The 58,284-nt window shown below is 35.7% G+C and overlaps 2 protein-coding genes across 6 annotated transcripts; both read left to right on the forward strand.

Annotated features, from left to right (window-relative positions):
• The first annotated feature begins 1,876 nt into the window (after positions 1 to 1,876).
• On the forward strand, positions 1,877 to 4,022 carry LOC132045350 (protein RGF1 INDUCIBLE TRANSCRIPTION FACTOR 1). Of its 5 annotated transcripts, XM_059435918.1 has the most exons (5): positions 1,879 to 2,046; positions 2,117 to 2,239; positions 2,423 to 2,623; positions 2,701 to 2,916; positions 3,371 to 4,022. In XM_059435918.1, the coding sequence occupies exons 3-5, from the start codon at positions 2,441 to 2,443 to the stop codon at positions 3,692 to 3,694; spliced, it is 723 nt and encodes a 240-aa protein (XP_059291901.1). In that variant the 5' UTR covers positions 1,879 to 2,046; positions 2,117 to 2,239; positions 2,423 to 2,440; the 3' UTR covers positions 3,695 to 4,022. The 5 variants fall into 5 exon arrangements, with proteins under 5 accessions (XP_059291899.1, XP_059291903.1, XP_059291902.1 ...); XM_059435916.1 differs by having other exon boundaries at positions 1,877 to 2,204; XM_059435920.1 differs by having other exon boundaries at positions 1,877 to 2,188.
• A 28,809-nt stretch (positions 4,023 to 32,831) lies between these two features.
• On the forward strand, positions 32,832 to 33,886 carry LOC132045338 (uncharacterized). Its single transcript, XM_059435893.1, has one exon. The coding sequence runs from the start codon at positions 32,956 to 32,958 to the stop codon at positions 33,565 to 33,567; it is 612 nt and encodes a 203-aa protein (XP_059291876.1). The 5' UTR covers positions 32,832 to 32,955; the 3' UTR covers positions 33,568 to 33,886.
• The last annotated feature ends 24,398 nt before the right edge of the window (positions 33,887 to 58,284 follow it).

Below are 58,284 nucleotides of genomic sequence, written 5' to 3' on the forward strand. Positions count from 1 at the left end.
TAAGTTGACAATTTAAATATTCAGCATGTCAAGTTTATAATCACAAGATTCAAAGGATATTTTATTATATTATACATATTTTTAATTTAGAACTACAAGATAATCTATCTTTATTTCTTAAACTCTGTGTCTAGTCAAACATAGAGAGAGAGGGAATATATGTCAAATGAAGGAAATGAAAGGACAATTGAGACACTGCGGATACGTAGGGACTTAATAAGTAAACACACAAGGGGTAGTATTAATGTTAAACTTCTGAAATATACACATGTTAGTTCTAACTTAGAGTACAATTTTAGTTGTTTTTTGTACAACTTATTGTTGTTGTATTCGTCCACTTGGGCGTTTGTTGTTAAAAAATAAAAATAAAAACATTGTCTTATTTTGGTTATGTCCGCCTCTTTTTATATTTAGTAAGTTGACAATTCAAATATCCTACATGTCAAGTTTATAATTACAAGATTCAAAGGATATTTTATTATATTATACACATTTTTAATTTAGAACCACAAGATTTGAAAGTCTATCTTCATTTCTTAAACTCCATGTCTAGTCAAACACAGACACTTAAATTGAAACAGATGGAGTATATGCCAAATGAAGAAAATGAAAGGACGATTAAGACACTGTGAACCTGTGGGGACTTAAAAAATAAACACACAACAGGTAGAATTAATCTTCAACTTCTGAAATGTACACATCTTAGTCCCTACTTAGAATACAATTTCAGTTGCTTTTTGTACAACTTATTGTTGTTGTGTTCGTCCACCTTGGACTTTTATATATAAGAAGAAGAAAAATATAGAATAGAAAAATGGACATATATTTTTAGTAATGTAGTCAAGTAATATTGGACGAAGAGAGTACTTCATTTATTAATTCTTAAAGAACGTGAAAAGTCAAGTATAGTAATGTGGCCAAGTAATATGGACGAAAGGAGTACTTCATTTATTAATTATTAAAGAACGTGAAAAGTCAAGTAATGTGCCCAAGTAACATGAGACGGAGGGAGTACTTCATTTATTAATTCTTAAATAACATGAAACGTCAAAAGTGAACAAATAAAAGTGCACGGAGGAAATAAATATGTGTTGGAGAATTAAAATTGAAGTGCATGCAGTAATACATGAGAAAAGAATAAATATTCAACAAGAACATGAAAAGTTAAAAGTGAACAAGAAAAAGTGCACAGAGGAAATAAATATGTGTCGGAAAATTAAAATTGAAGTGCATACGTGTATACATAAGCATATATCCGTGTGAGATTTATTAATTTTTAAAGAACGTGAAAAGTCAAAAGTGAACAAGTAAAAGTGCACGGGGGAAATAAATTTGTGTAGGAGAATTAAAATTGAACTACACTATACATGAGAAGAGAATAAATATTCAGCAAGAATGTAAAAAGTCAAAAGTGAAAAAGTAAAAGTACATGGAGGAAATAAATGTGTCGGAGAATTAAAATTGAAGTGCATGCAGTAATACATGAGGAGGGAACTATAACATATGTTCATGTGGGATAAAAATATAGTTAGTTAAAATTGTACAAATTATATAGTTTATAGTATAAATATTTATTGCATGTATAATTTGTAAAACTTTTGGTATAAATATTTGATGCTGTGTTGGTCCTCCTTAGAGGCTTATAGATAATAGAAATGAGCAACAAAACAAATTAGTTCATTTATTATGTGAGAAATATACACAGATGATGCTATGATATCACTATCCTTTTTTCTTTTTCTTTTTTTGTATGACGCGATCATTATCCTTTTCATTTTTAATTTGAGTTTAAAATAATAGTGCTGAATATTACTTGGTGATTAATAAAAGGGAATAGTAGCCGAAAAGAATAATAAGCAATTAGTAACCGCCTTAGAAATGTCTTTCAGTCGCTTTCGTTCTAGTCTTTCCCTCTTCCCTCACCGTCTCTACCTTTCATTTCGTTATTACACAAACTGACACATCAAAACTTCTTCTTCTTCTTCTTCTCCTTGAGACGTTTTTGTTCATCCTTTCTCTTATGGTCTTATCCATCTGCTGCTCAAGGTTTTTCCCTACTCCTCTGTTTACCCTTTTTCTTTCTACTTCTTCTAATTTCACATTTTCTTGGAACTAGCTTTATTCTGATGCATACATTCTTCCTTCGATTAATTGGAGCTTGGAGAATCACCACTATATAGGATTATTAGTATCGAATTATGATGGTAATCTTCATTTTCAACCGCCGCTGGTTTAAACGGTGTGTGCATATGCAGCGCTTATTGTGTGCTGTGCTCTGTAATCCTCTGTATTTATTTGATTTCTTAGTATAGTACTACTGATAATGGGTGCATTTGGGTTCTCTAGTCTCAAATTGGTTCCCACTCTTTCTATTTTCAAGATTCACTACTTACTTGTAATTGTTTTGGTGTCCAATTAATAGGTGAGTCAAGTGGTTCGAATGAGGAGTGATGAATTTGGACCGGCATGGTTGGAGCCGATGCTCAAGGCTAACTACTTCAATACTTGCGAAGTTCATGGGGATTCAAACAAGAGCGAATGCAACATGTATTGCTTGGACTGCATGGGAAGTGCTCTCTGCTCTTACTGCTTGACCAATCACAAAGACCATCGTCTTGTTCAAGTCAGTAGTTACTGTTAAGTTGTAAGTACAATCTTTAATGTGGCAGTAGTTGTAATTAACCCTCTATTCTTGTGTAGATACGAAGATCGTCCTACCATAATGTGGTGAGGGTGAATGAAATTCAGAGATACATCGACATATCTTGCATTCAGACATACATTATAAATAGCGCAAAGATTGTATTTCTGAATGAGCGGCCGCAGCCCAGACCTGGAAAGGGTGTTACCAATACTTGTGAAATCTGTGGCCGCAGCCTACTTGACTCTTTCAGATTCTGCTCCCTCGGCTGCAAGGTCTAATCTTTTCCTCAATCTACTGCTTTTTTATTTTTATTTTTATTTTGGTAAGGAGGATAAAGCATTCTCATAGATAGATGTTAACAAAAATATGGACAATATTACTTGCTCATTCAATTTGACATTTATCAGGAATCTGGAACGTTTAATGTGAAGCAATCATGGTTTCTGTTTTCCCTGTTTCATATTACCTCATCCTAGACTTTTGGTGCTTCACTAACTTTGTTTGCCAAGTACAGTTTCTTTTTCACAGGTATGTCGAGATAATTCTATATTCAGTTTTTACCCTAATTTGGTCGAGCTTTTTGGTTCAATTAAGAACGTTATTTTAGTCTCTTTCCTGTTATCGATCTGAGTGGGGGTAATTATTTTTGCTTGGTTAGACTTAGAATGTTTCAATTACAAATGGTGATGCCTAACTAATTAATGTGATTTTGGATGGGGCATGCAGCTGAATGGTATAAAGCGAGGGGATGAAGAGTTGACATTTACAGTGAAGGTGAAGAGTAATCAAGGCTTAGAATATTCGGATGAATCATCTACCCCTAAGAAGAAGCAACGCAGAGACAGAGTAATGTTTGGGTTTCGTCATCTGAATATTGATCCAGGACATGCATGCTCTGATGAGAAATCGTGGGGCTCTAATAATTCTCCTGGAGATGAAGAAGAAGGTCATTTGCAGATGATATACAGTATGTCTCCAGATACGCCTCCTATCTACAACCACAGGAATTCAAGCAGGAGGAAAGGCATCCCCCATCGTGCCCCTTTTTGATACACACAGTAAAACAGAGCTCCGTCACATATACACAGTTCCTAATTATACATACAAGCATGTGCATTAATAGGTATACAGGACAAACTAGGAGTATGATGCCACTAGCTAGCTATTTATGTTATGCATGTATATATAGGATGTTTTACTGAATCCTTTTATATATGGTAGTAATTTACTTGCAGCTGTACGTAATTAAAGAATACAGGAACAAAGGAGGAAAAAAATGATATACCTAGTTGGAAATTTAGTGATGTATATAATGTGGTTGAGAAGGATATTTGTACATTTCTAGTTTTACCTCTTAATTCTATATTGCCGTTATGGATATTATGGGTCTTGGTACAATTCAGTAGCTAGAATTTGGGGCAATGTTATTGATGAATTATAGAACTAAGATGTCCTCAATGGCATAAGTAGTCTTTTTGAAGGTATTGAATGATGAGGTATTGAGCGAGTGAAGAAAGAGACACGTCCGTGTGGCGGCAAACGGCTTTGGCATGAAGCTAAAAAAAAAAAAAAAAAAGCAAGCCTGGATGCGCACGTGCTACTTAACCGTTTGGCCGCCCCGACAGTGGATGCGCAGGCGCAACTTAGAAAAGGAAGTCTAGATTACAGGCTAGGAGTTCGGTTAATTATTGCGCTCGTAATTAACAAGCAGCTCACCTGCTGGATTACTCGTTTAATATTGTATCATCAGAAATACAGACAAGTAAAAGTGGTAGTTTTGAGATATAACCAAATCTCTCTATAATGACAGCATTTGTTCGAAAATTTTATGACTGATATAGTGAAGTGTTATTATATATGTATATTGACATTTCATGGTGAGATTTTATTTAGCTGTTATAAACAAAAATATACAAAAGTTATTTTTTTTGTACTCTTTATCTTATAAACAAAAACAAATACTACTTGTTAATTCTAAAATCTCAATTGATTTTCATATTTATTAATAAAAATTGAAAATACTAATAAATTACTCATAAATTCATAACTAGTTGTATTGTACCGATAAGAAATTAAAATCTAAGGAACATATGTATTTAAAATTAATTAATTAATATTTCAAGTTTGACGGAAAAATTATATAATTGTAGGTTATTTAGAAAATTTTAGTCTCTTAGTGATAATGTAACGCTTGAATTGAAGAAGATTTTTTTTTAAAACTTTCAGTAAAAGGGAATTTAATAGCTTTTCCTTAAGGGTTAGCTGTCTAAAAGCTTTTTTTTTAAAATCAAGCAATAATATTACTAACATATCTCCAAATCTAATTCAATCAGCTCTTTAAAGAGCCAAAGTGAGATTTTTCTGAGAGCGGAAATAGAAACATACATATAGCATCAGTTTCTGTCTAAGAACTTAACAGACGACTCTTCTATTTCACCCCAAGTAGCATTAGGTTGAGGATTTTCATCATCATTTTTGCTGTCACTTTCTGCATTCGATGTCTCTTGTTCTTTTACTCTAATGACTTGTGCAATAATCTCTCCATCAGTGTAAGTTTCAAGGATTGAACGTGTTGTATCAAACTCCATATAAGTGGTAGCATCCTATGCTTTTTTCTTTTTTTTTGGCAAAAGACAGATATTATGCTTGATTGGTGTTATGAGATGGAATTTGTGCTATAATTTTTTTTTTAATTTAGATATTTGTACTTAAAATTTATCATGTGCATGACATTAATAATGATTAATATAAATATTTTAATACTTTACATAGGCGGATTCAGAATTTAAATTCTAGGGGTTCAACTTTAAGATTTTTATATTGAACCCATTATATCTTTAAAGTTATGAGTTCATATCTACTATTTATCAAAATTTTCATAATTTCTTATACATAAATTTATACTCTACATCGCAAGCTAGGGGTTCAATTGAACCCCCATTTATTATGCTAGATACACCTCTGATATTCTGTATATATTATATATTTTGTCTAAAATATGACTGTTATAGAAAGGTAATTTTATAAAAAGTATACCGCTATAATGAGTGTCATTGTTGTTATACGTAGAATATTATTATAGAAAAGTAAAATATAACATGAAAAATTAATTTCGAAGAAAATCAGGTCGTTATAATAAAATATTATTATAATAAATGGCAATTACATAAAGGTTTGAGTGTATAAATATTTGTCCAACCATTGTTATACAAGTGTCCATTATTAATTAGGAATTGATACAAATACAAATGCGTAGGCAAAGACGTGTAAGGTGATAATGACTGAATGTAAGGCAAGAAAGTAGTAGAAGCTAGTGGGGCCTAACTTTGCATTCATGTCAAATTGAGAGAAGCTTGGGGGACACGTAACAGCAGTGTTAAGGCGCCGAGGTGGAGTGGTGGACTGTGGACAGAGACTTAATTGGCGCTTTGTCATCAACTCCTCATCCGCATCCCTCCATCTAAGCTCTCTCCCGCCGTAGATAACTCATGCTATATTCTCGCTAATTATATATTACAAAAAACAAGCTACATGATCAGAATCTTTACATATATATAGTTTATTAAAGTGGACACAAGGACCGTGAGGAATCTGCTACCTCTTTTCTTTCTTTAGAATTGCAAGGACCGTGAGGAATCTGCTATCTCTTTTCTTTCTTTAGAATTGCAAGGCTGATGATCACTTATATCTGCAATTAAAGCAGCAATACGTATTTTTCAATTGCTAGTCGCTCTCCGGATGACGAAGCGTAGAAGTTTTGGATAAAATTAGGATGAGCCAAACATCAGCTTATTCAATATTTGTAGCTACGTCACGCCTTTGGTCACAGGCAGAGGAGGATCTAGGATTCGCTAATTACTAGCAATAAAATTAGCCGTGCGACTCTTAAAAAACTTATCATTACAATAGCAAAGTACAAACTTGAATATTATCAAATATAATTAATTTGATAGTAATATAATAAAAGTACATCATCAACTCATATTTGAACTCGATGCGTTTTCATTTAAAAAATAAAAACAAACCTGATTTTTCAAGATCTTACAAAATCCCAAATTTAAAAATGTCATAAGATTATACTAAAATTTTAGAGATTCTTTTAAAATATATGATAGTTTTTCAAGATATATAAATATATGTATATAGAATTTTTGCCGAAGTTACATGAGCAATTGTCCCCCCACTCGTTAAGGTAGGTCCGCGCCCGGTCACAGGGCTCTTGCTATAAACATCTCCCCATCACTGGAGCCCACGTTCGTTCATTCTTGGACTGTTCAATTTTCAGTTTCAATTAAGCCACGATAGTTGTTATCTCCTTTCTTTCTTTCTTTCAATTTTTAATGCACTAATCGTAATTTTTAACTTTATAAAATACTTTTGCATTAATTTTAAATTATTCAATTACTAGTTGTATTTATGAAAATTCACACCTCAGGTCTACATCGCTATCTCCGGAGGTTTATGCTTTTATTCTTTCTAGAACTAGAATATTGAAAGATCTTAATTAAATTTTTACTTTATTTAATTAAAATTTAAAAATACATATTAAATTTTTTAATTAATATAATACATATATGAATCAAAAAAATATATTAAATATTGCTATAATATCAACACGAAGATTTAAATATACTAAAAATCTACAACCAAAATAAAATATAAAATCATTCCACAAATTATAAAAGTCCATTACATACGTGAAAGCTAACTTTATACTGAGTAAAATAAATAATTAAAAATAGTGGATTAATGAGGGATATACTTGGTAATATGTATTTATGCTTCTGCTTTTTTCTAGAAGCAGAAAATTTCTGCTTCTACTTAAAAGCAGAAAATTTCTGCTTCTACTTAAAAACAGTTTTACTAATTGGCCACATACCTCAAATATCCCAAAAAAGTATTTTTTTCTCTAAAAAAAGTATTTTATCCCATTATGTATGTTGGATTTGTCGTAAGTTAATCGACATAAGTTCAAGGACAAGATCATTTTTGAGGTATAAATATTTATGTTTAACAGGAGATAAGTAAGTGTCGTGAAGGTTAGAGGTTAAGCGAATCAAAGAGCATAAGTTTCATCGTTGTAATATCCCGGGCTTTCGGGCTATGGTTTGAACTGCACGACGTATGAAAGTAGACCTAAGCCCCGGAGAATTTTGGTCATATGCAAGTATGCAAATAAAGAGCTCGTCGTATAAGCAGATGGAGTCCTAAAATGAGTTCGGACTTAAAAGTGTGATGACGGTGATTGAAAATAATATTATGTGGATTTTAAAAAAGGCTACAGATCAGTATTATATCACATGATTATAATAATGAGTATATGAAGTGTGTTGAAAATAATAATTTTATATGTTGGACAATTTGAGATGGGGAATTAATTAAAGTGGGAGAGAAGGGATTTAATTGTGCCATCATAATAATGGGGGACAAGACTTTAATAGTGAATCAGTGAATAATATTAGCCATTGAGTCACTTTCCACGTGTGACCCTTATAAGTGAGCAGCATATGACTCATTAGTGCATATATATATTTCTATCTATATTGGCTACGGAGGACTAACACAACATCACCAACTTATATCAAAAGCTTTACAAATTATACATATAATGAATATTTATATCATAAGCTATATAACTTGTACATTTTATCCAACTATTTTTTTATCCCACATGAACATATGTCATAATACTTAATATTTATTCCTTTCTCATGTATGCAGTTCAATTTTAATTCTCCGACACAAATTTATTTCTTCCGTACACTTTTACTTATTCACTTTTGACTTTTCACATTCTTTAAAAATTAATAAATTCCACGTGGATATATGTCATAGTACTGAATATTTATTCTCTTCTCATGTATACACGTATACACTTCAATTTTAATTCGCCGACACATATTTATTTCCTCCGTGCATTTTTACTTGTTCACTTTTGAGTTTCACGTTCTTGCTGAATATTTATTCTCATCTCATGTATACATGTATGCACTTCAATTTAATTCTTCGACACATATTTATTTCCTCCGTGCACTTTTACTTGTTCACTTTTGACTTTTCACGTTATTTAAAAATTAATAAATGAATTACTCCCTCCGTCCCATATTACTTGGTCGCATTACTTGACTTTTCACGTTCTTTAATAATTAATAAATGAAGTACTCTCTTCGTCCCATATTACTTAGCCATATTACGATACTTGACTTTTCACGTTCTTTAAGAATTAATAAAAATGAAGTACTCCCTTCGTCCCATATTACTTGGCCACATTACTAAAAATATATGTATATTTTTCTTTTCTATATTTTTCTTCTTCTTATATATAAACGATAAGGTGGGCGAACACAACAATAATAAGTTGTACAAAAAGCAACTAAAATTGTGCTCTAAGCAGGGACTAACATGTGTACATTTCAGAAGTTGAACATTAATTCTACCTCTTGTGTGTTTACTTTTTAAGTCTCCACAGGTCCGGAGTGTCTTAATTATCCTTTCATTTCCTTCATTTGGCATGTACTCCCTCTGTCTCAATTTAAGTGTCTACGTTTGACTAGACATGGAGTTTAAAAAATAAAGTTAGACTTTCAAATCTTGTGGTTCTAAATTAAAAATGTGTATAATATAATAAAATATCCTTTGAATCTTGTGATTATAAACTTGACATGTAGGATATTTGAATTATCAACTTGCTAAATATAAAAAGAGGCGGACATAACCAAAATAAGATAATTTTTTTTTTAATTTTTTAAAAACAAACGCCCAAGTGGACGAACATAGCAACAATAAATTGTACAAAAAGCAACTGAAATTGTACTCTAAGCCAGGACTAACATGTGTATATTTTAGAAGTTTAACATTAATATAATACTACCTCTTCTGTGTTTAATTTTTAAATCCCCACATGTCTGCAGTGTCTCAATTGTCTTTTCATTTCCTTCATTTGGCATATACTCCCTCTGTCTCAATTTAAGTGTATACATTTGACTAGACACGGAGTCTAAGAAATAAAAATAGACTATCTTATGGTTCTAAATTAAAAATATGTATAATATAATAAAATATCCTTTGAATCTTGTGATTATAAACTTAACATGTAGGATATTTAAATTGTCAACTTACTAAATATAAAAAGAGGTGGACATAACTAAAATAAGCCAAATTTTAACATCAATTGAGAAATTAAGGGGAAAAATAAGACGAAAAGAAAAAATATGGAGAATTCGATATCCTTTGCAAAATATATAAACCATAAAGACTAACTAAATTGAGTAACCAAATTAATCATGTTGCGTCCCGTGCATCACACTGGCATGGTTTGCTAGTATATATAATAAGTGCCTTGGAGGGACGAACACAACAGTCCCTCCTTGTACCCACTGGTTCACGAATTGTACCCGCATTAAATTCTTGTACCATGACCTATATAATTTGTACACTTTATCCAACTATTTTTATATTCCATGTAGACATGTGTCATAGTACTTAATATTTATTGCCTCTTAATATTTATTCCATTCTCATGTATAGACGTATGCACTTTAAATTTAATTCTTTGACATATTTATTTCCTCCGTGCACTTTTACTTGTTCACTTTTGACTTTTCGTGTTCTAGTTGAATATTTATTCTCTTCTCATATATAGATATATGCAATTCAATTTTAATTCTCCTACACAAATTTATTTCCTCCATGCACTTTAATTTGTTCACTTTTGACTTTTCACATTCTTTGAGAATTAATAAATTCCACGTGGATATATGTCATAGTACCGAAAAATAATAAATGTCATGAAGGGACGAATACAGCAGTCCCTCCTTGTACCCACTGCTTCACGAATTGTACTCGCATTAAATTCTTGTACCATGGGCTATATAATTTGTACACTTCATCCAACTATTTTTATATCCCATGTAAACATGTGTCATAGTACTTAATATTTATTCCCTTCTCATGTATAGACGTATGCACTTTAAATTTAATTCTCCGACACATTTATTTCCTCCGTGCACTTTTACTTGTTCACTTTTGACTTTTCGTGTTCTAGCTGAATATTTATTCTCTTCTCATGTATAGACATATGCAGTTCAATTTTAATTCTCCTACACAAATTTATTTCTTTCATGCACTTTAATTTGTTCACTTTTGACTTTTCACATTCTTTGAGAATTAATAAATACCACGTGGATATATGTCATAGTACTGAATATTTATTCTCTTCTCATGTATACACGTATGCACTTCTATTTTAATTCTTCGACACATATTTATTTCCTCCGAGCACTTTTACTTGTTCATTTTGACTTTTCAAGATATTTAAAAATTAATAAATGAAATACTCCTTCCATCCCATATTACTTGGCCACATTACTATACTTGACTTTTCACGTTCTTTAAGAATTAATAAAAATGAAGTACTCCATTCATCCATATTAACGTAGACATGTGTCATAGTACTTAATATTTAATTCCCTTCTCATGTATAGACTTATGTACTTTAAATTTAATTCTCCGACACATCTATTTCCTCCGTGCACTTTTACTTGTTCACTTTTGATTTTCGTGTTCTAGCTAAATATTTATTCTCTTCTCATGTGTAGACATATGCAATTCAATTTTAATTCTCCTACACAAATTTATTTCCTCCATGCACTTTAATTTATTCATTTTTGAGTTTTCACATTCTTTGAAAATTAATAAATCTCACGTGGATATATGCTATAGTACTGAATATTTATTCTCTTCTCATGTATACACGTGTGCACTTCTATTTTAAATCTCCAACACATATTTATTTCCTCCGTGCACTTTTACTTGTTCATTTTTTACTTTTCACGTTATTTAAGAATTAATAAATGAAGTAGTCCTTCCGTCCCATATTACTTGACCACATTACTATACTTGACTTTTTACGTTCTTTAACAATTAATAAAAATGAAGTACTCCCTTCGTCCATATTACTAAAAATATATGTCTATTTTTCTATTCTATATTTATCTTCTTTTCTATTTCTATTATCCCCGTTTTCTTTCTTTGTCAATACTTTAAACGTGAAGAGAGGACGAACAATAGCAATGCAAATTTGCACCAAAAGTTATTTTAATGCTCCTACACATAACTTGTTCACTTTTGACTTTTCACGTTCTTTGAAAATTAATAAATCAAGTATATATTTTATCATAATATTCATATTTATTGCTATATTGTCTCAATAGCATCAGAAAATGATTTGAAAATGAATAATTAATGTGAAGGGTAAAATAAGAAGAAGAATTTTTTTTCCTTGATATGTTAACATCGACAAGTAAAAGTAAAGGGAGGGAGTGACATTTGTCCCCGTTTTCCTTCATTGTCAATATTTTACTTATTTACTCTCCTTTGCGCCTCTCGATTATTGTTTCTTTACATTTATAAAATGTATTACTTGATATTTTCATTTTAATTAAAATTTGGTGATTAATGATATAACATATATCTTTCTAATTTTGATTTCTTTGGAACAATTAATATAAAAAATTATAATATATTTTTTAATTAATTTAATAAAAAAAAATTAATCCAATATATACAACAAAATGGTTTTTATGTTTGGATCCGAATAGTTACTTAATCGAAATGGATATCAACCTGTCGGTATACATATAAAATATTAAAGAATTTAATAGAAAAAATTTAGAATCAAAATATTAATTTTCCCTCATATTCTTCCTAATTTTCTTTTACATCAATGAATAACTTTCATTGTCATGATAATGATAAAAAAGTCTAACTCTTTCCATCTCAAAGACTTTTAATTACAACTAAAGTGATGGTACATAAAATACATTTTGTATATATAATAACAATTAAAATGTTTTTAAAAGTTATTTTCAAAATACAAATCTTCAAGACTGACTAATTAAAGTGAATAAACATGTTCATCCCGTGCATTGCACGGGCATGTATTGCTATATATATATATATATATATAATTGTGGCCTATTTGAAGCCAACACTTCGTTACTTAGATAAAGGATATAATGCACTTGATAATACACTTCGTAAAATAACTCTTCTTGTCCAAAAAAACGTACCAGTGGCTTCAATAGCTCCATTGTTGGATTATATAAGTTCTTACAACTTGTACAAGCTAACTCTATTTGACATTTCAATTGATGGAAGTTGGGCAGAACATATCTCTTGTAGCAGAACGTGAAATCTCGGTTTCTCGGCAACAACATGTTTCGTTCCTTAGGGGGACGGGTGTAATTCTTTTCGCAGGGCAGCATAGCGGGTTTTGCCACTACTTCGATCTCGTTGTTTCGTTTTTTGTCTCGGTAAGATTCCCCTTCTTGTTTATATATATGAACTGGTCTACGCTCTAGATATCTCTGGGTATTAAGAACTTACGAATTGGCGGTCGAAAGTCGAATATGGATTGTTGTAGTTGCTGGGTTGGTATTGGGTGTATGGTGTTTCGTGGCTGGTAGTTAATGTTAGGGGTTTGGATATTATGTTGTTGTTGGTGGTGAGTTGGTTGAAGAAAGTAGGAAGTTTATTAGTGTTAGTTGTTGTTATAGAATGAGTTTGCCGCTCGATATACGTAGTACACTAGCATTTTCTTAGCGTAACAAAAGTGTGATTGTCATGATTGTAGATTGAGATATTATTCATGTTGCATTGGATGGGTTGTCAAGCAAATCAGCTCATGTATGTAAAGGCTATCTCCTTTCTTTGTTTTCTCATGATTTCCTTTGTCGAGCCATCTTCGACTATTCGCACATAGATGTGCTATTCGTAAGAGTTATATTTGGGTTACCATGACCCTATTGTAGCATTTCTCCCTTATTGAGAACGAGCTCACGATTAGTCGGGCCAGCTAAATAGTTGGAACAATAGAAAGCATGACCATAGAACGTGTAGAGTTATAGTTGCTTTCAGGGCTACGATATTTGCCTTCAGGGCTATGATGTTTCCTTCGAGACTATGATGCTTGCCTATGGGGCTATTGGCCATACAGACTGCCTTCAGGGCTATACAAATGCCCGCTTGCTTTCGGGGCTATGATTATACATATAGCCTTCCTTCGAGGCTACATTGACTGCCCTAGGGGCTAATCATGCATGTCTAGATGCCTTATACGAGACTAAGTGGTTCGACGTCGTCTTATTAGTCATTAGATGTTGATTCTTTAGTTATGTTCAGTTACTGTATATTTTATTTCAATATTAGTTTCAGTCGCCTTGCATACTCAGTACATTATTTTGTACTAACGTCCCTTTGCTTGGGGAAGCTGTGTTCATGCTCGCAGGTTCAGATAGGCAGCCGGGAGAATTGCACCAGTAGAATTTACTGAGTACCAGCCAGTGTGGTAAGCTAAGTTACCAGGTCCAAAGTTTTGTGTACATACAATATGGGTAGCCTGGGGTCATGTCCCGACCATATTACAGTTACACTCTTGTAGAGGCTTGAAGACTTATTTTGTCAGTATAATACATCAGTATAGAGGCCTTGTAGGCCCCTGTATATATGTCTTGTTGGGTTTTGCTGCTTGCAGAAACGTATATTGGCATGGTTGGCATAGTAGTTGTTTATGTAGGCGTTGGATGATCCCATCTTGCCGAGTTAGTTTGGAGTACAGTTTAGGGCCTCATCGGCCCCAGATACGATATTATGTTTACAGGTTGGCCTTCTTGGCCTAATTTGTGTTTCGAGACATAGATGATACGAGTCACAACTTGGTTCGCTCAAGCCGAGTTCGGCATCGGGTGCCGGCCACGCCCCGCTAGACCAAACAGGCTTTGAACTTCACACGCATGTAAGTACGAAGCATTTTGCTTTTCTCATAATTTGTTCATTTATTTTCACTTCACTGATGATATTTTATCCACTACCTTAATTTAATGTTATTTTATCCACTTCATTCAGGGTACCTTAATTTAAGTATACCTTTTTGCCTCAAAATTAATGTGTTCATCAATTTTTTTGACTCGTCGTGCCTCGTCATGGTACCTCATGTTATATATATATATATATATATATATATATATATATATATATATATATATATATATATATATATATATATAAGTATTATTTAACAATAATATGATATTAGTAATATTTTATTTATATAACATAGAAGAATATCAATTGAAGTATCTCTTCCTAAAGGATGTGCCCTTTAAAATAGTAACTAACTTTTGGGATTGGTAGAGATTTAACCTGTCAACCGGTCTCAACCGGACCCGGAACCGGCACCAGTTTGCCCAACCGGCCGGTTACCCGTTAAAGAACCGGCAACAGAGGTAGTTACCGGTTAACCAGGTTGAAAATTGAAAACCGTACCCTGCCGGGGACAACCCCTAAAATCGTTTTTTTTTTGTTTTGTTTTTTGTTTTTCTTAAGTATATACATATTATAGTATATGTTATATAGGTTTATAACTAAAGTTTATATATTAATAACTAACATATATATATGCTTAAGTTATATGTATCATAAATTAAGTTTATATATTTACTAACTAAAAACTTATGAATTTTATAAAATTCTAGATTGGTTTTGTTTCTAAGGTTATAACTTTCTAATTTATAACTCAAGGTCAAGTATATGTATATTATATAACATAAGTAGCTAAGAATATTGTAGGTATACTTAAGTATATTTATATATGTTATGTATATTATGTATATTATATAACATAAGCAGTTAAGCATATTGTAGGTATACTTAAGTATATTTATATACGTTATTATATTATTTATATATAAATATACTTATATATATACACTATGTTTAAGTTATTTCTAAGTTTATAAGTTAAGTTACTATATAAGTTAATTTTTTTTTCTAAGTTTATAAATTTCTATTTTATAACTCATGTGTGTGTATATTATAAGTAGCTAAGCATATAAGTTAAGTTTTTTCTAAGTTTTTTTTTATAAGTTTATAACTTTCTATTTATAACTTAAGTATATTTATGCTAGATATACCTAAAATATGCTAAGAATATACTTATAATATAAATATACTTAAGTTATAAAATAGAAATTTATAAACTTTGAAAAAAAAACTTGGAAAAAACTTAACTTATATGCTTAGCTACTTATACACACACACACACACACACACACACACACACACACACACACATATATATATATATATATATATATATATATATATATATATATATATATATATATATATATATATATTAATTAATTATATGTTATAAGTTATATGTATTATAACTTAAGTTTTTCTATTTTTTAATTTAAGTAGATGTATATTATAAGTGTATTCTTAGTATATTTTAGGTATATTCCTAACTTAATATAAGTAAGACTATGAATACAAGTAAATAGAAAAAAGCTCAATGAGCCATATATTTTATTCATTAATGGATAACATTTATTTGCAAGTTGTATCTCTTTCTCTTTGCCTTTCACTTCTCCTAAGTTTTGGTTGCGTCGCTCCGATCTAATCCAATCGCGAATGCAAACTAGTATTTGCAAGCTAAATCTGGATAATGAGTGTCTATGATCTCTAATTTGTTGTCTTCCTTCGCTAAATGCACTTTCCGAAGCCACGGTTGATATTTGAACCGTAAGGATATCTCGAGATCTTGAAAGTATCGGATAACTCACCTTGTATTTCTTCCACCATGCTAAGACATCCAAATCATCTAGTTGGGAGATATTCACATTTGGCTGCATCAATTAAAGGTGAAATTCATCAAAGTTTGCACTATGAGAAGGAGTTGGATGTGAATTTAAAACTTTTAAATTTGACAAACCCGACAAGCCCTTTTTGCTACTTTGAGAAGTACTAGGGTGTGGAGTAACGGGTGTAGCACTTTCTTCCAAAGTAGAATATTGAGTAAAAGCTTTTCTAAATTCGGCATCAACCGCTAGCTCGGCGTCAATTAAAGATGGTTTAACTCCCTCGGAAATTTCTAAATAAGACATTTTAAAACAAGAATTTAAAAGAGAACCCAATATAAACAAAGTTGGGATGGGAAAAAAATATTTTTAAATTTTGTTGTCATAGAAAAAATAGCCGCTTGATAACCGGATTTATCTTTATACTGTGTCCGATGAGGACCACGAAAAAATGAACCGCGTCTCGTGCAATGTCTTTTCAACGAGAGCATGCACTCTGCCAACCGGGTATGTTTAACATTCCTGATTTAACTATATCTTATAACTTGTGCTTATGTTTAATTTAAGCCTTTCCTCTTCTTCGCAGTCTGTTGTTTTGCAACACGAGGGCTGTTATATCCCGTATTTTGCACGTTGAAATATTTTAAGTTGGATTGCGACAAGTTGTGGATAAGACTTTTAATTTCCGGTTTTGTTTTTGTTTTAATGCACAAGTTGCATATTCATCTTTTCATTGGTATGGAGTGTTAAGGGTAAATTTGGAATAAGGAAAGTTTGGGATGTTGAATAAGTTATACGATTGTATGGAGTTTTGGACATATCCGGTATGCAAATAAAGAGATCGGTGTATAAAAGTTTTAGGTCTCGAAATAATTTCCGCGGATGAACGATGTTGCTACATAAAGAAGTCGGGCTGCTAAGATCTGCTTTACGGTGACTTCGGAGCGACTATATAAAGGGGCTTAACCCCTCATTTTCAGCCAAAAAAATCGGACCAAAAACATTCTAAATATTCTAGAAAATTCCCCAACCTTCCACCACCAACTTTTAGCACGAAACCGGTATAATTCCCAAATTCGGTCCGGACGGCAGATAGTTGCGACTTCAAAACCGCGTATTGAGGCTTTGTGGCTTAAGTTCAAGGTGAAGGAGTAAATATATAGCATTATTATCGAGGGAAAGGTATGAATCTCTTTCTATTTGTGTTAATATTGGTTTATTTACGGAGAAGGAGCCGAAAAAATCGTTATAAAATGGTTTCGTGATGGAAATACGGGACAAACACCATATGGAATGTTATGAAGTATTTTGAAGTTGGAAATATTATGGTTAATGTTGGTTTGGTTATATGTAGTCGAATTGAATATAATTGGAATGTTGTCGAAGTACGTGGAAATGACTTGTTAGTGTTAGAATGCATTTGAAATTACTTATTGATGTGGTTGGAATGGTTGTTGGTATTGTTGTTGAAGATTTGACCAGAGTTAAATTCTCGGGGACGTCCAAGTTACGGGGGAAATCTTTGCCGAAATTCCGTAGAAAAAGTAATGGCTTGGGGATTGAATTCTTCGATGCTTATGGCTAATGTTCGATGCCTATTGATGTTGTTGTAGATTTTGAGAAGACGAGACTTACGTTTGGGTTAGCTTAGGAAGCAAGCCAGGTATGTGAAGCTTACCCTTCTTTTCTTTTGGCATGTCTTAGACGGGATTAAAGTATGACATGGTTTGTGTCTCGGGGAAACTCCATTCTTAAGTTTTGAGTATGTTTATGATTCATATTTGCTTTTGATGTTGGCATCCTTGTATGGTCAGGCTATGGTCCGTATGTCTTTGATATGGGTGAGATTGAAATGTTGTGTAAACGGTTTGTTCCGAGAGGATTTTATGTCAAAAAATGTCCGTAACTTATTGCTTTGATGAGTTCGTAAACGATTCTTATTTGTTTCTTGATATTCGTATGCCTAATATGGTCGAATTATGATCCTTATGTCTTTTGTATGATTAAATTTTTTAAGGTTGCAAAAGAGTTCTGTTTTCAAAAAAAAAGTTTTGTTTTCAAAAGAGTTTTGTTCCTAAACGATTCCAAAACTACGAACGACCGTAACTTTCAAGAAAAGGCTCGGATCTCTTTGATATTTTCGCAAATGATTTCATGACGAGTAATGACCTTAACTTTCATAGGCGGGCCCGGATTGGGTTGACGCTCGTTCGTAGGTCCCGCGACTTTCTTTGGTATAGTTTTGACGACTTATTTTGAAAAAAAAGCTTAATACGACTATCTTTCCGACCCCGAGTATGATTACTTATTTATCCGTGAGTCCGCATGCGAGGATTTTTATGCATATGATTTCCAAAATTTCATTTGAACTGTTTCCGAGTGAGATTCGGAAGAAAACTTGATTTGATTATGGTTTTGGTTTTCAAAATGATGGTTCGTTTTGATCATTACGTGGAGTACGTGATGATGTCTGATATGCGTATGGTTACTTATGATCTGCTCGTGCGTTCGTTGTTACCTCTTTCACCGGATCCCGGGCCGGTATGTGATCGTGCGCACCATAATATACTCCGATTGTAAATGCCGTGTTATGGGTTCGCGAGCCCCTCGCTAGGCGGGTTCCGTTTATATTTGGCGTTATCTTCGTGTTTGGCGTTATGATGTGTGACGGGGATACGGAGATTTGAAACTTCTGGTGTTATGCTGTGTTGTGGCGCCAGATAGGGTGGCGACCACGTTCTGTCCGCCGGGTCCCACTATGGACCGCATATGATATGTGATGATGTATGATGATATGATGAGTCTGTTTACCGATGGTGGGGCAAACCAATGGTGGGGCAAACCCAATGATGAGGCAAAATTCCACATTGGTTTAGGCAAATCCCACCTTTGGTTTAGGCAAATCCCACATTGGTTTAGGCAAATCCCACATCGGTTAATGTTATTTCGTATGACAGGATATGATGTGTACGGTATGAGTATGATGATTATATGCGTATGTCACCCAGTCCCATCATGGGCCGGATACGATTTGTGTTTCAGATACAAGCCTTTGGTATGCAGTTGCTATGTGCTCACTTTTACGTACTCCTTACTTCGGTTATGATCTCGCTTTCTGTATGTTATGCTTTACATGCTCAGTACATATTCCGTACTGACCCCCTTTCTTCGGGGGCTGCGTTTCATGCCGCGCAGGTACAGACAGATGAGTGGAAGATGTTAGTAGAAGATGTGCCAGCTGGATTGGCGAGCTCCATTTTCTTCCGGTCTGCCGAGTCGAGCATTTATGTTATGAGAGTTTTTAATGTTAGAGACTTTGCGTACGTTGTCGTGTGTATGAGATGTCCGTTTGTAAGCGGCTATGTAAGCCAATGTATCATTATGCATTGTGTTATAACTTTCATGTGTTACAGATTTGTTATGGTTACAGGTTTTATTTGATTTGAAAAGATGAAAAGCATGTTTGATTTGTCAAAAAGAAAGTTTTCATTATGTGCTTATGTTATGTTTGTGGGCCCAGTATGGTTATGAGTATTGCGAGAGTCTGCGGGTTCGCTCGGCCCTAAGTAAGGGTCGGGTGCCCATCATGCCCTATCGGAAATTAGGGTGTGACAAGGGCTTCATTCGATGTATGAAAGAAAATGCCGAGCGGCGGAGCCAGATCGAAGACGTTCGGGGCCAGCTGGATGCTCAAGATCGAGAGACCAAGAAATTTAAGATCCTTTTGTAGCAAAAAGAAAAAAAGTTGGTGACTCCTCGATTTTTGGGGCCGAGCTTGATGCTGCCAAGGAGGGAAAACTCCAGGTTAAAAATGATCTGGTGGGTTTAGTTGAGAAATACACCGTCCTTTCGGTGGATAAGCAGAGGCTTGCACGGGAAGATGAGGTTTTATTCGAGGAAGAGGCGACTGCCAACACCAATCTAAGGCAAGAGCTCGATGCTGTCAAAGCTGAGATTGCCGACCTCGTTGCCAAGCTTGCTTTAGAGAAGGAAGTTTTGAGAGTGGCCTAAGAGAAGGCCGATACTCGGGCAAAGTCTTTTGAGAATCTTACCGATCAGCTCGAGGCGGGCACCCGAGATCTGAGCGTGCTATCCCAGCAGAAAACCGGGTTGACGACCCAACTGCAGCAAGCCTTATCCGAGCGGGATCAAATCCAGGCCCAAGCTAAGGCTGATGTCAAAGCTGCTAATGAACGTTCTACTTTGCGAGCCGAGCATATGAAATGGAAGACCGTATGCTTACTCTTCAAGAGGTCCAGCGCATCATCGAGGATATAGACGCGAAGATCACCTATGTCGAGGAAGCCGAGACCCGGACCGAGAAAGCTCTCCTGGGAGACTGTTCAGAAGATGAGCCTGCTGCTTCCGATGAGTCAGATTCCTCGGAGGAGGAGTAGATAGGCCTATAGGCCAAAAAATGCATATTTCTTTTGCGTTTGTAAATTTTTACCAAGGTCAGTATCTGGCCTTATATATATATATTATGAAAGTGTTTGTTTACTGATGTCTTCTCAAGTCGATCTTCTCGTTTTTCGACACTTAAATATTGTTTACTTAATGTTTACTTGAAAGAAATAGATTCAGACTGATATCTGGTTCGAATACAAGTTGGGCTCGACCTCGGCTAATCTTTACATAAGTTCGTTGTTTTAAGTGAACCACTTTTGAAAAAAAGCTAGCTTTGTGCATTGAGACTTTTATCTGTTGGTGACTATATATATGGACTTTATTTTATGCTTGTGAATTCAAACGTCTCTAAATCACTTCGGGCATTAGGGTTTATATTTCCAACCTTTTAGACTTGGTATTTTTAAGTTTTGGGCTTAGTTTACTTGAGACTTTCAACGCCTTCGTGTACGAATTAGGCTCAATTCGCCTAGAATTTTTCGAGGCCAAGCCCTTATTTTGTTTGTCAATCGTTGACGATAGTCCATAGTTTATAGCTGTTCTCGATCTTAGAGATGATAAAAGAGAAGAAAGGACTTACGGGTGCGAAGTGAATACTCGCGCAATGTTAATATGTGAAAAGTTTAAACCGAAGCGCTCTTCTCATTGCACAAACTTGTATGGTACAACTGCTGAGGGGGCATTCGATTTGTTTTTGCCGTAGCAAATAAGACTAACCGAGCACGACTCATTCGGTCGTTTGGCCCTTACAATAATTCCTAATGCGGAAATTTCAGAAGCTTTAAAGATACAATTGATTCGGCCTCAATGGGCTATGTGATAGTCCCTTAGTGTTTGTGTTTGAAGTGAGAGAAGAGAAACACTATCGTTGATACCGGGCAGTCCCCAGTTCCAGCACTTGTCTGGTCTTTGGAATCAAAATAACACGCTTTACGTCATTGCCTCGTTAAAAAACTTGCTGGAAAACCCACTTTGGGACAAAATCAAGCTAAGGGAAAAAGAGTGCAACACAGGTTTTCAGGCCTAACTCTAATCTTCTTAACTTGGTTCTGGCTTTGCTCCTGTAAAAATCAAAACGGATAAGCTTAAGAAATTCATGAAGGGTGCGGGGATCATACCTTAACAATAATATCTCTTTAATTGTGCTATATTCCAATTACTTGGTAGCTGTTGGCCGTCCTCCGATTCGAGTTGGTACAAGCCTTTGCCAGTTATTCCAATCACCCTGTACGGCCCTTCCCAGTTTGGACCAAGCTTTCCTTCGTAAGGGTTCTTTGTGTGCAACGAGAACCAAGCTTTGGACCAAGCTTTCCCTCAAAAGGGTTCTTTGTGTGCAACGTGACCTTGCAAAGGACCAAGTCCTCGATTTGGAAGTGTCGAAGGTTCAATCTTTGATTGTAATACTTACCCATTCGTCGTTTTACGAGCAGCCACAGGGACCAGCGCGATTTCGCGTAGTTCCTCCGTTAAGTCAAGTTTTACTGCCATAGCCTCGTCGTTTGATTTCTCTATAGCGTATCTGAACCTCAAGCTCAATTTTTTGACTTCAATTGGGATCAAGGCCTCCACATCATACAGCAAGAAAAATGGCGTCTCACCGGTGCTTGACTTCGAAGTTGTTCTGTAAGCCCAGCGCACTTCTGCAAGATTTCTTTCCACCTGCCTTTGGATTCATCTAACCGTTCCTAAGTTCTGAATAATAGTCTTGTTTGTTGATTTTGCTTTTCCATTTGCACTCGGATTATACGGAGTGGACATTATCTTCTTGATCTTTAAACATTCAAGAAAATTATTTGACTTTGTTGCCTATGAACTATAGGCCATTGTCGCATGTGATCTCAGTTGGGATGCCGAAACGGCAAATGATGTGATCCCATATGAAGTTGATGACCTCCTTTTCTCATACTTTTTCAAAAGCCTGTGCTTCAACCCATTTAGAAAAATAGTCAGTCATAAATAAAATAAAACGAGCCTTACCGGGTGCCCAGGGTAAAGGGCCAACTATGTCCATTCCCCACTTCATGAATGGCTATGGGGACAATATCGGATGGAGTGATTCCCCTGGTTGATGGATCATTGGGGCGTGCCTTTGACACCGATCGCATTTCTGAAAAAAATTCTTTGTGTCTTCTTCCATATGATCCCAATAGTAACCGGCTCTAATCAGCTTTTGAACCAATAACTCAGCTCCGGAGTGATTACCACAGGTCTTTTCATGGACCTCGCGCATTGCATAATCTGTCTCTCTAGCCCCCAGACATCTGACTAAAGGACCGTAAAATGAACGTCGGTATAGTTTCCCTACTATTAAGCTATATCTTGCTACCTTGGTCCTAAGGGTTCATGATTCCTTAGGATCTGCTGGTAACTTTCCCTTCTTCAGGTAGTTGATATATTTATTCTGCCAGTCCCAAGTTAAACTTGTCACGTTGACTTCGGCGTGGCTCCTTTTAACAACGGAGTTCATCAATTGGACCACCGTGCCTGAGTTATATTCCTCTGTTCCTACCGAACAACCCAAGTTAGCTAATGCATCAGCTTCGGTATTTTGTTCCCTCGGCACACATTGCATAGTCCATTCTTTGAATCGGTGTAGAACCTCCTGAATTTTCTCCAAGTATTCCTGCATCCTATCATCTTTTACATTGAAGACCCCATTTACTTGGTTCATGACCAAGAGTGAGTCACATTTTGCTTCGATGATCTCCACCCCCAAGCTCCTGTCCAGTTCCAAACCTGCAATCATAGCTTCATACTCGGCTTAATTATTGGTCAATTTCAAAGTTCTTATGGATTGTCGGGTGATATCACCTGCAGGGACCTTAAGTACAATCCAAAGCCCGGACCCTTTCACGTTGGATGCTCCATCCGTGTACAGGGTCTAGATCCCTGAAGTTTTACCAGAGGGTAACAAAAGTTCTCTCTCTACCTCGTGCACCATAGCAGGGGTGAAATCTGCTACGAATTCTGCCAAGATCTGAGACTTTATAGCCGTTCGGGGTTTGTATTCAATGTCATATCAGCTGATCTTGACTGCCCACTTTGCTAATCTATTGGATAACTCTGGTTTATGCATAATATTTTTGAACGGGTATGTTTTTACTACGCATATGGGGTGAAATTGAAAAAAAGGCTTTAATTTTCTAGATGCACTCAATAAAGCTAGGGCCAATTTCTCTAGGTGGGGATAACGCTTCTCCGCATCCCCCAAAGTTATGCTAACATAATAAATCGAAAATTGCGTACCTTCTTCTTTTCGAACCAGCACCCCACTTACCGTGACTTCTGATACTGCCAAGTACAGGTATAACTGCTCGTCAGCCTTTTGAGTGTGCAATAGAGGCGGGCTCGACAAGTACCATTTCAATTCTTCTATGGCTCGCTGACACTCCGGTGTCCATACGAAGTCATTTTTTCTTTTTGAGCAACGAGAAAAATCGGTGGCTTTTATCGGAGGACCGAGAGATGAATCTGCTCAAAGCAGCAATCCTTTCGGTCAACCTGTGCACGCCTTTCACATCCTCGACTATCCAGATATCGTCAATGGCCTTGATTTTATCTGGGTTAATTTCGATTCCTCGATTCGATACCATGAAGCCCAGGAATTTACCTGAAGCTACTCCGAAGGCGCATTTCTCCGGGTTCAGCTTCATATTATATTTGCGCAGTATATCAAAAGTTTCCTGCAAATGATCCTCTGTTTTTAGGGACTTAACTAGCATATCATCAATATAAACTTATATTTTTTTACCTATTCATTTTTCAAACATCTTGTTAACTAGGTGTTGATAGGTAGCACCGGCATTTTTTTAATCCGAATGGGATTACATTATAACAGTAAGTTCTGTACTTAGTTATGAAAGAAGTCTTTTCTTGATCGTCCGAGTTCATATGAATTTGGTTGTACCCGGGGTAAGCGTCAAGAAATTTTAGTATTGCATGACTAGCCGTCGCATCAATCATGCGATCGATGTTAGGCAAAAGAAAGGAATGTTAGGAATCCTTCGGGCATGCTTTGTTCAAATCTTTGTAGTCCACACACATTCTAAATTTATTACCCTTTTTCGGTACAACCACTACGTTAGCTAGCCAATACGGGTATTTAACCTCCCGAATGGATCCTATTTTTAACAACTTCGTTACCTCCTCCTTGACGAACTTGTGTTTGACCTCGGCCATTGGTCTCCACTTCTATTTTACCAGGGTGAATTTCCGATCAAGGCTCATCCGATGAGTGGTCACCTCCGATGGAACGCCTATAATATCTAGGTGGGACCATGCAAAACAATCGACATTAGCTTAAAAAAATTTGATTAATTTATTCCTGAGTTCCGAGGTTAACCCCGTGCCCAAGTATACCTTCTTGTCCTGTAGATGGACGAACATAATAACTTGTTCAAGTTCTCCACCATTGATTTTATTGCATCCGAATCATTCGGTAGCACAAATGACCTAGGATCGCCAAAATTATCTTCTTCCGAGTCTACCTTTTTCTTCTCCTTAGAGTCCGCCGGACCTGCATCCTATGATTGCCATTTGGTGTCTTCACTTTTGTTTGCATCCTCTGCATCCTTGTATACGTTTTCCTTCTGCGTTTGACCAGCTTCTTCAACCGCGACCATTTTCTTTACCGCAGGTTGTTCTCTATGAATGGTTTTTATTCCCTCCGGGATTGGGAATTTCAACATCTGGTGTAAGGTTGAAGGTACTGTCCTCATGATATGTAACCATAGTCTTTCGAGTAAGGCATTATACCTCATCTCTCCATCAATAACATGGAACTTTGTGTGTTGCACGACGTCGGCCATTTACTGGTAGAGTGATCTCGCCCTTGGTAGTTTCATAAGCCATATTAAACCCGTTGAAGACCTGGGCTGCTGATACAATCTAATCTAACAGTCCCAGCTGCTCCACTACTTTCCATCGGATAATGTTGGCCGAGCTACCTGGATCAATCAAAATGCGTTTTACATGAGTTTTATTTATAAGGACAGAAATTACCAAAGCATCATTGTGTGGTTGAATGATGCCCTCCGCATCTTCGTCGCTGAAGGAGATAAATCCATCCAGTACATAGTCCCTAGACCTCTTCTCTCTAGTGATTGAGAATTTTGTCTTCTTCATCATTGGGCCTCGGGGTATTTTTATTCCACCGATGATCATGTTGATCAAATGTTGGGGTTCCTCTGGTTCAGTCTTCTTCTTAAAATGATTGTTTGCTCGTTCACTCAGAAACTCCCGCAGATGACTGTTCTTTAATAACCGTGCTACTTCGTCCCTTGATCTTTTATAGTTGTCTGTCCGGTGTCCATGAGTACCATGGTACTCGCATATCAGATTTGGATCCCGTTGTGAAGGGTCTGTTCGCAGCGGCCTTAGCCATCTCGTATCTTTAATATGACCGATAGCAGCTACAATGGCTGCCGAGTCAACGTTGAAGTTATATTCAGACAACCTCGGGCTTTCACCGGTGTCAGACATCCCAACGGTGTTGTTTCTGAACTGTTGACCCCTGCTCCCTAAGTCGCGATCACTTTGTCTGTCACTTCTCGTTGTATTTGGGCCAGGACCATTTTTTCCCTTATCTGACCTGGAGCTGGACCTCTCGGGGTGAGGGTATGGTTGATATTTGTCTCTCGATGGTTGGAATTTTGTTTATATTACCTTTTTTGGTCTGTCAAATTTTTTTATCCTGTTTACCGGACCTGGTGGGAGCCCAGTTGATCATCCTCCACTCGTATCTTGGATTCGTACCTATTATGGACATTCGCCCATGTAACGGCTCTGAACTCCAATAGATTTTCTTTCAGTTTGAAGGAAGCGTTAGAACTTCGGGGTTTAAGTCCTTTTGTGAAAGCTTGAGCTGCCCTCTCGCGAGAACCAGAGGCAGCAACATCCTCTCCTTCTGGAACCAAGTCACGAACTCTCTGAGCCTTTCGTCGTCCTTTTGAAAGATCTTAAATATGTCGGCCTTTCTTGCTTGCACCTTCCGAGCACCGACATGAGCCTCATGAAAGCATCTGCGAGCAGCTCGAAGGAAGGAATAGAGTGTTGGGGCAGCGTACAATACCATTGCATGGCTCCCTTAGTCAATGTCTCACCGAACTTCTTCAACATTACCGATTCAATTTCATCATCCTCCAGATCGTTGCCCGTTATGGCACAGGTATAGGCGGTTATATATTCTTGTGGATCCATTGTCCCGTCATATTTTGGGATATCCGGCATCTTAAATTTCTTTGGGATCAACTTCGGAGCTGCACTTGGTGGGAAAGGTCTTCGAATAATATATTTGGTTTTCGGCCCCGTCAGAATTGGAGGTGCCCCTGGAATCTGATCCACTCGAGAATTATAATCCTCCACCTTCTTTTCGTTGGAGTCGATCCGTTTAGACAGCGCCTCCAACATCTTTATCACCTCGGACGATTCATTGGGCACCGGCCGTCCTTAATCACTGCTTATCTCAATTTCCCTACGGGCTGGCACTGGTACTCGGTTTGGTTCCACTACCTCGACACTGTTGTTGTTCTTTTGGAGTTGAGATATAGCCACCTGGTGTTGGAGCATGGTTACTTGATGTTCTTACAATTAATTAGAAATCACACGTAAGTTAATCTCCTCTCTCGTCTCTTCGGTCGACTTACGAGCAGATGCCCTATCAATAGGCGGATCTCCGCTATCGTTAACGGCTATATTAGAGTTAACAGCACTCGCATCAATAGGAGGATCGTCGACTGGGTCACCCGGAGGCATGATGTTCAATGGTACCCCATTGTTAGGGTTCTCGTCATGGTTGTTGTTATCCGCATTGTTTAAGTGAACAGAGTGGCTGAGGTTTGACATGTCGAAGTTAACCCTGAAATGACAAAAGGCAAGAGAGCAAGTGAAAGTTGAGTTGCAAACAAATCACCGTTATTATCCTTAGCCCCACGGTGGGCGCCAAACTCTTTACCCCTTAAAAAGGTAGCAATTCAATTTGTATGCGGTTTAAAGGATATGCGGTTTGATTCGTTTATAAAGTAAAGGAATAACAACAATGGACAAAGATTAATGACAAGAAAGTAAAGAGATAGCCTCAGTGATTTGAAGAATAGCACAACGTCTGGTCCAAATAACTCTTTGAAGCACTTCGAGCTCGAACCAATTTGTATAACTTTCTGTTGCCTTTGATGTTTACAGAGCCAAAGGAGTAGGGTTTTTTGTATAAGTGCGCATAAGAGAGTAAAAAAAAATAGATGCCTTCCTATGAGGGTTTAACTCCCAATTTATAGTAAAAGTATTTGTGTTTTACATGGTAACTAAATCAATCATGGGGATAACGATTCCCTGAATCTCGGGCTCAGTAGCTGTATGGCGCGTTGTACGGAGAGAAATCCGCAACGGGCCGGATTTCTCGGACTCTTATCAACTTGAAACATAACCCTTCGGATCCGAAACGTTCCTATCCGACTAGTCGAGCTCATCCTGACCTATTGCCTCTCGTTTTTGCTACGAACCTTCGGCCGTTGGGTCGAGAACTTAGACCCCGATTTTAACCATATACGAAGGATATTAAATTTACGTCGTCTTCATTTTTCTCTGCCAACATATATTTCACATAATATATATAGCATTAGTTATTGTTTTTTATTTAGTACTTCATTGTTTAAGTTAGGTAACGGATAAGTATACGCAATCTTTCTATCAAACCACCAAATCAAGTGGGAACCAATAAAATATACTCACAATAGAAATCCCGATAAAAATACACACATTGACCAGTAGACCGGTCCATCGTGCGGCTTTCATAAAAAGTTGCTCACATTAATACTCTGTGCTTGGAGAAGCATACATGATTCAACAACAACCAGCCTTTAATTTTGAGTCTTTCTGTTGAACGAGGAGAATTCATATTAGGTTCCTGAGACTAATGTTTTAGTATCCAAAATATACAATATACACAACAACAATGTGAGAATACTCTGAGTTGACTGGAATAAAACGAATCCGATCCGACAAGAACAAATCATTACTAGTACATTATTATACATTGTAGGATTGGAGATTCGAAATGCCATTTTGTCTTTTTCCGAATTACTATATTCATTAAACTTGTGTCCTAGCCATGATAAATATTTGTAGCAACCACTTACAAAAATAATTATTTGATGAGGACCTGCCCGATATATATTTGTAAGCGGTTCTTGAAACCTAACATGTGAAGAGGTATCTGAACAGCAGAACATTAATTTGACAGGGGTGGGTGCATGTGTGTGTTGGGGAACAAGAACAAGCAGTGCATCGTGGGTAGATCTCTCGTGGGATTTGCAACACCAGTTCTGTCAAATGGAAGCATATCTAAATGTATATGTTACATTTTTATAAATCTGACCGGCCGAACCGGCCAACCGACGCCCTCTGCTCCCGCGAAGCCGCAACTACCCTTCACGCCCCGCCCGCCGATTATTTATATTTGTCGGACTTGCACGTAAAATGTTACAGTATTATTATAATTGAGATCTTTGTTTGTTATGCGAAATATTATAACTATGCTAAAAGAATGGATGACTACTCCATTTCATTTCCAAAACATTCTAATGATTGAAAGAAAAACATATTAGCCACAGTCGTAGAAGGGAAAAATAATACTGTAACTTGTTTCAAATCTACATGGAAACAAAACAGTGAGCGAAATTATATATTTTTCACAATCTGCCTTTGTACACTGAGTAATTACACTGTTTCAAGTCAGATCTCGATATATTCAAGTTAGATGTATTCAACTAAGTTGTATTGCCCAACTGTATTCAACTCAATTGTATTCATTTGTAGCTACTTTTATACTATATTCACTTTATTATATTTAAAATCAATCGTATACAAAAAAAAAAATCCAATCCTTCAAAATACAAGAAATAAAAATACACCCCAAACACAATTTTGCACTAAAAATTAACGAATATACTTAAATATTGAATACAAGAAATAAAATACACCCCAAACACTGAATTGTATGCTCAAAAATTAATGAATACACTGGATTATATGCTAAAAAATTAATGAATACACTCATAAAGAAACACTATTTTCCAGATTCAACACCAAAAAACGACCACATCTGAAATTACCGGCTGAAGGAGACACGATGCTACGGGCGGCGGAGTTGTAAGCCACTTTCGCCATTGCCGTCAGTGAGGGAGGAGAGAGAGAGAGACGGCGATGGCTCAGATCTGAGAGAGAGAGAGAGAGAGAGAGAGAGAGAGAGAGGGCGAAGGCTCAGATCTGAGAGAGAGACGATGACGGCTGTATTTGTGCACTTCGGTCGCCGGAGGACGCTCCCCGGAGAAGATGACTGGTTGGTTGGTGGCTGGAGCTCGTTCGTCGGAGCTCGAACCGAGAGCGTATGTAAAGAGAAGATAGATTTTTTTATAAATAATAATTATAAAGTATTCTACTTTAATAAATATGTAGTTATTAATTGTATTAAACATATTACTGTTAGCCATAAGATGTAATTAATCTAAACTATAGTTGCTAAATATAAATATGTACTAGAGCTAGTTATGCCATGTAGATTTCCCGAAGAAAAAAAACAACACGGGAGTTGGATCTGACTTAAATTACGTATAGGACCCAACATAATTCGTTAGCCATGTAACTGAAATTGATAACTGGGAATTAATAGGCCACAAAATTCAACTTTTTATTTATTTATGGAATGAACAACTATTATAAAATATCGAAAATTAAGGACACTACAAAGTGGGGGTAGATTTTAACGATGCAACCTATAAGAATAGTCATTGTTCTACTGAGGTAGATCTTAACGATCATACCTCTAAACGACGTTGTCTAAAAATGGCAATACGAAAAGTAGAAGAACACCTAGGGGTTCAAAAATATGAAGAAGTGAATACACGAAGAAGCCAAGGGAATTCAACATCTACTATATATATATATATATATATATATACAAAAAAATGGGAATTCAACATCTACTATATATATATAAAAAAAAATTGTATATACACTGTAATTTTTAGCTGAGAGGGTTCGGATGAACCCCTTGGAGCGTACCTAGCTCCGCCCCTGCCTACGATATAGAGCTTCCATAAGCAACCACATGCGCCGACACCTTGTTCCCTTTCCGATAGAGGTACTGAATTAGAGGGTTCTCCAGAGCTTACAGCAGGAATCTGCAGTCATTGATAAGTGACACTGATAATGGTGGAGTTGCATACTAGTAATGAGGGGTGTTCAAATGAGACCGAAAAACCGATCCGAATCGGTAAACCGAGTCAAACCGACTTAATGAACCAAAAACCGGCTCGTGTTGGTTTGATTTGGTTTTAAATTTTAAAAAATCGATTAACATTTGGTTTGGTTTGGTGTTACACCTAAAAAAAAAACCGAACCAAACCGATATATATATATATACACACACACACACACACACACATATATATATATATATATATATATATATATATATATATATATGTGTGTGTGTGTGTATGTATCTTGCAAATTAATTAAAAAAAATTATGTATCTTCTTATAATTTTGGTTCATTTCAAGTCCAACACTAATTCAAATAATTAAAAAGAGTCTAACCCATTTTCTTGGGTGGTGTTCTTATTCTATTTCCCCCACATTCTTAGGAGAATGAAGCTAAGAGTTTTTTTTTTCCTTTTTCTTTTTACAAAGAGATGACTAGACAAATTTGTGTAGTATTTGTTTACATTTTCGATTATGTCTCTGCTGCTACGAGAGGGAAGAAAAACAAAATCTTTGTGCCTAACTTGAAGTTCTTAACAAACGAAAAAGTCCTTAAACAAAAATGATAGGGAATGAATGTTTTAGCACTGATGTGAATGTGATACTGCTTTCACCATAGTGTTGTATCTTATTTTCATTTTTTTCACCTTACTTGTATCAATTTCTTTGCATTATAAAATACTTCCTTAAAAACCGTAAAATCCGAACCAACCCGATAAAATCAACAAAACCGAAACTGATTGAATTTATACTATAATGGTTTGGTTTGATTTGAATGTCAAAAAAAAGCCCCGATTTAATTGGTTTGGTTTTAATAAAAAACCGAGTCAAATCGGACCATGAACACCCCTACTAGTAATAGTTTCTAATTAAGTAACATGTATAGTCAGTATTAACAATTTTTATATCAAAAACTCATCTTTATCAGTGGTAACAAGTAAAATATCTTATTTTTAAAATTTTAAATCTCATATTATAAGGAGACTTGTATGTAAATATTCTTTGAATGACTTAATGCCGTAAAATAAAATTGTATAAAATTGAATGATTTCTTCCTTTAATTTTGAACTGCTTTGAGTAAAATGACTTTACTCCTCATTAAATTTAATATATTTTCTTTAAAAATTAAGTGCAATTCCAAAACTGTTGTTGAAATGGAAACGAGACAGCATAAACAAATATGACACTCGGTCCACCCCTATTTTGTGTCAATACAAAACTATAGGAATGCGGAGTATTTGATAGATGCACTACGTGGAGCATTCTAAATAATTTCGAAATAAATTTAGATAACAATATAATGTATTTACCATCGAATTCAAACTTAGTAGTTATTGGATTTAAATTAGTAAAATGTAATGATTACGATTCAATCATACACTAGTTACGTGAATGTTCTAATTATGTCAAGATTCATACCTTTTTCATTTTAGTATTGGCAGCCGCGTCAGGTGCACTAGTATAGCAAAAGAAGACAAGTTAACAGTCTTGGTTACATACTACAAAAAAACTGGGAAAATTCATGAAGTCCACTGTTATTGCTTGGGTTTCAAGCCTTAATTGTTCGAGGTGTTTCTGCGTAGGAGCTGACACAAGCATGCAGGCACTCACACGCGTCACATATATAGATATTTAAAATGAGCACGTGTTCAACTTGTATGTTCAACCCACACTACATTGACCGTTGGGGCCTGTAAAATTAGTAGGGTCTTGCATTCCGCGATGACGGCGCCACTTCCGTCATCACCCTCTCATTTTCACATCTTTAAAAGCATTTAAACAAAGACAAAGAAGGAAAGAGAGAGAGAGAAGAGCTATCAGGGACAAAGTCGTTGTGGACCCCACCCTCCTGGTTTAAGAAAAATAAATGAAAACGCGAAGTACGTCTTGATCATGTTTATAAAAGGGCGGTCACCGCCTCATTCGGCACCCACAACATCACTTTGATTATTCTCAAAACCCAAAACTTATCTTCCTCCAACCGAATACATACACACATACAGAGATGGGTGCTTGCTTGTCTTCCTCTTCCACCATCATCGATCAGAAGCAGGCCTCTGCAGCCTACGTGATCTCAACCAATGGAGAGCTCCGTCAATATACAGTTCCCATTAATGTCTCTCAAGTTCTTCAATCTGAGATGCCTTCTGATGCTTCCTTCATTTGCAATTCCGACCGTCTCTACTTCGACGATTTCATACCTTGTTTAGATTCAGAAAACCAACTTCTGGCCGGTCAGATCTACTTCGTGCTCCCTGCTTCCAAGCTTCAGTATCGCCTGAGTGCCTCCGATATGGCAGCTCTCGCAGTCAAGGCTAGCGCTGCTCTCGAGGAACTCAACAAAAACAACCGCCGCCAATCTAACAAGTTCAGGAAGAGTAAAAAGAGCAATTCCAGAATTTCACCGATGCTTCTCCAAGTAGAAGATGAATCTCGAGATTATAGTCAAGGTCAAAGCAATAGGACGACGGGGCCGTCAATGGGGCTTGGGGTATCCATGAGATCTGCGTCTGTCAGAAAATTGCAGCGATTATCTTCGCGGCGGGCAAAGATGGCTGTGCGCTCCTTCAGGAAGCTTATGACTATTCAAGAAGGATCCGTTCTGTTGTTTAATTAATTACTACTTCATTCTTTTCGGTCTTCTTTCTTTCTTTTTTGGCCAGAGTAAACGTAACATGCTATAGGTTATAACGTGCTCTGATCGGTATAGTGTTGTCACTATTCTCTCGCTCTACATGTAAATACAAATATGTTGGGAGTTGCAGAGCACTAAGATCAAATTCAGCTGTATGTAAACTTTACTTGTTGAAGAACAACTATGTATTAACCTTTTTGTGCAATTCCCGATTTTCTGGTGAAATAGCTGATCAAAATTAAACTCAGTCGCTTCGGAAAAAACACGGCCACGTAGATTTTATCTGTAAATAGACATTACTCCTTGTATGGAAAGAGTCCGGAACTAAAATGAACCAATAAAAATTCAAGTGAATCAAAATATTCAAAAAAAATAAAATTGGTATAAATGTATCTTTAGCGCAGTATTTTACTGCGCTAAAAGATATTCCATCTGTCCTTCCCCTATTGACTCTAAAAGATATTCCATCTCTCCTTCCCCTATTTTGCTGAAACAGATTCTTATTACATTTTCACACTTTTTTACGCACTTTAGCTGTATATTAATCATGCTTTGAGATTCCGAACCTTCAATATTTTATATAAAATCCTACTTATTTTTGTGCAATTAATAAGGTAGGCTCAATACAAGGATACGCAAAAGTTCGGATTGTCATTTTAGTGGTTGAAAAGTGCTCAAAGTCCATTTTTGTTTGAAGACTTGTAGTCATTAGCTTTACGTTATTTATGTTTTAGGGTTTCGATTTAAGTGTACTATATTTTAGTCAAAATTACATCATTCATAACAATATAAAAATATTTAAACTTGTTCATTAATAACTGTCACGACCCAACTAGGGGCCATGACGGGGACCCGGAGCTGACTACCGAGAACCACTCATCATGCTGACTATTATACTCAACCTAGGCATATATCATTCTCAACACAAACTTATCATGAAACGATCTCCAAACATGTCCCAAAACATATATAAGCATAGGTCCATAAGGCTACAAAAATAATGTACCAAATCTACAATGAAGGGGTCACATAGCATCTACAACCCACACGTATGCATCTACAAGCCTCTAACTGGAATACTGGAATCATAGTAACGGGACAGAACCCCGCCATGCCCCATATATGTACACAAAAGAATATACCAATGGGCTACACCTCCGGAGTAGTGGGGTGCTCCTGTGATTTGCAGAATAACCCCCTAAGCGTCTGCACCGTCTCCCTGTCTATCTGTGGGCATGAACACAGCGTCCATAAAAGAAAGGACGTCAGTACGAACAATGTACTGAGTATGTAAGGCATATATGATAACATAATAAGGAAACATAGAAGGCATAGGAAGAACAGATAACTGTAACTGCTTACCTCTTGCGGTGGAATCATACATGCTCACTTTTACCTTTAAAACATATCACACATATACATGCATAAATTGTCTGAATCAAATGCATCATTAGCTCGCGTCTGGAGTAATCATGTCACACCGCCCAATAGTGGTGTCTGCCCATGCCATATAGACATGGTATAGTAAGCCGCCCGGCCATCTAGGCACGGTGTAACCATCATTATATTCCTAACATGAAGCATGCATAAGAGCTCAAGTAAGAACTGTAATTTTATCAGAGTGACGTAAGGTCGGGAACCTCCGATTACATTATGGAATAATCCTCACCGCTATGCTTCACCTTGGGAGAACTAATAACATGAGGTAGGACAGCAACAAGAAGTAACGTCAATGAAATCATAAAGAAAATAGAATTATCAAACTCATGAAAGCCTCATTATCATCATCATTATCATAGAACATATCTCATATCTATCTCATAAGGAGCTCTTAAGAACCTTTAGCTTTCATCTTTGAGGAGGTAAGAAGATCATGGGAATGTAGGAGAGAAATCACAACACAAGAGTCATGCCTTTGAAAGAAGGGGCTAGCCTTACATACCTTTACGTCTCTCTAACTTTGCCGACTAAACGCTTCCCTCCAAGTTCACAATTCTACATTCAAGAGAATTCATACTAAGATTAGATGACCGGAAACATACTTGAAGCTAAGCTAAGGCGACTAAGGGCTAACGAAAATTGGGTAGCACTTCTTTTGTTTCTACAACTTTCTCCATATAATATAACAACTCCCAAACATCAATAACAATATCCATAGTATCATAATGAATAAACTTTGTTAAGCTAGACATTATTCAATTCTCAAAATTCCCTCTCAAAGTCATCCAAAACCATAGTTACCACCCAACGTTGTATTCATTCACATGTAACGCTTCCTCAATATTCTTAATATCATTCATAAAAAGATTATACCCATAACATGTCAAGAATTATGATTCAAGTCAATTTACTATTCCAAAAATATCATTATTTTTACATTTGAGCTCCATATTCTACTTTCCTCCTCAATCCAAGTCTTGCAACCACTCAATATTCTTAATAGCATGAAATGAACATAAAACTCACCTTTGATTGTGTAGGAACGATCTTTGAATGAAGATACTTCGCTTGGAGAAAACCCTAGCTTTAATTTCAAAGGAATTCTTGATTTCCACAAGCCCTAGAGAACATCCTTGCACTTGATTCTACTAATTTTTGGTGTTTAATCTTTGATTTATCATGGGTGTATGTTGATATGGTGTGGGGAAGGTTCTAGAGATATGGAGAGGGTTGGAGAAGATGATAAATGAAAAAAATGAGCTTGGGTCGTCCATATATTAAAAAAAAAATCTGACCCGTCGGGCAATTATACGATACGAACGACGAAGCAGCGATCAGATCGACGGAGCGTCGATCTGACCGTCGAAGTCGTGAAATTTTCAGTAAGCAACTTTCGTTTCCTTTCATTCTACGGTGAGAAGGACAATTCGTCGAACTGATCGACGGAGCGTCAATCTGCTCCGTCGAATGGTCTTTGCGCTAAATCAATTCTACGGCACAATCGACGAAGCGTCGAACCGTCCGACGGTACAAAGAACGGCCGTCGAACCCCCCCTTTCACAGAACTGCAGTGGAGTTTCATTTTGACGAACTTTCCTCCCTTGCCTCAAATGTCTTTGGAATCTTAATTAGAACCATTAAGTATCCCTTCTTACTTGTAGGGATATCATATACACCTTAACTTACGTTAGTCTACTCACCGCTTAGCAACCCGGAATTTCGAGGTGTAATAATAACAAACCCAAACTTTTTAAAATACAATCATCAAAGAAAGAAAAAAACTTAAAAAACATTATCAATTAATGCCCTTGAGATGATCTTCCGCCACCACCACTAGATCTGCCACTACCACGAAAGTTCCCTCCACCACGAGAGGTACTTCCACCGCGAGATGTAGTTTGACCACCATGCCGTAAGGGATATTTTCTCATATCATGACCAACATAATTGCAAAATGAGCATTTTCGAGTGTATCTCCCTGGTGGAACATCCATTTCATTATGAACACGGGAGTATGCTTTCTTTTTGAATTTACGGATAAATGCTTTATTTGCAACCATTGAAAATGAATCCGGTGGCCAATAACTCTCACTACCAAGTGGGTAGAACCTTCCAGCATACGTTTTTGCATAATTTTGAACTGTATATTCGTCAACCATGTACGGGGAGACGTTCTTTCCCATTGCGATAAAACACTGGAAGGCATAAGAACATGGCATGTGATATGATTGCCACTTGCCAGATTTGCATGTTCTTGGAATCTCACAAATTGTGTGGACGTTACCTCCTTTACCTTGGGGCACACTTGTTGTGAGTTCAAATATGTGCTATGCATAGTTGTACTCCATCCGGTCGTGTTGCTGAGCCTTAAATTTGTGGTACTTGAACACTTTTGACGATTTTGGCATCCATCTTAGACCTTCTGCCGCAAGTGCTTTGGCCTCTTTTGATCTATTGATGAACCGCTCCACAACCTGCTTAAAAGTCATTCTCACCTTGCATGTGACGGGTAGTCCCCGTGCGATTTCAACAAGCCATTGAATGACTCGTAGCCGTTTGTTGTCGCATACCCCATCGCCTACCTTTACCTGGTGTAATGTCCATTTGTCTTTATCAATTGCATTCAACCAGTGGGAGGCTTCCTCATCCGCCCGCCTAATAATCTCCATCTGCAGGTGAAACTTCTTCTCCTGATGCTCTGTTGCAGCCGCCCACATCCAAATGCAAAATGCTGGGCTTCGATATGCCTTTTGGAAGTTTGTCTTCAAATGCCTTAAACAATAACGATGGTAGGCAAAGGGCGGTTGCCACCCCTGCAAATTAAACATATTGTGTAATATGCCAACATTTCTGTCTGATATAACACATATTCCCATGCGATCCTTAATAACACGTTGCCTCAAGTAGTCCAAAAACATACCCTACGTACTAATGCTCTCATTAGTTGCAATTGCAAAAGCTAGAGGGAATATAGCTCCATTTGCATCCATTCCAACTGCAATTAGCAGTTTTATGTCGTATACCCCCGTACATATGTATTCCATCTATTGGTATTACAGGCCGACAATGAGCAAAACCATCAATACATGATTTGAGCTTCCATTTTATCGGGCATACCAGACTTCGATTTGAGCTTCCATTCAACAACAGTACCAGGATTGAAGTATTGTAGAGCCGCCATGTATCTTGGCAACTTCTTGAAAAAGCCCTCCCAATTGCCGTAGACTATCTCATGTGCACGCCTACGCCCAAGATACGCCTTCCGCTTATTAATGGTTTTGCGATATACTTTCAGGACGGCGGTAATATAATCTTTAATATAGAACCTGAATAAGTTGAAATATCAGCATATAGCAACGAGGAACATCGTATTAACATCAAAAATAAAATAAACTTAGGGGAAGGGGATACCTTGGATTTTTTTCAATGTCGCCAACTAACACACGAGCAATCATATTGGTATCTAGATTGCAATGATCATCTTCGAGGTCACCCATATCACAAGTGTGCTTTGTGTAGAACTTTGAAATAGTCCATATCTTTTCAACAGTCTCCGTACCACAGAGCATCTATTCACAAGCTTGATATTTTTGCTTGCAGACCAATCGCCAAAGTTTTCGTGTGGAATCATCAACTTTGAACTCCCTCATCCCCTGGATGCAATAAATCTTAACAAATTTCTTTGCAATGATTTTTTTGAGTTGAAAATCATGCCTTTTTCAATACGAGACAAGATCCACTGGCTCTTTCCACCACATTCTCCCTACATAAGAAAGTAGAGTATTTTAACTACTACACATCAAATAATACTATTGATGTTAAAAAAAATAGACGTGTTGATAGTAATTAACAGCACCGAAACTTGAGGAAGGACCATCATTTTGAGTAGTTGGATAGGCTGAGGATATTCCAACCTGATTCACCCATCCCGATTGAGAGGACTGTCCGATATGATCCATATCAGGTGTATAACCCCTAAAAAATATAATTAACATCATTAGTAGCATTCAAGTGCCAATACACATAATAATAATAATAATAATAATAATAATAATAATAATAATAATAATAATAATAATAATAATGTAAATAATCAATATTTACCACTGCCCATCAAATTGCTGACTTAAACTATCCAGAGGCATTTGGCTCGTCAAAATGCTTTCATAAGTACTCATGTGTGGTAATTGTGTTCATAAATAGGTTCTGCTTGAGTGACTTCGGCCTAAATTCTAGACAGGGCTTCCCGACGAGGTCTATTTCTGGTTTCCCGAGGAGCCCTAGCCATGAATTCAAGTCGATTAATGGGGAGCTTCTCTACGTACATTTCAAGGACGTTTAAAGTTATGCATTCCCTATAATTATAAGGCGCCTTCAAATAATCTATCAAAGAACCATCGTCTTGAATGTACCACTGTCCATAACTAGTTACACCTTGCGGCGCAAATGACATTGGATATTTTCCAATTATATTTAAATCAAAATCACTTCTACTAACTTGTAGTCTATTATACAAGGCTTAGAGTAGTTTTGAGAATTTTAAGTCAAGTGGAAACTTAACATGCATTTTGGGGGAGAATCATTGCGCAAATTATTTTCCTCGAATATAATTTCTCCGTCCTGGAATAAAGAAACTCTAATTTTTGGAACATTTTCCATTTTTTGACTAATTTAGGAGGAGTGCAAATGTAAAAGTTGGATGAAAACTTAGAATTTGTGTTAAAAATTGGATGAAACTTAGAATTTTTTCTTTCATACAAAATCTGTATTAATAAGGTTTGAAGTTTGAATATTCAACCAACGCATGCATGCAATTAGTGTGTCTTGCAGTGTTACGTCAAATCAAATTAAGTACGCAGTGTTGCATAACGCATGAATTAACTGTGTTATGTGAGTGGGTGGCAGAATACCGCAGTAAAATACTGTGTTATGTCAGAATAACGCAGTAATTTACTGCGTTATATATGTATAACGCAGTAAACTACTGTGTTATTCTGACATAACGCAGTATTTTACTGTGCTATATCATTGCACCGTGTTGTCACCCTCAGCTGTCATACAGAAAAACGCCATAATTCGAATCCAAAATTTGGGTTTCATAGAGCAAGTGTTATATAACTTAATTTGACAAATAACTACCAACCACACAAAATTCCACACAAAATTGAGTTACTATGTCATTTTTTGACCAATTTAGAGATATTAGTGGTGTTATATCGTTCTCTCCAGGAGACATATTCGACGCAATGAGTAAGACATGGGAATTGGGTGAAAATTTTGAATACTCAAACAACCCGAACGAGAGATATAACCAACGTTACAACAATATGATGATAGACGAGTGGAATTGACGTGTTAGGGAGGCTGCAGCACTGGAACAAAACTTGAGGTCACTAGGGCTTAAACGCCCAAAAAAACATTCTATGTCAATGCCTCGTGGCACTCCACAAGGGTTGAATTTTGCTCTTAACCGTTTTCGCGAAGAGAACAATCAGATGAAAATATGTTGCCTCAGGGTAGAATATGGTCAACATAGTTACGTCGCATTCGGATCCAGTGGGATTTGACCGTGAGATGTCCGATGAAGATTAATATTTTTTTTATATAAAGTAAGTAGGTAGGGTCATAAAGACCCCCCCCCCTCCCAACTAGGGGTACATGGGGGTTTGTAACTATATAAGTAGCCCTTTTTTTTATTATTAGACTACAACATATTCAATGTCGAGAAATAGAAACGCAGCTTGGTCTTTACCCCTTCCAAAAGAACCAAATAGCAGCGATGATGAGAGTTCAAATCATAGCAGTTTTTCCAGTGATAACAGTAATTTCAAACTAGATGAGCTAAATCCCCACCTTCTTATAGAGCGTAATGATAATTTCTACAGTGTGAAATATTCAGATCGCGAGAATATTATTGCGGTTTACGCCGAGAATGGTCACATCGGCTTGTCGAATCAAAACGTCTTGTTCGTGACTTGGAAAATCTTAACGCTCCAATCCCAACAAGGTACTCAATAACCATGCCTCGATTAGGTCCAGAAACTTACGAGCTTGCCGTACAAAGGATTAGAAAAGAAAACAACAGAATGCTGGCAAGACGTTGTAGATTTTACACAAAAGTTGGCCGAAGAGCAAGCATTATCAACCGGTAGAGAACTAACATCTACTGAAAAAAGATGTGTCTTAAGAAACTGCCAATATTTTTCTGAAGACGATATTGAGGACTTCTATTCTGATGAAGATTAAGAATATTGTGATTTTAGTTTTAAGTTTAATTTATGATGATGTTGTTATTTTGAAGAATATTAGTATGTTTAGTTTTTCATCAACTCAAGGGCATGAATTGATGAATGTATTTTAAGTTTTTTCTTTTTTTGATGATTGTATTTTTACTTCTTTCGGTTTATTATTAATGAACAAGTTTAAGTATATTCATAAAGAACTTAAAGCTAATGACACCAAGTCTTCAAACAAAAATGGAGTTCGAGCACTTTTCAACCACTAAAACGACAATCCGAAGTTTTTCTTATCCTTGATGTATTGAGCCTACCTTATTAATCGCACAAAAATAAGTAGGGTTCTATATAAAATATTGAAGTTTCGGGGTCCCGAAGCATGATTAATCTATGGTCAAAGTACGTTAAAAAGTATAAAGAAAGAGGGGTTAACCAAAAGAAGAAGAAAAAAGGGGCCTTTTAGCGCAGTAAATTACTGCGCTAAAGGTAGTTTCGTCACCTTTTTTTTGTTGTTGGGGTATTTTGGTTCAAAAGCACTTTTTTGGGGTCATTTTGGTTCCGGACTCGTATGGAAACAACACGTCTCTAAATGGTACAAACTTGTTTCTATTGACTTTGTTTACCTTATTAACGAACTAGTTTACTGTACGCGCTTTGCGCGTGATCAAAGCGCGTACATCATTTGATAACAAATTCTACAGAAAAGTTGGACTTCATTACAATCTGCGTCGTTAAATTGTTCATAGTTAAATATTTTTTCGATAATCCGTTGCTAATCCATTGCTAATGATGAGCGATAACTTTTACTGTTTTAACATTCCGTCGATAATTCATGTTTATTCTGTAGTGAAATAACTTAATATATAAAAGAATATTGAGAGTTTTCATTTCTTAATACGGTTAACAAAAATAAAATGACAATCCATTTAGAATATATTTTATTTTTTTGCTATTTCATCCTTGTTATTTTAAAATTTTCTATTTTGCCAATTTGACACTTACATTATACTATAATCGATTTTGCTTTATCAAAGAGGATAAGTCATTGCCAATTGTCGATTTTTTAGCTATGTACTTACATCAATAGAGCAATTGATATAGACAAATCATTTTACTATGTCATAGAGTTCCAAAAGTTGTAAATTGTGGCTTCTGCAATGAACTGCAACATGCCAACACAAGTTCTCAAAGTATTAATGTTGAGCTATTACAATTTACACAAATCTTAAGGTGATCTCTTGTTCGTCAGTTCTGACACTGATAACGATCAATAAAAATAATCTCACAAATTACTTCAAATCCAAAGTAAAAAAATATAGCAATTGATTACAGAGATATAGTAAATGACTTAATTATTACAATTCTAATTGACGTAATAAGGTTTATAGACTTTAAAGTTTGACTTTCTCCCGAGTTTAATTTAAGGAAGGATTTTATATGTAAAATTTAGTTGATACAAAACATTATAAAATATGAGAAATAATTAAATAATAATTTGAGGAAAATAGTAAATGACTATTTTGTCTATTGTAGAATCTTTTAATGAAGGGCAAAAAATTAAACAACATTTCTAAGGCCCTTCGTGCTTTTAATAGAGTATAGATATAGATTAAATATATATATATATATATATATATATCAAGTAAGAGTAGGTATAAGTTAATTGGAGCACCTACCTTTACTATCCATATTAGGAAAATTTTGTTCTATAAAAAATAAATATTTTGAATCACATGGTTATATGGTATATATGTCAAAAGTCAATGGCTGGATGATGATTTTAAGGGGGGAATGGAGTATAAAGAAATTAACGTGTGGAGAAGTCGTCGCTTGCTATAATTAAATGGAAATGAGGAATCATAGTGCGGAGGACTTTCATTCGGGCCAGGCAAAAACAGCGGCCAATTCCATTCTTACGTGAAAACAACAGAAAGTTAAAGTGTGGGGTTGGCGAATTAATTAATTCGATTGAAATTCTAGGATAACGGTTTCTGAATTTGGTTTCATGGTCGGTTTTTGTTTTTTGAAAGTCAAACCATGTGATTTTAACTCTAAATTTGGATATAGAATTTTAAATTTTAAAAAAAATAAAATTTACATATTTAAAAATTAAAATAATTAATAATTTAAAATATTTAAGTAACATATTTAAACGAAAAGTGTTATATAAAACGGAACAGTATTTTAGTTGCTCACACCACCCAAGTTTACTTTTTCTGGTGCATCACAATGGAAATTGCCGAGTCAGATCTCATTTTTAATTCTTGCACTAGTTTCAAACTTACAGATCCCGTGGTCCTTTACGAAAACTGTGTGCTTAGCCAATATGATTTGATTATACAGACTTCACCTCTTCTTCTGGATGTTCCTTAGCTGGCAGTTGGATAATATTTGAGCTGGAACTTAGAAAAAATAGTGTTTTTCTATTGGATGTCCCCGAAGGAACTAGTCCTACTTGAAATTGAAGGTAGAAAAAGGTCAATAAGTTGTGATTAGACCCGAAATTCACATGAAGGATTTAAATTCTTTTGAGTGAAAACTAATCAATATCTGCCTAAAATATACCGGACACTCAGCTATTTACACACCTCTTAAAAAAATATTAACTCCTAAGCAAAAATAGATAAGGTGACTAAACTATCCCTAATTAAATAGAAATTGGGATTTAGTCACTTATACCACTTAATAAGGAAATAAGGTAAAAAAAAATTCTTGATTTGGTAATTGAACACTCTTTTTGAATCAAAACACAAAAGGCTAAGTGAACACTTTTTTGAAGCGGAGGGAGTACTGTCAAACCAGTATTTCAATAATTCGCTTGAAATTAGCAAAAATTACATTTTGATGGAATTGAAAGAGTAAGAGATAGTGTCTTGAGAAATTTTCTCTCTATTGATGGTGTGATAATTACATGTCTTTACACAACTACAATGTCCTACGTTGCAATTATCTAGGGATTGAAAATAAATACAGAAATCTATGTAATAAACTTCTAAACTAATTCTGCAGCTCATCTCTTTCTAGAAGCTATACCAAAAATATCTACACATATCCTATTTCTCTAGTTGGGTTGGCTGACCATCTAACCAAAATCCCAGAAACTTCATAGGCCCAATGTGTCATCTGTTAAGCCCAAATAGTTTTTAGTCCACATATCTTGTTCAGACCAAACTAAACTTGTAGCCGACAACTTCATTTGTTCTTCAACTTCATCTTGTTTCTTTTCTTTGCTAAGAACTCATCGTGTAAATATGGTTCTTTCTGGGAGATGATCAGAAATATCAAGTGTAGGAGAGGGGAATAAATAAACAGAGGTACAGGATTGTGAATGAAAATGTTCCTCGTGGAAAATGATGTCCCTTGAAACAAAAACTTTCTTACTTTCCAAATCCATTACTTTATATCCTTTTTGAGTTTGTGAATATCCAAGGAAAATACAAGCTTTCGCTCCTGGATTGGAACTTATCCCTAGGACGTGATAGGGTAGAAACATAGCACAAACAACCAAATGATCTAAGGGTATCATAACAAGGTTTGGTACCAAAAAGAACTTCATAAGGTGTCTTGCCTTTAAGTATTCTAGAGGGCAATCTGTTAATTAGATGAGTGGCAATTAAAATGCACACCACCTAATAGGAAATAGGTTATTTGGATTGAAAAAGAAGACTTTTGGCTTCCTCTCAAAAGATGTTTATGCTTCCTTTCAACAACACCATTTTGTTGAGGGGTAGCAAAACAAGATCTCTCATGAATGGTTCCTATAGAACTTAGAAAAGCTGCTTCCTGAGACCCAAGTTCTAGAGCATTATCAGATCTGATCCTTTTCACCTTTGTGTCAAACTGCCTCTTAACCATAGATAAAAAATCCTTTAAAACTGAAAAAGCATTACTTTTAGTCTTTAAAAGACAAGTCCAAGTTCCTCTGCTAAAATCATCCACAATGGTTAAGAAATAATAGTATCAATTATGTGTTGCTACTTTGAAAGGGCCCCAAGTGTCAATGTGAATTAAGTCAAAATCTTGTCAATTTTGATTGTGCTGATGGGAAAAGGCTTTCTACTTTGCCTAGCTTGTGGACATACATCACAAGTGGAATCAAAATTAGAAGGAAAATGAATGAAATCAAATTTTCTCATTATTGAGAAACGCAAATGTCCTAGTCTTACATGCCATATGTTTACATTAGGAACTGCATTGACTGGAATAAGAACTGGACTACATTTAGAACTAGAAGTAAAAATTGAACTAGAAACATCATTTGAGTTACTTTCTTTTGGAATTGAGACTAATTGACTAGAAATAACTTTGGAATTTCTTCCTTGTGGAATTGAAAATGCATCCTTAATTTGTCTTGGCTCTAACTTAGTAGGCTTAAGCAGATAAAAACCATCCCCCACTTCACCAAAAACTTGTGACTTCCTCATTGAAGGATCCTGTAAGACACATCCAATAGTAGTAAATAAGACATGACACTGAAGTTAGACACACAACCTATGAACAGACAACAAATTATACTTGAAATCTGGAGTATGAAGAACATTATGTAGAGTGAGAGTAGGCAAAATAGCAATAATACTTGTATGAGTGACAGTAATCTTTGAATAATTAGGTAAGCTAACACTAAGAGGCATAGGAAGAAGATTTAGAGACAAGAGAGATGCAGAGTTAAAACACATATGCTCTGAAGCACCTGAATCAATGATCCAGGTGCTGGTATTATAAACTGTAAAACAAGTGCCTGAGTATCTGTCACGATCCAAATCGTTGAGTCATGACGAGTGTCTGACCCCTACTGACCAGACACCCTTAAACCTGTACATAGATCTCACTGAACAACAGGGTGGCCCATATATGACTTATAACTGAACTATAATGACTCCTGTGAAAACAACACCATGAACTCGGCATCAAGAACTCACAACCACCTGTACATATATACTGAAAATAACAGTGCAAGTCGATTAGGCCTCTACATATGTTGTACAACAAAATAAGAGCCGACAAGGCTACCTATCACCCCAACTATGTACAACTATCTACAGACCTCTAATGGAATACAAAGCTGTAGAAAGGACGGGACAGGGCCCCATCATACCCATATATACATATCAAAAATAGCATACCAAAAATAGACTGCAACTCCGAACAAGTGGAGCGCACCGACTCACGGCCGAGTGGAAGTCCTGCGAGCCAGATGACTGTCTTACACCGAACTGCGGGGCATGAACGCAGCCCCCCCCCCCCCCCCCCCCTCCCAAGGAAAAGAGGAGTCGTACGTATAATGTACCGAGTATGTAAGGCATAAGAGCAACATATACATAAGAATCATGAAAGAAAAAACATCGAGGCTAATCCAGGATTCGAATACATCGGTGATCGAACATCCGGAAATACAGTATAACTCTTTATAAGCGAAAGTGCCTCTGAGGGTGTATGATATGCATGCTTTCCTTTAAAAATACATATATCATAATATAACTGTTAGCGCTGTGGAACGTACAACCCGATCCATAATGTCAGTGCTGTGGGAATGTACAGCTCGATCCATATATCATATCATCCCGCGTCCGGGGTAATCTCATACCATACCCACTGCAGTGGTGTGCACATCTACGTGTCTGCCCAACCGACTATAGCGTGGCGCGGTGTAAGAAAATAGTTATATATATATATATATATATATATATATATATATATGCATGAAAGACTCGTACAAGGATACTCTGAACTCCTCGGGATAACAAAATGTCTCCAGTAGCATAAGAAACTGGTATGTCAATATAATAGATCTCTGGAAGCTATACATGTGAAACATATGGAATCAAGGATACAATGAATTCTATACTATCTAGGAATAGAGTCTTTGGAACTCGCTCGTTTACTTCCTCCGTTCGTATAATATGGATCATGCCAAAATGAAAGAAAGGGATAACCTTAACATACCTTATCCTCTCCTTACGCTAACTATGCTTATGTCCCAAGATTGACAAATCTACACACAATACCAAGTATGCTAACTATTAGACTAGAACATGCTTATATTCCAACCTTTGAACTAGTTCATAACTTAACGGAAATTTGGACAATATTTCCTCTGCAAACTCAACAATCCCTCAAATCACAATTCAACCCAAACATAAAAAACAATACCAATACTTACATATCAAAATATAATCAAATCCATACCAAAACATCTCCCAAAACAGCCCCGAATCTCATCTTTAACCACAATCAACTTACCGCTTTCATAACTATATTTCTTTCACTTTAGATCAATAAAACTCTTGGCAATCAACTCAATAACAAAGTTAAGAAGCATATACATACCTTGAAGAAACTAGAACTCCAAAAATCAAACTTCACATCCAACTCCTAAGCTCAACAACTTCAATAAAACCCTAGGAACAACTTTCTCTTCATTAGCTCGAGTTCACGGGGCTCAAATCTTGCTAAAGCTTCACTAATATGTTGGGAAATATTGGGAGGAATATATTAGGGTTTGCATCTGATTTGCGGATTATAAAATGAAGAGGAAAATGTAAGGTTGCTGTATATATAAGTGGAACAAAAGTTCCAGCGCCTTTGTGTAACATCCCGTAAATCTGAGTTAAGTGTGAATGTATAAAAACCAGTATTTAAGTTGATATTGTAGCCATATGAATCTATTCAGGATGAATTCGGGTAATAAATAGTCGTTTTGAAGTCAAACTAAAGTGGAGTTCTTAAGGGCTTCTAAATTCGTCTAAATCTGAGACAGTCTGCACTTATGGCTAGTTATAGGGTATTTGTGTTGGGAATTTGTGAAAAATTACCTCTGAAATACCTTTCAAACCATATAAAGTGGGGCTCAAACGGAGCTATGTACTGGGAGTTATGATCGTTTTACTGAGCGATATCTATTGTCGGAAAAATGTGCTGGGCGCGTGTCGCGGACCCAGCACGCAAAAATTCAGCTGCAGACCAAAAAAAACATGATCAAGTGTTGAACCCGCGATGCGGACTCAGCACGGAGTGGGGAATATTTTTTGGTTCCGAATTTTCTTTAAGTCCTACTTCGTTGTGTTATTTCCCACTTCATTTCAAATCAATATTTCTGAGGAAAAGAACCCTAGAAAAGTCTCTCTAACCCTAAGGTGAGTTCTCACTCAATCTTGATCATTCCCACACCATATTCATTCCCTCTTGATAGTAAATCATCTCTCTAAAATCCTAAGTTCTTGAATTCTCAAGAAGAAGAAGATAGGGGCGTGTGGAATTCATCTAAGAGGTAAAGTTTATGAATTTTCCTAGTATTAATAAAGTAATGGGTTAGAGTATAAAGTTCTACAAGGTTGGAATCCGTTAGTGATTCATGAAAGGGTTTAAGAACCCGTTTTTAAGGCTTACAAAAAACCCAGTTTTCTAAATTCCAAGAAAACTTCAAGAAACGATTCAAGTTCTAATCTTTATCATCTAAAACCATTGTAGTGTGAATGATGAATCTTTAGAATTCCATTTGGTAGAATTTTAGAGGGATTTGAGGTATGTCTCTTTTAAAAATCCATTTTGACTATGAAGGTGATTTGTATGTCTCTCTTTTGAAAGTTGGTTTTGGATGTATGTCTCCTTTCGAAACTAATCTTGAAAGTATAAATTTCATTCAAGGGCTCTTTATTGAATACAAAGGTGAACTTTTCATGATTTGAAACTCTATTTCCTGCTTTGATTGTGGTTAATGTGCGTGAGGGGACAAGCCCACATTAAACCTAGTTTGTATCATGCTTTACGTAGGTATATAAGTTTATAATGTTTTTCCTCTATAAGAGATGATCAATAATAATGGCTAAGGGTTGGTAATGATGTTTTCATGTTGAATTATGACATTGAAATCTTGGTTAAAGAAGTGTAAATGTTTTCAAGACATTCTTTGAAATGATTTATCTTTACGATATGGCATAATGAACCTTAATGACCATTGATGATGTGACTACCTTGAAACGACTAAAGAATTGGCCTCTATGCCATGAAAGTGGTTGTTGTGTTAGCCTAGCTACTCAGGAGGATGGGTAGTCAGTAGTCACTATAGATCCTAGTGTGGTAATGCCTAGCCATTCGGGAGGAAGATTGGCCACTGCCGAATTCGTCACCCGGGGTGCGGTTTATGCCTAGCTATTCGGGAGGAAGGATAGCCATCGAGAATTACATATTACGGTGTGGTGCGCTGTGTTTAGGGAACCTCTAAGGTCATCCCTTCGATGTTATTGATTCTTGCGCCTGTATTGGCAAGTGTGATATCCTTATCCTTTTAATGGAACTGTTGTTGATAACCATGATCAATTTAAAAAGCATATTTGAAAGTTGTAACTTGACAAAAGGCTTTATAATCAATTTTGATAATTCTTATTGAGATACACAAGCTGAATAACTAATTTCGCGTTGTTTCATACTATCCTCAGAACTGATTTCTTTAAGTATTATTGTACTTTATTTTCATATTACTTGTTGTCCCCGAGACACTCACTGAGTACGAAGTACTAAGGCATACCATTGTTGTTTTTGATGGTATGTCAGGTAATGGAGAAGAGCAGGTTCTTGATACTCAAAACTCTTAGGAAGGACTTGTTGCTGCTGACTTGGTGAGCCCACATGTTCATTCGTGGGACACCCCTTATCATATTTATTTACTATTCGGCTTTTTGTTGCGTCCGATGTGTCAGACAAATTACTCTTTTATCTTAGAAGCTCTATAGTACACATTCTTGTGGGTAGTTGTTGAGTTTTGTTTAACTCTTGGGCGTTCGTCACGTTTTGATATTAAAGACTTTCGCTGATTTAATTCATATATCATGATTTGATTGTATTTATTTTATAAATTGTTGGAGTTGAATATTGAACCTGGCGGGTTTAAGTGTTGTTATTGCATCTTTTAGATTCTTCCGATGTTGTTCATGACGTCGGATGCCGGTCACGTCTAGGGTGGTTTTTGGGGCGTGACACTCCGGGTCGACGAGCAGGGTCGACGGCTCGTCAACACGTCGACGGCCGTCAACTTGCACCGTCGTTCTGCCACCCTAGATTAAGGGGCCTCGACACGCCGATGGCGTGAAAGGACGCCACGCAGACATGTCGACGGGCCGTCACTTTGCACCGTCAAAGTGGACTGGTTTCCTGTTTCCCTAAGTTGCTCCGATTCATTTTTAATTGATTCGTTTAACTTCTAATCCTATCATATCGCAAGGAACATATACTTATGCCTCGATATACGTGAGGTAAGGCATTAAATATCTCGTGAACTCGGGTACGAATCTCCGTACTAAGGGTATACACAAATAGGAAGCCATAGACTTTCTTCGGATGAAAACGAGAGGCGTACCAATATCTTAGAATTGTACCAGCAAAAGCATGTGCATTAAGGGCTGAACCTGAAAGTTCCAACTTGTGTCATTTGCATTTTTTTTATCACTTGTTACACAATATCAGAACATTGGTTCTTACTTAGCTTCTGTTTGAAATTGTTTTGAGGTGGTTCCTCATGAGTATTATACATGCCTTCATTTTCCTCCCCTGATATCACTGCATTTCCTTTTACTAAGTTTGGATAGTCCTTTGTTTTTGTGAATTCAAAATCTTCAAGAAAACTTATGATCCTATAACAATCAATCTCTAAGTGACATGTCTTGCCACAATTAGTACAGCTCACATTAGGATTATACTTTGTTTTCCTTGGTTTGAATTTCTGTATTGGCTTTGCAAACCTTTGAACAGGATTGCCAAATTTTTATTGAGTGTTTCTTCATTTGTTAATTTGATTTCCAGATCTGTAGTTTGTTCTTGCTGCCATGAATGAAGCAGAGTCAGGTGGTATTAATGCATTTGCATAAGCCTCCCTCTGATGTTCATCTTGCAAAAGCAATGAATAAATCTAATCAATGGATACCAAAGGATTCATCATCAAAATGGTTCCCCTTTCCTGTCCATATAGATCATTGAGACCCATTAGGAATTGAATTAGTTTTTGCTCTTCCAAAAACATTACCAGTTTAGCCTTTCCTTCACAAACACAAGTACAAGAACAGCATGTGGATAAGTTGAGTGAATCCAACTCATCCCATAGCCTCTTCAGTCTAGTGAAATAACCTGCAACATCATTGTTACCCTGCACTAATCCTGATAACTCTTTTTGCAGGTGATAAATCTTGGCACCATCTATCTTGCCAAACCTCTGCTTTAAGCTATCCCAGAGCTCTTTTTATGTTTTAGAGTAGATTAACCTTTCTTTGATGTTTTGTGACAGTGCATTCAGCAACCAGGCTGTGACCATATCATTCACACAACTCCATTGCTCATAAGTTTTATCAGCTAGATCTGGAGCTTTACAATTTCCATTAATGAAGTGAAGCTTCTTTTTAGCAGAGAGTGCTATTAAAATTGATCTCATCCAACCTGGGAATCCTCTTCCATTAAATGTGGAGTTTATCATATTCATCTCAGGTGAATCTGAGGAGTTGATATGGTAGGGGTGATTGATGTCAAAAGTAGTGATAGCATTTTCAGTGCTTGCTGTGGGGGTAGAATTAGGCATTTTTGTTTATGTGATTTGATGATGATAAAGATGTAAAGGAAATGATTTTGATCTGAAAATTTTTGTAGAAAATCTTAATCAAGCTACTGCTCTGATACCATGATGGAATTGAAAGAATAAGAGATAGAGAATTGAGAATTTTTTTTTGTGTATTGATTGTGTGATAATTACATGTCTTGGTACAACTACAATGTCCTACTGTGCAATTATCTAGGGACTGAAAATAAATGCAGATTTCTATATAACAAACTTCTAAACTAATTCTACAGCTCATCTCTTTCTAAAAGCTATACTAAAAATATCTACACATATCCTATTTCTCTAGTTGGTCGGCTGACCTTCTAACCAAAAGCCCAGAAACTTCATAGGCCCAATGTGTTATCTGTTAAGCCCAAATAGTTTTTAGTCCACATATCTTGTTCAGACCAAACTAAACTTGTAGTTGACAACTTCATTTGTTCTTCAACTTCATCTTGTTTCTTTTCTTTGCTAAGAACTCATCGTGTAAATCACTGCCCTCCATCGTTCACTTCTTCTTCTGTTCTTTGAACATCAATGGAGGGCTTTTTTTCTTCAACACATTTGGCGAGACAAATATATTCCCAAACGCTGAAATACAGTACTACTCCCTCCAGTTCAAAAAGAGCATCCACTTAGCTATTTGCACACCTCTTAAGAAAATACTAACTCCTAGTTAAAAACAGGTAATTTGACTAAAATGTCCATAATTAAATAGGCATTGGATTTGGTCACTTAACACTTAATAAAGGCAAATCTGGAAAAGTAAGGCTAATTTTTTCTTGATTTGGTAAGTGAACGCTCTTTTTAAACCAAAAATAAGGCTAAGTGGTCACTCTTTTTGAACCGGAGGGAGTAATATTTATGCCCAAACAGGTACTTAACCATTAAACACGTTCTAATCTCCAGAATACCAATTGTTAAATTTGTCATGCATGTGTCAACTTATTCTATTGGATCAGTAATTTATCCATCTTCTGCTCAAGATTTTCAAATTATAATTTCTCTGAACATATACGAACTTAAAGAAAAATAATAAATGCTAATATGAACATTAAGAAGATTGGAAAGTAAGCAAGGAAAGATGAATTTTAGGAGAGAAAAAAGAAATTACTGAAGTTGTCTGTTTATATATATATATATATATAATATCTTTTTTTTGTTGTCTGTTACTATGTACAATTGGTTTTCATGTCATTATTCTATAAAGATATTATCCAAGAAGCGGGATAAAATGAAAAATTAAACGCATGAAGGGTGAGTGGATGGACAATTAAGAGGTGTTAGGTTCAAATTAAATTCCTGCAAAGGTAAAAAAGTATCGGGCAATTTCTTCCTAGCTAGGTCGCAATACCTAACGAAATTGATCTGCCTTCTTTCCAGCTAGTACTGTTCGAGAGCCAGTTATCTGATGTCATATATATGTTGTAGATTGCATTATTGATGCATAAGCGAATAATAGAAGCTCTTCTTTTCATCACTACACCTTGAAGCTTGAAAATCTAAGAATAAATACGTACTTGAGTGTTCTTCTTACTTTGTAGTCTATTCTTTTTTTTTTTTTTTTTTTTTGGTAAGTTATTACTTTGGTAAGCACTTAAGTTACTTAATCGTCATTCAGTGGAATGCATATTCATACATCTATAGAAAGACTAGATGGCGTATGCCCGTGCTGCGCACAGGCCCAACACTTTGGATTATAGTGTATCTATGTGTAGGGGCGAATTTATGCATAAATTTTGGGTCACGTGAATATATGGTCACTCGATATATTATGTGTATAATTCTGAAAATTTATCTAATATTAACTAAAGGAACACATGGTCAAAATAGGCTGAGTGGAGCACTGGGTAGAGGCTATGTTACATCCTTAAGGTCACGGTTCAATCCCCAGCTCCTGCACGTTTTTGCTATTATTTTCTAAAGCTGCCTTTTGACCTTCCTTTTTATATTATTAACCAAGTAAAAAATGTGTTTTTATTTTATATTGCATCAAATGACTTTTCTTTCCTTTATTTCTAATTATACCAAGTCCCAAAAAGCAAAAAAAAACCAAAAACAAAAAAAACTCCATGGGATAATCTACAACGAGAAGTCGATGTCACTATAAAATTTTATATCTTCTCTTAAAGCAATGGTGAACTCATCCTCATAAAATCCTAGATTCGTCTCTGTCTATGTGTATGTAGTTGTGTTTGGGTAGTGATGATATATATATTTTATATTGCTAATAAACATACATAAGTATATATATATATATATATATAAAACACGATTAATATAACATTGTAGCTTGTGCTCCGTATCCAAAACTTTATTATATTAGTGTTTGCTACAAATTCAAAGTTTGCAAAAATTTATTAATACTTTTTAAAAGAGAAGACTTGTTTAAAAAGAACTATTTTCCTCTCTTTGAGACAAAACAATAGCAATATTTAAGCATCAGCTGATACTTTGAATTTTAATTCGATTAATTTAAAGGTGTAAAATATTCTATTGTTAATGTATGTAGATTGGACCTAAACAACACTTACTATTTTTTATCAAATTTTGATTTGGATAATTTTAATTCAAATTATTAAATTAACTTTACATGTTTAAAACGAAACAAAGTAGAAATTTGATTTTCTATTTAAACGAAGAACTACTATTTTTTAATTTTTGGTGAATGTTCTTGGTTTAGGTCATTTTACTTGTCATGTTGTCTTTTGCACGTTTTTTTAAGGAAACGTCAATTAGAATTATAATTTGACTAATTTACCTTATTTATTATTTGAACTCCATTTAATATTATTTTTTCTTTTACGACATTAATCTCTTTTCACATTTATTAGAGTAAGAATAAAAATGAAAAAGTAGTTAAATTCTATCTTATTTAAAATATAAATATTTTAAGTATATTTATTTTAGTAAACATAACAAATAAATGACATGGCGGAATAGCAAATACAACAGTTAAATATCTAGATTAGATCTCAGGCTAATATAAGAAAAGAAAGGAAATTGTATGGTTTGGCTACTTAACCTTTTGAAGAAAAACAATAATATGGGGTTCACATTTTTTGTTGTACAATAATTTCATTTGCTCCCACTAATGGGTTGATATGCATGTGGCAATGAATCCACCATTATTGATTTAATGGGGATACTTTAGGAATTGCATGAATATTGTTTGATTTTTTAATATGGGGTGCACCTTTTTTTTTTTTTTTTTTGATATTGCTTGTTTTTTTAATATGGGGTCCACCTTTTTTTTACATGAGTTTGGAGGTGGTGGAGTCCACTTTTTTTAATTTTTATATTGCTTATTTTTTAAGTATGGAGTTCATTTTTTTTTATTTTTTTTTATTATACATGAGTTGGAGGTGGACAACGAAACCACCCCCAACTCCTGCTTCTAATAGAGTAAAAAATAAAAATAATAAAGCGGTCCTTTGTTGATTTTTTTTAAGACAAGATAAAGATGATATCATATAACGTACTACTCTCTCTATCCCAAAAAGATTGTTCCCTTTCTATATTTACAAACAATTAACTTTATGAAATGATTTACCGTCACACAAATAGCTAAAGCTTGTTTTGGACCACACGTTTCAAAAGTCTTCTTTTATTTCTTAAACTTTATATTAAATCAAAAGAGGATAATCTTTTTGGGACGGAGGGAGTACGATATATGGACGCTAGTCAAACTAAAAAGCGACGCTATTGATTATATATCTACCTCTATAAATCAAAAGTTTCCTTGCTAGAACGGCGTTGTTTTGGGTGTGGTCCTATGTTATATGTTGACCCTTTGGATTAATGCTTCTTGTGCTTCAAGGCATGCCTCTTTTACTTTTTTTTTTTATTGTTGTTTGACTTGATCAACACAAATCAACATTTTTCGCATGCAAATTAACTTAGTAAAATATTGCCTACATTATCAGAAGCTGCAAAATGATATATCATGATTTCTTCGTGCACCTCTTAGGACTCGTTTGGTGTGAAGGATAAGCAAAAATAGTCCCGAAAAAAAATTTAAGTGTTTCCTTATTCCATGTTTGGTTGGAATAAAAATCCGAGATAACTAATCCCGGGATTAATTATCCCGGGATTGTAGCCTTGTTTTATTCCACCTTGAGGGTGGAATAACTAATCCCTGAATAACTTATCCCGGGATTAGTTATCTCGGGATAAGTTGTTTCCCAACCAAACGAGCCCTTAGTGTCATAAATAATTCATGGCGAAACTTTCAATCACTTTTTTGGCTCATCTATTTAAAAAAACTAGTAGTACTAAAATAAAATGTACGAAGATTTTCAACAATAAGAACATACCGAATATAATCCGAGTAGGCTGGGTCTGTGAGGGTAGAGTGTACACTGTTTTCGATAGACCTTCAGCTCAAGAAAAGATGCAAAGACAACAATGATAATAGATAGTAATAGAAACAATATAATAATATAAATGAAGTGAAAAAACAATCTAAGTGGTATTAGAGATCTAAAAAAAAAGCAAATGTCAAAGATAATAATACTCCTAGTACGGAAAAGAAATCCCTGCGGTAACCTACTGGCCTTATATCCTGATACTCGACCTCCACACCCGTCGATCCTATCAAGGGTCATATTGTCGGTAGGCTGAAGTTGCGATATATCCTGACTGATCACCTCTCCGATCCCCAGGACTTCTTTGGCCTACCCCTCCCTCTCCTCAGGCCCACCACTGACAACTTCTCACACATTTTCACTGAAGTATCTGTGCATCTCCTCTACACATGACCGAACCATCTCAACCTGTCTTTCCACATCTTGTCCACCACGGGGGCTAGTACGTAGATTTTCGTTTATATGAAATGATTTAATTAATTAACTATCTAAACTTATTAAAAATATTCTCCGTGTTTAAGACTTAATTATATAAAAACCATTTGTTAAATCATTTTTTCAATGTTTGCGGTGTTATAAGGAGAGATCTAGAGCCCGTTTGGATTGGCTTATAAGTTCTTTATATTGTTTCGTTTTCGCTTTTTGAGTGTTTGGTGCCAGTTTTAAAGTCATTTTGCTTAAAATAAGCTCAAAAAAATAATTCGCTCATTTGACTTTTTTATCTAAAAAGAAATTATAAAGTGAAAATAACTTTATAAGCCAAAAAAAATAAGTTAGACTACCCAACTTATTTTTTTAATTTTTAGTTCTAAAATGTACTTATAATGCGATGTTTCATCCAAACAGGCTCCCAGTACGTATATCAGACATCAATTTGGTTGATTCTTCTAACAGGACCTTCCGACCTTGCCTTGGGTTTGAGTTTGACCGACAAACAAATATGCATGGGAAACTCCTGGAAAGAAATTAATGTGCCCTTGTCCTCTTAGCTATGAACCGAGATTAATTACCTAGCGGGCTGGTCCTTGAAATTGCACAAGTTTCTCGTCCACCTATAAAGTAGTCCACAATCTGGGCTGACCCAATGGATTACTGCTCCATCTACTCCCTCCGTCTTAAATATTTATTGTCCTTACTAATAAGCTTTATCTCAAAATATTTGTCGTTTTATTTAATCAAGATAAAATTAAGTAATTTTTTTTCATTTTACTCTTGTATTAGTTAGCAACATTTAAGAGGTTCTCACCATTGATGGAGCAGATATTTATTGAGGAGAGATTGCATGAAATATGTTGCGAGGGTAAAATAATCAAAATACTACCCTTATAAGTGCCTTTTTAAGGGGCGTACAAATGAAAAATGCCACAAATATTTTGAGACAGAGGAATTATTATAGAGGTCTAACCCAGAGAGTCTGTTGCATGGCCTGTGCACTTGTTTGGATAAAATAGGGTCATTTGCACAATGGCCTTCAAAGGCACTGGTCTTTGACTTTTGTCCTTCAAATTGTTGGCCTTTAATTTTTTTCATTCACCTAATGTCATGAGGTTTTGAGTTTGAATCCTGGCCCAATATAAAAAAAAAAAATATCATAAAGCAAAGGTTTTTCTGCCTTGTAACAAAATTAGGCCTATTCAGGCAAAAGTTAGGCTTTAAGGCAGACTTTTACCCAAAATTAGGCCTTAAGACAAACCTCTGTCTTAAGGCCTAACTTTTGCCCAAATTAGGCCTATTTGGACAAAAGTCAGGACTTAAAGCAAACTTTTGCCCAAACTCTGCTTTATAAGGTGCAAATTGAATCCAAAACTCTGTCTTGCAATCTTTTTAAAAAAAAATTGACTAAAAGGGAATTCGAACCCAAAACTCATGGGTTTTTAGGCGAAGAGCAAAAATTAAAGACCAGACCCTTTAATTTGAAGGACATTCCGCGCAAAAAAAAAAAAAAAGAAGGATAAAATAAGCTAATAAGAATAAGCAAAAGTTACAAAACATTTAATGTTTAACCGCTTCAGGATCAAATACTGTTATTGAAGTTTAAAATCTCGGGTCTGAACTCTCAACTTCAATCCTTCTGGAA

This window comes from Lycium ferocissimum, unplaced genomic scaffold (genome assembly GCF_029784015.1).
Source record: "Lycium ferocissimum isolate CSIRO_LF1 unplaced genomic scaffold, AGI_CSIRO_Lferr_CH_V1 ctg653, whole genome shotgun sequence".
In the NCBI taxonomy this organism is placed as follows: Eukaryota; Viridiplantae; Streptophyta; class Magnoliopsida; order Solanales; family Solanaceae; genus Lycium; species Lycium ferocissimum.

Bases quoted from the DNA above. Each gene is read 5' to 3' on its own strand.
- LOC132045338 (XM_059435893.1), top strand. From the start codon at position 32,956: ATGGGTGCTTGCTTGTCTTCCTCTTCCACCATCATCGATCAGAAGCAG.
- LOC132045350 (XM_059435916.1), top strand. The intron at 2,624-2,700 runs GTCAGTAGTTAC...ATTCTTGTGTAG, and splicing joins AAGACCATCGTCTTGTTCAA to ATACGAAGATCGTCCTACCA. The intron at 2,917-3,370 runs GTCTAATCTTTT...TGGGGCATGCAG, and splicing joins TCTGCTCCCTCGGCTGCAAG to CTGAATGGTATAAAGCGAGG.